Here is a 69,697-nt window from a genome sequence, read left to right as displayed (position 1 = left end):
AAAAGGAAGGAAGGAAAGAAAGAGGAAAGAACAAAAGGAAGAAGAAAGAAAAGAAAAAGAAAAAAGAAAGAGAAAAGGGAAGGAGGGAGGGAGGAAGGAAAAGGAAGGGAAAGAAGGAAAGTAAGAGGAAAGGAAAGGAAGGAAGGAAAGAAGGAAGGAAGGAAGGAAGGAAGGAAGGAAGGAAGGAAGGAAGGAAGGAAGGAAGGAAGGAAGGAAGGAAGGAAGGAAAAGAAAGGAAGGGAGGGAGGAAAGAAAAGAAACAAGAAAAATAAAAACCACATGGTCATATCAATAGACACAGAAAAAGTATTTGATAAGGTTCAACACCCATTCTTGATGAAAACTCTCAGCAAGATAGGAATAAAAGGAACCTTTCTCAATATAGTTAAGACCATCTACCACAAGCCAATAGCAAATATTATCCTCAATGGAGAAAAACTAAAAGCCTTCCCTCTAAATTCTGGTACAAGACAAGGCTGTCCTCTCTCACCACTCCTATTCAACATAGTACTGGAAGTACTTGCTATAGTGATTAGGCAAGAAAAAGATATCAAGGGAATCCAGATAGGAAAGGAAGAAGTCAGGCTCTCACTGTTTGCAGATGACATGATACCCTATTTAGAAAACCCTAAAAATTCTACCAAAAAGCTTCTAGAAATAATAGATTCATGTAGCAAAGTGGCAGGCTACAAAATTAACACACAAAAATCAATGGCCTTTTTATACACCAATAATGATAGGGAAGAAATGGACATTAAGAGAACAATCCCATTCACATTAGTGCCGCACAAACTCAAATATCTTGGAGTCAACATGACTAAATATGTGAAGGATCTATACAAAGAAAACTATAAAATACTGCTCCAAGAAATAAGAGAAGACACGCAGAAATGGAAACACATACCCTGCTCATGGATTGGCAGGATCAACATCATTAAAATGGCAATACTTCCAAAAGCATTGTACAGATTTAACGCGATTCCTCTAAAGATACCCATAATATCAAAGAAGTGGATCAAACACTTCTGAAATTCATTTGGAACAATAAACACCCTTGAATAGCTAAAGCACTCCTTGGGAAAAGGAATATGGGAGGCATTACTTTCCCCAATTTTAAGCTGTATTACAAAGCAATAGTTATAAAACCAGCATGGTATTGGAATAAAGACAGACGCTCAGATCAGTGGAATAGGCTTGAGTACTCAGAGAATGTTCCTCAGACATATAACCACCTAGTTTTTGATAAAGGAGCAAGAAATCCTAAATGGAGCAAGGAAAGCCTATTCAACAAGTGGTGTTGGCACACTGGTTAGCCACTTGCAAAAAAGCAAACTTAGACCCCCAGCTAACACCATGTACAAAGGTAAAATCCAAATGGATTAAAGACCTTGATATCAGATCTGAAACTATAAGGTATATAGAACAACATGTAGGTAAAATACTCTATGACACTGAGACTAAAGGCATCTTTAAGGAGGAAACAGCACACTCCAAACAAGTGGAAGAAGAGATAAACAGATGGGACTATATTAAGCTGAGAAGCTTCGGCATCTCAAAGGAGATAGTGCCCAGAATACAAAAGCCACCCACTGAGTGGGAGAAATTATTCACCCAATACGCATCAGATAAAGGACTAATATCCAAAATATACAAGGTACTGACAGAACTATACAAGAAGAAAATATCTTACCCCATCAAAAAAATGGGGAGAAGAAATGAACAGACACTTTGTAAAAGAAGAAAGGCAAATGGCCAAAAGGCACATGAAAAGATGCTCAACATCACTAATCGTCAGGGAGATGCAAATCAAAACTACTATGAGGTATCACCTCATGCCACTGAGATTGGCACACATCACAAAGAAGGAAAGCAAGCAGTCTGGCGGGGATGTGGAGAAAAAGGAACTCTTTTTCACTGCTGGTGGGAATGTCATCTAATCCAATCTTTATCGAAAGCGATATGGAGATTCCTTCACAAACTGGAAATTGAGCTCCCATATGATCCAGCTATACCACTCCTAGGAATATACCCGAGCAACACAAAAATACAATACAAAAATCCCTTCCTCACACCTATATTCATTGCAGCACTATTTACAATAGTCAGACTCTGGAAACAACCAAGATGCCCTTCAACAGATGAGTGGCTAACGAAACTGTGGTACATATACACAATGGAACACTATGCAGCTGTCAGGAGAGATGAAGTCATGAAATTTTCCTATACATGGATGTACATGGAATCTATTATGCTGAGTGAAATAAGTCAGAGGGAGAGAGAAAGATGCAGAATGGTTTCACTTATCTATGGGTTTTAAGAAAAATGAAAGACATTTTTAACAGGATCTCAGAGACAAGAGAGATGAGGGCTGGTAGGTGCAGCTCATGACATGAAGCTCACCACAAGAGTGATGAGTGCAGTTAAAGAAATAACTACACTGAAAACTATCATAACAATATGAACGAGGGAAGTAGAAAGCCTGTCTCAAGTACAGGTGTGGGTGGGGTGGGGAGGAGGGAGATCTGGGAAATTGGTGGTGGGAATGTTGCACTAATGAAGGGGGGTGTTCTTCTTTTTTTTTTTTTTTTTGGTTTTTTGGGCCACACCCTGTGACGCTCAGGGGTTACTCCTGGCTATGAGCTCAGAAGTTGCTCCTGGCTTCTTGGGGGACCATATGGGACACCGGGGGATCGAACCACGGTCCGTCCTAGGCTAGCGCAGGCAAGGCAGGCACCTTACCTCCAGCGCCACCGCCCGGCCCCAAGGGGGGTGTTCTTTACATGACTGTAATCATACAGTCATGTTTGTAGTCACTGTGTTTAAATAAAGATAATTTAAAAAAAAAAGGAAGGAAGGAAGGAAGGAAGGAAGGAAGGAAGGAAGGAAGGAAGGAAGGAAGGAAGGAGGGAGGGAGGGAGGGAGGGAGGGAGGGAGGGAGGGAGGGAGGGAGGGAGGGAGGGAGGGAGGGAGGGAGGGAGGGAGGGAGGGAGGGAAAGAAGAAAAGAAAGGAAGGGGGAGGAAAGAAAGATAGAAAAGAAAGAGAGAAAGAGAGGGGCCGGGTAGGTGGCGCTGGAGGTAAGGTGTCTGCCTTGCAAGCGCTAGCCAAGGAAGGACCGCGGTTCGATCCCCCGGCGTCCCATATGGTCCCCCCAAGCCAGGGGCGATTTCTGAGCACATAGCCAGGAGTAACCCCTGAGCGTCAAATGGGTGTGGCCCAAAAACCAAAAAAAAAAAAAAGAAAGAGAGAAAGAGAAAGAAAATATAGTGGTTCTCAGCCAACTTCTCTGAGAACGAGGCCTAATTCATTCCCTATGCTCTTTGGGGCACTTAGGTTTTAGTCAACAGAAGTAAAGATTTTCCATAAATCAAAACTGTGCTGTGAGTGACTAGTGAATCCATTGTTTTTTACAGCTGCGACATGAAGTTATTAGCACCTGTGCTTTGCAAGGGACTTAATTTATTAGCCTAATAACACACAAGTCTCCCTTTCAAAAGAATGTTTTATGAGCACAATTACTTCAAAAGATAATTACATTCAAGAAATCCAACCTTGGGTCAGAGCTATACAGCAGGGTAGGAAACTGCCTCGAAAGTGACTGAGCCTGTTTGCCCCCCAGCACTATTAGGAGTGATCCCTGAGTACAATCAGGTAAGCCCTGAATTTATTTATTGGTTTTTGGGTCACACCCAGCAGTGCTCAGGGGTTCCTCTTGACTCTACACTCAGAAATCGCTCCTGGCAGGCTCGGGGGACTATACGGGTTGCCTGGATTTAAACCACCGTCCTTCGGCATGCAAGGCAAAACGCCCTGCCTCCATGCTATCTCTCCGGTCCCAAGCCCTAAATTTTAAATAAATAAAACGAAAATTAATTAAATATGGAACCATCATGATAGCACAGCTGTAGGGTGTTTGCCTTGCACATGGCCAACCTGGGACAGACCTGGATTTGATCTCTGGCATCATATATGGTCCCCTGCGCCTACCAGAAGTGATTTTTTTTTTTTTTTTTGGGTTTTTGGGTTTTTGGGTCACACCCAGCAGCACTCAGAGCTTCCTCCTGGCTCTACGCTCAGAAATCATTCCTGGCAGGCTCAGGGAACCATATGGGATATGGGATGCCGGGATTCGAACCACTGTCCTTCTGCATGCAAGGCAAACACCTTACCTCCATGCTATCTCTCTGGCCCCCAGAAGTAATTTCTGAGCCCAGAGCCAGGAGTAACTTCTGAGCGCCGCTAGGTATGGCCCCCCAAAAATACCTCCCCAAAATTAATTAAATAAAACATTTATTTATCTGGAACCGAAGCGGTGGCGCAACCAGTAGGGAGTTTGCCTTGCACATGCTAACCGAGGACAGACCACGTTTCGATTCCCGGAGTCCCATATGGTCCCCCAAGCCAGGAGCAATTTCTGAGCGCAGAGCTAGGAGTAACCCCTGAGCATCACTGGGTGTGGCTCAAAAAACAAAAAACAAAAACAAAAACATTTATCTGGGTCACAGCCAGTGGTGCTCAGGGCTTACTCCTGGCTTTGTGCTCAGGGATCACTCCTGGTAGATGCAGGGCACTCTATGAGGATGCAGAAGATAGGACCCAGGTCAGCGGAGAGCAAGGCCAACACCCTCCCCACTGGACTATAGATCCAGCTCCCTGCCATTTCTTGCTTTGCCTTTATTTCTCCACATTCGGTGGTGCTCAGGGATTACTCCTAGGGCTCAGAAATTACTCACTGCAGGCTCTGAGGACCCTATAGGATGTCAAGAATAGAAATTACTCCTGGGGGGGGGGGGCTGGAGAGATAGCACAGCAGTAGGACATGTGCCTTGCATGCTGGGACAGACCCAGGTTCAATTCCCAGCATCCCATTTGGTCCTCTGAGCCTGTGACTTCTGAGCATTGATCCAGGAGTGACCCCTGAGCGCTGCCAGGTGTGCCCCCTCTTTAAAAATTTACTCCTTGGGCCCGGAGAGATAGCACAGTGGTATTTGCCTTGCAAGCAGCCGATCCAGGACCAAAAGGTGGTTGGTTTGAATCCCAGTGTCCCATATGGTCCCCTGTGCCTGCCAGGAGCTATTTCTGAGCAGACAGCCAGGAGTAACCCCTGAGCATCGCCAGGTGTGGCCCAAAAACAAAAATAAAATAATAATAATAATAATAATAAAATTTACTTCTTGCAGGCTTGAGGAACTATACTGGATGCTGGGGATCAAACCCAGGTCGGCACATGCAAGCCCTGCCTGCTGTGCTATTGCTCAGGTCCTCCCAAGATCTAGGTCTTCTAGATCTTTTTTTTTTTTTTTTTTTTTTTTTTTTTTTGGTTTTTGGGCCACACCCTGGGACGCTCAGGGGTTACTCCTGGCTATGCGCTCAGAAGTTGCTCCTGGCTTCTTGGGGGACCATATGGGACACCGGGGGATCGAACCGCGGTCCGTCCTAGGCTAGCGCAGGCAAGGCAGGCACCTTACCTCCAGTGCCACCGCCCGGCCCCAAGTCTTTTAGATCTTGAGCTTGTTTTAATTATCTGTACTTTTTTATTAGTTTGTTTTTGGGCCACATCTGGCAGCACTCAGGAATTACGCCTGGCTCTGAGTTCAGGAATTAATCCTGAGAGGCTCGGGAGACCATGTGGGATGCTGGGGTTTGAGCTAGTGTAAGCCACATGCAAGGAAAATGCCCCCCATGTCCCGCTGTGCTAGCTCTCTGACCCCTGTTATCTCTCTCTTTTTTTTTTTTTTTATTTTGGGGTGGGATAATTTAGGCCACTGGTTTTCTCTCCCTTCCTCTCTTCCCATCCCCTCCCCTCCCTCCTCTCTTCTTTAAAATGTTTTCTGCATCTTACAACCGTGGAGTCCATGGGGATCTGCGAGCTTCCTTCAAATAAAACACTCTTGGGCTGGAGCAATAGCACAGCAGTTAGGGCATATGCCTTGCACCAGGCTGACCTGGGTTCCATCCTCAGCATTTCATACAGTGCCTCCTGAGACCCCAGGAATGATTCCAGAGCTCAGAATCAGGAGTAACCCCTGAACACAATCAGGTGTGGCCCCAAAACAAAACGACTAAAAAGAAGAAAAGAGGAGCTGGAGAGATAGCATGGAAGTAGGGTGTTTGCCTTGCATGCAGAAGGATGGTGGTTCGAATACCTGCATATGGTCCCCCAGCCTGTCAGGAGCGATTTCTGAGTGTAAACTCGAGTGCTGCTGGGTGTGACTCCCCCAAAAAAAAAGAAAAAAGAAAAGAAAAGAAAGAAGTGAGTCCCTGTGACCCCACTCTGACCTGGCAGTGACAGCCACTCAGCTGACTTGTGCCCCTTGGTGATTAAAGACCCCTCATTGAGTGCTCCCCATAATACCAGCACACTCAGGTCCACCTGTCCATGTAGGGTTGACCTCCCTGTGGACGGTTCCATTAAAACCCCAGCATCGCACATCTGGTCTGCTGGGGACAGGTGTCCAGCAAGCCGCTAATCATGTGACCGAGCTCCGGAGACCATCCCCCTATCCAAGACTCCGCCCTCCCCAGACACCCACTTAGGATGCTGGCGCTGCAGAACTGGGATATCCATTGTTTTTTTCCTGGTTTGTTTTTGTTTTGGGGCCACCCCTGGCAGGGCTTAGGGGTTACTCCTTCCTGGCTCTGAGTTCAGGGATCACTCCTGGTGGGGCTCAAGGGCCTTATGGGGTGGAACCCATATGGATAGAATCCAGGTCAGCAAGTGCAAGGCAAGCAGGCCTTCTCGATGTACTATCGCTCTGGCCCCAGTAGTTAATTTTCTTTTTTTGTTGTTTTGTTTTTGTTTGTTTGTTTCTTGGGGTCATACCCAGTGGCGCTCAGGGTTACTCCTGGCTCTGCATTCAGAAATCGCTCCTGGCAGGCTTGGGGGACCATATGAGATGCCAGGATTCGAACCACTGTCTATCCTGGATTGGCTGCGTGCACACTCTACCCCTGTGCTATCTCTCCGGCCCCCTACAGTAGTAAATTTTCTTCAGATCTATTTCTGCACCTCACTTGCTAACTTGCCTGTTTAAAGTGTATGAACTCAGGGCAGGGAGTTTGGCAGGGAGGACATTTGCCGCTCATGCAGCTGATCAGAGAGGGGTCTGCCCTGGCATCCCACATGGTCCCCTGCACAACAACTGGAGTAATACCTGAGTGCAGAGCCAGGAGAAACCCCTGGGCACCCCTGAATGTGACAAAAGGAAAACTAAAAATAGTACAATGTTGAATGTCATGGAAGAGGGCAAATCAATCAATCCCTTTCTACTCTTGGGCGCTCTTGGCAGAGGTTCCCCCATGGATTAAAAAAAAAAAAATGAACAGGAAGAGAAAAGATCCAGAGCACCAGAGGACACGCACTTGGAGTACTCAGAGAAGAGAATCGGAACTGGAATGACTTACTTCCAACGTTTACTCAAGTTCAGCACAACCCAATCATTTTTCAGCAGACACTGCTGGCTTTAATTATAGGTAGGAATCACAGTGCCTTCAGACTCCGCATTCAGGAAGCAACAGATCTGGAAAACTCGTAGTCATCTGATCCTGTCTATCTTTGCTCTCCAGGCAACTAGGTCACACCCTGCAGTGCTCAAGAACCATTCCTGACTGTACCTGGGAAGCAGTCTAGACTCAGCAGCATGCATGCAAACACCTTACCCTCCAGTGCTCTCTTTTTCCAGTCCCATCATTAGCTTTCAAATATGCTCTATACTTCATTCCCCTATTATTTCTGGGGGAAAAAAATAGAACAAGGGTAAATATTCTGATTTTATTCCCTGTGTAATTAATTATTTTAGGAGGGCACATCTGGCAGTGCTTTGGGGTTATTCCTGGCTCTGTACTCAGAAATTATTCCTGGCAGGCTTGGGGAACAATATGGGATGCCGGGGGGAGATTGAATCCTGGTCAGCTGTGTGCATGGCAAATACCCTACCCGCTGTGCTATTATTGCTCCAAGCCCAAATTTTTGTTTTATGTTTTGGGGCCACACCCGGTGGTACTCCGAGCTTATTCCTGGCTCTGAGCTCATTCCTGGTGGAACTTGGAGGACCATGTGGGGATGCTAGGGACTGAACCTGGAAGTCAGGCACTATATCTGCTAAATTATCTATTGCTCTGGCCCCAACTCATGGCATACGCTTAGCTGTGTGCTCAGAGACCACTCCTGGCAGGGGACCAAGTGAGGTGCCAGGCATGGAACCTAGTTTGTCCATGCCAAGAGCCCAAGCCCTAAACTGTTTCTCTGGCACCTCCCCCTAACTCCTTTTTTCTGGGTTTCATTTCAGCTCTCTGAGCCCAACTCTCCTCCAGCTCCTTAATCTCCCTAACCTCCCTGACACTCCCTTCCAGCACATTCCACTGACTGTGGCTTACCAACTGAGACTTAATGTCAGTCCAGGTTGCACCTTTTACCTTGGAAATTATATGGTATCTGGGGCCTGGACCTAGGATAGAGGTGTTTGCTTGACATGCGACGAGCCCAGTTTCATCTCTGCCTCGAGCACTGTCACCAGTGAACCAAAATCAAACTGGGGCCGGAGAGATAGCATGGAGGTAAGGCATTTGCCTTTCATGCAAAAGGACGGTGGTTCAAATCCCGGCATCCCACATGGTCCCCTGTGCCTGCCAGGGGCAATTTCTGAGCATAGAGCCAGGAGTAACACCTGAGCACTGCTGGGTGTGACCCCAAAACAAACAAACAAACAAAAATCAAATAAACTATTTGGTATGGCCTGAGCAATAGTATAGCAGGTAGGAAGGGCACTTGCCTTGCATGTAGCTGACCTGGGTTCAATCCTCCACATCCTATATGGTGCCCTAAACATTGCCAGGAGTGATTCCTGAGTGCCATGCCAGGAGTAAGCCCTGAGGATTGCTTGATGTACTCAAATACAAAACATAAAACAAGACAAAAGGTTATTTGGTTCTTTGTCAAATGCTGAGGATTTTATTTTTGAGTTGCAAAACTGCTCTGGCCCCAAATGATGAAGATGTTTTATTTATATTTATTTATGGGTTTGCAAAGCAAATGTCCTACCTGCTGTACTGTGACTTTGGCCCCAAATGCTGAGAATTTTATAACTCATTTCTTAGGGTTTGGATCCCTAATTTTATGTATTTAATTTTGGGGGGGCCACACCCAGTGACGCTCAGGGGTTACTCCTGGCTAATCGCTCTTGGTGTGGAGGACCATATGGGATGCTGGGATTCAAACCACCATCTGTCCTGGATTGGCTGCATGCAAGGCAAATGCCCTACCGCTGTGTTATCTCTCCGGCCCCACCTACTTAATTATTTTCAGCAAATTAAATATTGGTGTGCGGAGGAAGGGGGGATTCCAAGCAGTTCTCGTGGAATCCAGGGGCATTCCAGAGGGCCCCAGTCAAACATGAACAGTTTGGTGCATAAACCTGACTATACTGGGACCATCAGCTCACACCCAACAGTGCTGGGACTATCGAGGTTACCACTGGCAGGGCTGTTGAACGCAGGCATGTACCCCGCCTCTTGCACACTCTCCCCACTCCTCCCTTCTCAAAGCTGTCATTCTCTTCCATGTGGTTGTACATTCCCAGGTTGCAGGGTTCAGGCTAACCTAACGCACATTAGTCTCATCTGTGGAACATTCTTCCTCCAGGACTTGAAGTTTTGGGGTTTTTTTTTTTTTTTTTTTTTTTTTTGGTTTTTGGGTCACACCCAGCAGCGCTCAGGGATTACCCCTGGCTCTATGCTCAGAAATCGCTCCTGGCAGGCTCAGGAGACCATTTGGGATGCCGGAATTCAAACCTCCAACCTTCTGCATGCAAGGCAAACGCCTTACCTACATGCTATCTCTCCGGCCCCTAGGACTTGAAGTTTTATCAATTGTAAACTCCTCCTTTGTCTTCCTTTTGCCCTAAACTTGGATGCTTCCTGTTATTGTTGTTGTTGTTATTGTTTTGGGATCACACCTGGTAGTGCTCAGGGGTTACTCCTGGCTCTATGCTCAGAAATTGCTACTGGCAGGCTGGATGGGGAGGGGGAACCATATGGAATGCCAGGATTCAAACCACCGTCCTTCTGTATGCAAGGCAAATGCCCTACCTCCATGCTATCTCTCCGGCCAAACTTGGAGGCTTTGTAAGCACAGGCACACACATGTGTATTTGTTCCCATGTACCTGCTGCAGGAAATGTGTGATCAGGGTGACAACTATTGGGCCCTGACCCAGGGGCCAAGTTCATTTCACTCACACAGGGAAGAACTACAAGGTGCAGTGAAAAATCAAGCCAAGGTTTATTAATGGATCATCTACTCTGGAGAATCTGAGTATAAGCATCAAACCAGCTGTGGATAGCGTCCACACTCAGTGAGAGATAGTGGGGCGTGGGTAGGACAGTGCATGCCTTACATGTTCCTGGCTCTGAGGCCCGTAGTCACTCCTGCTGGTGCTTTAGGGACCATAAAGTGCAAGGGTTCGAACCTGAACCCCTTACATGCAGAGCTGTACACTCTAGTCTCATGAGCTTCCTGTTGGAACTTCTACGGAGCATTTACAAACTGCCTCAGACTCAGGACTTTCTATCTCCATTGCTTAAGGATTGTCAAGGGAAAGGTATTCTTTTTTTTGGGGGGGGAGGGAGGCCACACCCGTTTGATGCTCAGGGGTTACTCCTGGCTAAGTGCTCAGAAATTGCCCCTGCTTAGGGAAACCATATAGGACGCCAGGGGATCGAACTGTGGTCCTTCCTTGGCTAGTGCTTGCAAGGCAGACACCTTACCTCTAGCTCCACCTCACTGGCCCTAGGGCAAAGATATTCTGAGCTTATTTAATTATTTACTATTTAAAAAAAATAATTATTTACTATTTATTTGCCTTGCACACAGACCTGGGTTCGATCCCCAGTACCCCATATAGTGCACCAAGTGCCACCAGGAGTAATGCCTGAATACAGAGTCAGAAATAACCCCTCAGCATCGCTGGGTGTGGCCCAAAACAAAGGGGTTGAAACTGGCTAGGCCACATACAAGCTTAATTATAATAAATGGATTTGTTTATTTACTTTTTTGTTTTTGGGTCACCAGGTGGTGCTCATGGGTTACTCCTAGCTCTGTGCTCAGAAATTGCTCCTGGCAGGCATGGGGGACCATATGGGATGCCAATATTCTAAGCACCATCCATCCTGGATTGCATGCAAGGCAAATGCCCTACCACTGTACTATCTCTCTAGCCCTGTACTTTTTTGTTTTGGGGACATACCTCGTGATGCTCAGGGCACTTTATGTAGTTCTGAGCTGTGTCGAACAAAATGCCATACTCACTGTCATATCTTTGCAGCCTCCTGGTGGTGCTCAGGGGAATCTTTGTGGTACCTGGGATTGAAACAGAGAAGTGTCTTTTGTTGTTGTTGTTGTTGGAGTGGGGCAATGCTTAGAGATGCGTAGGAATTCCCCTGATGGGAGACAGGACAGTCCACCGGAGTTCGATTCCTGGCACCCCATATGGTCCCGAGTCCTGCCAGTACTGATCTCCGAGAAGAATCAGGAGTACCCTTGAGCTGGATTGACCCCCAAAACCAAAACTAAATAAACCAGCAAATATTTTTGCAATCAAGGCCTGCTCTGATTACTCACCTAATGCTTTTCCATAATACTTTGTGAGGATTTAGGAATGGTGGGGGACAGTGTATGTAGGTACCTTACTCCCACTCATGCTTTAATATGAGGCTCGCTTGTGTGCCTCAATGCTTCAATCTTGTGTCTGAGAGGACAAGAACCCGGAGCCTGGGACCCCGATGTGTAGCAGGTTTATTTTGGGCCCCTGGTGCTGGCCCTTCTATCTCTCCCTCCGGCTTGCTTTTATGGTGAGGCCTCACCAAGCATGGTGGTGTCTGTCTAATGGGTACTGGTGGGAAATTGATAAAGAAATTGGGACCAGGGGCTGGAGCAATAGCACAGCTGTCGGGCATTTGTGTTGCATACAGCCAACCTGGGATGGACCCGGTTTGATCCCCAGGATCCCATAGTCCCTAAGCCTTCCAGGAGTAACCCCTGAGTGCCACCGGGTGTGACCAAAGGGAAAAAAAAATCGAAAAGAAAGAAATTGCCTTGTGCAATGGGACTGGAGCCATAGCACAGTGGGGAGGGCATTTGTGTTGCATATCACTGACCAGTGTTCGATTCCTGGAATCCCATATGGTCTCCTGAGCATGTCAGGAGTAATTTCTGAGCACAGAGCCAGGAATAACTCCTGAACGCTCCCCACCCCAAAAAAAAAAAACAAAACCAATAGGCAGGACCTTTTTCTACCTTACTGCTGAGCAGGGTTCCACCCCCAGCACCACATATGGTCCCCCAAACCTTGCTAGGAATAGTCCCTGAACAGGGCCAGGAGTAAATCCTGACAGGGCCCAGAGAGATAGCACAGTGGCGTTTGCCTTGCAAGCAGCCGATCCAGGACCAAAGGTGGTTGGTTCGAATCCCAGTGTCCCATATGATCCCCCGTGCCTGCCAGGAGCTATTTCTGAGCAGACAGCCAGGAGTAACCCCTGAGCACTGCCGGGTGTGACCCAAAAACCAAAAAAAAAAAAAAAAAAAAAATCCTGAGCACAGTTGCAAATGGCCTCAAGTCAAGATAAACAAATAAAGATAAGGAAAACAGGCCTTTTATGTTTGTTTTGGTTTTGGAGGTCACACCCAGCAGTCTTTAGGGCTTACTCCTGGCTCAGGAATCACTCCTGGCATGCTCTGAAACCCTGTTTGGTGCCAGGGGTTGAAACTGGCTAGGCCACATACAAGGCCAGTGCCGTCTTCGCTGTACTATCTCTCTGACCTGCACAAGGTGTTTTATTTTTCTTTTCTTTTTTTTTTTTTTTTTTTTTTGTGGTTTTTGGGTCACACCCGGCAGTGCTCAGGGTTACTTCTGGCTCCATGCTCAGAAATTGCTCCTGGCAGGCACGGGGGACCATATGGGACGCTGGGATTCGAACCGATGACCTCTTGCATGAAAGGCAAACGCCTTACCTCCATGCTATCTCTCCAGCCCCAGGTGTTTTATTTTTATTTATTTTATTTTTAAGTAGTGTCCAAGGCTAATGCTTGGCTCTGCTCATGACTCACTTCTGGTGAAACTTGGGATACCACATGTAGTGCCAGGGATCAAATTCAGTCATTCAGTCAATGCCTCCCTACTGTCCTATCACTCTGGCACCATGTTTTTGTTTGTTTGGGTTTTTTTTGGCCACACCTGGTAGTGCTAAGGTGTTAACCTGGCTCTGCACTCAGGAATTACTCCTGGCTGACTCAGAGAACCTTATGGGATGCCAAGAATCGAACCAAGATTGGCTTCGTGCAAGGCCAAGCACCTCCCCACTGGACTATCGCTCTGGCTCGATACATTTTTTGGTATTTGGGCCACACCTGGAGAGCTCAGGGGTCACTCCTGGCTCACTCTTGGCAGGCTCAGGAGACCATATGGGATGCTGGGAATTGAACCTGGGTCTGTCCCAGGTCAGCCAGGTGCAAGGCAAAATGACCTTCCCTTGTGCTGTTGTTCCAGCCCCTTTATTTTGATTGTTTTAAAACCCAGTGCTGGGGCCGGGTAGGTGGCGCTGGAGGTAAGGTGTCTGCCTTGCAAGCGCTAGCCAAGGAAGGACCGCGGTTCGATCCCCCGGCGTCCCATATGGTCCCCCCAAGCCAGGGGCGATTTCTGAGCACATAGCCAGGAGTAACCCCTGAGCGTCAAACGGGTGTGGCCCAAAAACCAAAAAAAAAAAAAAAAAAAAAAAAAAAAAAAAAAAAACCCAGTGCTGTAGCCTACTTGGTCCACTATAGCAGTGTAGACATGACTTTTCTACACACTGGGAAGCTATTCATGTGACTAACTTATTGTGACATCTGCCTATGGGTGGGCTGTGACAACACCGGTCTTGAGACATGCCTGTGTACCTCAGTCAGCAAACTGAAGCTTTAAATGGGCAATTTCGGGGCTGGAGGCCAGGACAGTGGAGAAGGCACTTGACTTGTAATTGGTCAAACACCATGTTCCAGACCCAGTACTGGGTACCCTAAGCCATGCCGTGAGTGATCCCTGAGCTCAGAGTAAGCCTTGAGCACCACCGGGTCAAGTACCCAACCCCCCAAAATTAATTTTTGTTACACAAAAATTTTTGTAAATAAATGTATGATACCTATGACATTTGAATTCATAAAGGCTTTCTTGCTTGTTTTTTTTTTTTTTTTTATTTTGGGTCATCCCAGTCAGGGGTTACTCCTGGCTCTGCACTCAGGAATCATTCCTGGCGGGCTCAGCGGACCCTATAAGATGCTGGGAATCAAACCTTGATCAGTAGTGTGCAAGGCAAACGCCCTTCTTGCTGTATTTCTCTGACCCCTCAATTTTTTTTTTCTTTTGGCTTTCGTTTTGGGACACACCAAGCTATGTTCAGAAGTTATTCTTGCCTCTGCACTCAAGGATCACTCCTGGTGGTATTCAGGGGACCATAAGGGGTGCTGGGAATCAAATCAGGTCCTCCATATGCAAGCAAGTACCCTTCCCACTGTACTATTACTCCAGCTCCCAAATCCTTTTTTTTTTTTTTCCAGATATTACTCCTGGCAGAATTGAGGGGTATTACTCCTGGCAGAATTGAGGGGATGCCGGGTAATCAAACCCTTGTTTTGTGCAAGGCAAATGCCCTACTCTCTGTGCTATTGCTCTGGCCTAGCCCCCAATCTTTGTTTGTTTTGGGGCCACACCCAATGATGCACAGGGGTTATTCCTGGCTATACACTCAGAAATCGCTCCTGGCTTGGGAACCATATGGGACATCAGGAGATCAAACCGAGGTCCATCCTAGGCTAGCGTTTGCAAGGCAGACCTCTTACCTCTAGCGCCACTGCTCTGGCCCCCCCACCAATCTTTGTTTTGAAAGGGTTGCTAGGCCATCTCTGGCAGTCTTCTGGCAACCATGAGGTAGTAGGGATCAAAATCAGACACTCTGGAGTCAAAGCATAGCACAAGCCTGCCAGGAACGATTTCTTTTTTTTTTTTTTTTTTTTGGTTTTTGGGTCACACCCTGTGACGCTCAGGGGTTACTCCTGGCTATGAGCTCAGAAGTTGCTCCTGGCTTCTTGGGGGACCATATGGGACGCCGGGGGATCGAACCGCGGTCCGTCCTAGGCTAGCGCAGGCAAGGCAGGCACCTTACCTCCAGCGCCACCGCCCGGCCCCCCAGGAACGATTTCTAAGTGCAGAGCCAGAAGTAACCCCTGAGTGCTGCTGAATGTGGCAAAACAAACAAAACAAAACAAAACAAAACACAATTTCTCCCCATTCCTGAATTAAATATTAGTAAAAGTTTTTAAAAAATAACATTAGGCAGGGGTCAGAGCAGTGGTGCAACTGGTAGGGCATTTGACTTGCACACGCTGACCTAGGACAAATCGCAGTTCGATCCCAGGAGTCCCATATGCCAGCTCCCCTAAGCCGGGAGTGATTTCTGAGCGCCTAGCCAGGAGTAACCCCTGAGCTTCACCATTGTGGTCCCAAAACCAAAATAAATAAATAAATAAATAACATTAGGGGAAGCCAAAGTGATAGCAGAGTGGGTTGGGAGTTTGCCTTGCATGCAACTGATCCTGGCTCTATCCTGGACTCTGACAAGAATAATTCCTGAGTACAGAGCTAAGGGGTGTGGCCCCCAAACCCAAAGCAAACCAAAAGCACCACAGCAGGATTTGGGAAGGGAAGGGAGTTCCAAGGGCTGGAGCACGTGCCCTTGGGTCCAGTGCCAGACCTCCAGGCTATTCCCATAAAGGAACAGGCGAAGACCTAGTGACCCCAGCACTGCCCAGCCCGAGGACAGGATTGTCTGGCCCACACAGCCAGGAAGCATATTACTGGGAGGAGCCCAGGATCCCCAAACCCTGCTCGGGAGACAACCCCCCCCAAACACAAACACAAACAACATTGATAAAACTCACTGAGATAAGGGTCTTTGGGATAAAGGACAATGGAGCTGCAGGATAGCAGGAGGACACTGGTCTTACATGCAGCCAACCTGGGCTCAATCCCCAGTACCCCATTATGATCCTCCAGGAGTGATCTCTAAGTACAGAGCCAAGAGTAAACCCTGAGTACTACTGGATATGAACCAAACCCTACTTCCAACATAAAGTGTTGAGGAAGGAGGAAAAAAGATGAGGTAATTTTTATTTCTCTGGACTCTAAATATTTTCCCATTTTAGGTTTTCTCTACCATTGTTTCTTTGGTTTTGGTTTTGGTGCCACACCCGGCAGTGCTCAGGAATCACACCTTAACCTTAACCTCTGTGCTATAGCTCTGGCTGCTGTTTCTAGTTTTCCTGGAAGCCACCATTAAGTATTTCAGGAGTGGGGCCGGAGAGATAGCACAGCGGCGTTTGCCTTGCAAGCAGCCGATCCAGGACCAAAGGTGGTTGGTTCGAATCCCGGTGTCCCATATGGTCCCCCGTGCCTGCCAGGAGCTATTTCTGAGCAGACAGCCAGAAGTCACCCCTGAGGGTGTGGCCCAAAAACCAAAAAAAAAAAAAAGTATTTCAGGAGTACCCATAGAAGCACCCTTTGGGGAGCCGGAGAGATAGCATGAAGGTAAGGAGTTTGTCTTTCATGCAGAAGGTCAGTGGTTTGAATCCCGGCATCCCATATGGTCCCCCGTGCCTGCCAGGGGTGATTTCTGAGTGCAGAGCCAGGAGTAACCCCTGAGCACTGCCGGATATGACCCAAAAACCAAAAAAAAAAAAAAAAAAAGAAGCACCCTTTGTTGGGGGGCAGTGTTGAACTCAGGGCCTTAAGGTGAATGCTCTACTGCAGAACCACCAACCCAGTCCTAAGTACCCTTTCCTAGCAATCACGCCCTGCAGGCCAGGGTCCATCAGCAGGCAAAGCAACACCCCACCTGCTCTGGTGCACACAGACTTTCGAAACCCAAGCAAATAGGTTAACTCGAGTGAGACTCACATTAGGTAAAGAGCCTTTAGTGCAAGAGGAGCAGGAACAGTGGTGCAGCGGTAGGGCATTTGCCTTGCATGCAGCTGACCTAGGACAGACTGCGGTTCGATCCCCAGGCATCCCATATGGTCCCCCAAACCAGGAGTGATTTCTTGAGCGCATAGCCAGGAGTAACCCTGAGTGTCACTTGGTATGGCCCAAAAACCAAAGAGAGAGAGAGAGAGAGAGAGAGAGAGAGAGAGACCAGGGCTGGAGAGATAGCATGGAGGTAAGGCATTTGCCTTGCATATAGAAGGATGGTTGTTCGAATCATGGCATCCCATATGGTCCCTTGAGCCTGCCAGGAGCAATTTCTGCGCGTAGAGCCAGGAGTGACCCCTGAGTGCTGCCAGGTATGACCCAAAAACCAAAAGAATAAAAGAGACCAACCAAAAGGCTCTTTACTTCTGAGAAAGCAGAAACCTAAGGTGGCTCCAGGTAGGGGCCAGATGGTTTGTAGGGCCCCTCATATCAGATGAGGCTTCAAGGACCCAGTGCCTAGAAGCATTGCCAATTAGTTCTGCTGTATTAATTGTAGATTCAAGCCCCAAGCAGAGCCTTTCCTCACAGAAAAAAAAAAAAAAAGTATTTTTTTTTCCCCTTGCTGGGGTCACACTTGACTCAGGTGGAGTACACACGCGCACGCACACACGCGCACACACACACACACGCGCGCACACACACGCGCACGCACACACGCACACACACACACAAATTAAGAGGCTAGAGAAATAGCATAGCGGGGCCGGAGAGATAGCATGGAGGGTAAGGCATTTGCCTTTCATGCAGAAGGTCATCGGTTCGAATCCCGGCGTCCCATATGGTCCCCCGAGCCTGCCAGGAGCGATTTCTGAGCATGAAGCCAGGAGTAACCCCTGGGCGCTGCCGGGTGTGACCCAAAAAAACCAAAAAAAAAAAAAAAAAAAAAAAAAAAAAAAAAAAAAAAAAAGAAATAGCATAGCAGGTAGGGGATTTATTTGCTTTGCATATGGCCAAGCTAGTCTCGATCTCCAGCATCCTATATGGTCCCCGAACCTGCCAGGAATAATTTCTGAGTACAGAGCTGGAGTATCCCCTGAATACCACGCCAAAAGCAAAAAAAAAAAAAAAAAAAAAAAAAAAAAAGGGAGGGAGGAATAATTGCACAGCGGTAGGACATTTGCCTTGCAAGCAGCCAATCCAGGACGGATGGTGGTTCAAATATGGTCCCCCATTCCTGCCAGGAGCGATTTCTGAGCACAGAGCCTGGATTAACCCCTGAGCACCACTGCCAGGTGTAACCCCAAAACCAACCTCCCCCAAAAAACAAAACCAAATAGATGACTCCCCTTTTTAGGGGGTTGGGGATGTGTTCAGAGCTTACTCCCAGCTGTGATCCCCAGTTTACTCCTCGGTGTGGGGAGGCCTCCAGGGGCCATTTGGGGTGTCAGGGGTGGGGACAGTTGTGTGCAGAGTAAGCACCTTACTAACATTATTAATGCTCTGGACCCCAATGGTTCAGAACTTGCTACCGGCGATGACTAGATGGTGGCTATATGAGATACTGGGGATCGAACTGGGGCTGTCCAGGTGCATGGCAAGCGCCCTTCCTGCTGCGTCCCCGTCCATCCATTCCTTTTCTACAGAGAAAGAGCATAAGTGAATGGGAAAGAGAAAAACAAATCTGGAAGCGAAACACTGAACCTCACCTGCAATACACAGAAATAAAGCAAAGGCACATCCAAAGAAAATAAAGACAAACCAGAAGACAGTGACAATACAACAGACACAGAGTAGAAAGGGAGTGGGTGGGTGGGTTTTGGGTATCTAAAAACTTTAAAACAAAGACATGCAAAGCACAGGGTGGGTTTGCATTCTAAGCTTCCTTTGTGTCTAGTTTTGCTATGATGTTGAGGCCACACCCAGCGGTGCAGGGCCTTACTCCTGGATCTGCTGTCTGGGATCACTTCTGGCAGTGCTGAAGGCACACAATAGGGTGTGCTGGGGAATGGTGCAAAGGCAAGCGTTATCGCTCAGGCTCAGGCCCCCCTCGAAGCTCTTTCCCTATCGTGCCTCAGCACATTGAGGCGCGTGTGGCATCCTATGAACATAATCCCGATGGCCACGCTGGGTTGCAGTTGATTCATTTTCATTCTTGGCTATGGCTAGTTAAGCAATCGCCTTAAGAAAGGAATTCATTTTTCTCGGGCAATTTCTCAAAAGCAACAGCATTGAGGAATATATATTTATATACATAATAAATAATATTTATAATAATAAAGTAGATTAAAATAAAAATTATATATATACTTAAAAGCTGCGATAAGCTGTTTAGGGTCCCCCCAGCCCCCTTACCTACCCCGACCCCTACCTACATCTATCTGTCCTACATCGTCGGTTCGATCTGGGCTGGTCCCTTTATAGAAATTTCGTTCCATCTTCACTCATCGGGCAGCCATCCCAGCTCCAGCCCAGACTCTCCTGAGGCTCTGATCCCGGCCCCTGCACCCCCAAACCCCATCCCTTGCTCCCCTAAACACCATCTCCTGCACCTCCATCCCTCCACCCCACCCCAAACCCCATCCTCTGACCCCCAAACCCTACACTGCATCCCAAACCCCATCCCCTGATCCCCAAACCCCATCCCTTGCTCCCCAAAACCCCATTCCTTACACCCCCAAACCCCATCTCCTGCACCCCATCCTCTGACCCCTAAATCTCATCCTCTGACCCCCAAACCCCGTCCCCTGCTTCCCCTTGCAATCCTCAGCGACTGGGTTATCACTCCTGGAGCGGGGGGATGGCCCCTGCGTTGGAGTCAGTCACCTTGGGGTCCCGGGGGTGGGGCGGGGGCCATAGCATAGTGGAGGGTGGGTCCCCGAAACTCAGTGTTCTGCGATCCCGGCCTAGCTGAGCGAGACAGGCGGGCCGGGGGGTGGTGGGGTGGTGGCCGGCATTGAACTCCGAGTCTGCGTGCACGGGCAGGGCCAGGGCCTGGGGCAGGGCGGGGCGGGGACGAGCAGGGCAGCCCCCGGGCCAGCACACAATGGGCCGAGCCATAGCCGAACAGGCAGGCGCTGCTGAGTCTCTGCGCCTGCGCCTGCGCCGCCGCCACCGCGCACCACGTGGGCCGTCGAGCGCGCCGACCCCTCCCCCCGCCCCCGAGCTGCCCGCCCCCCGCGGCGGCGCGGCACGGCACGGCGCGGCGGACGTGCGCGCGCACGCACGCACGCGCCGGTGTGCGTGGCGTGCGTGGCGCGGCGTGCGATTTGCGATCAGGCGGCGCGGCGGGCAGCCCTGCGGGGGGAGGGGCGCGGCCTCGCGGGGTCCTTCCTTCTCGCTCGGCCTGCTTGTGCTCTCGGAGCGGACACGGCAAATGGCGGACTTCGACACCTACGACGATCGCGCCTACAGCAGCTTCGGCGGCGGCAGAGGGTGAGCCGGGCGGGCGGGCGGGAGGGCTTGCGTGCGTGCGCGGGGCGCGAGGCTCGGCCGGGCGGGAGGGCGAGCGGGCGGGCGGGCGGGCGCGGCGGATCTCCCCACCCTTCGCCCGGGGTCCCAGGCGGACCCCGAGCTCCGCGGCCTGCAAATGGCGCGCAGAGGACGGGGTGGCGGCGGTTGGGTCGGGCCCCGCGGTTCCGTCCAAAGCCTCGCGCCGCTCCGGGCCCGGGACGACGGGCTGATCCCTCGGGGGACGCACATACGTCCGCCCCAGCCGGGCGTGGGGTTGCAAGGCGCGGGGCGCTGGTCCGGCTGCATTGCACCGCACCGCACCGCACCGCAGCGCAGGCGCCGGGCCCGGGCCTCGAACCCGCAACCCCGCTGCAGCCCGGGCCTGGGCCGATCGATGCACGCCCGAGGAGGGGCGAGGAGGCCTTTGGGGGTATCACATTTGGGGTCTTATTATCATCATCATTGGAGGGAATCTACCTCGATCAGCCAGCCCTGCGTAGCCCCCCTTTTTTCCTTGGAATATTTGCCCCTTTTTGGGGGGTGCTGGCTCAATGAACAGCGGCCATGCAGCGTGCTGGCGGGCTTCAGGAAATGCTCCTCCTCTTCCTCCCGCCTTCCTCGCTGCGACCTGGATGGAGGAGGGAGGGATCGCACTTAGAGCCCTCCTCCCTTCCTCCCTGGGCCGTGGGGGGACCACCCTCGGGGTGCTCCTTTCGCTCTTCCCGCGATTCCTCCACCGATCGTGGGGTGTTTGGAGGCCGATGACCTCTCTCTTTCTCTCCCTCTCCTCGGGCGCCCCAGGTTTTTGTTTTTTTTTTTTTGTCAAGGACACGCGTGGCCTTTTGTGTGCATTTCGGGGAGAAGTCGATCCCCACTCTCCATCACTACCCTCATTTTCCTGTGCACCCCCACACAATGGCACACCTTATGGGGTCCTGTCTGTCTGCCTGGGTTCCAGGCCCGACTGTAGCTTGGGGGAAGGAAGGTTGGATGGATGGATGGATGGATGGATGGATGGATGGATGGATGGATGGATGGGCATTGCCCTCTTTCTCTCTCCCTGTGGCTGCTGTGGGCACAGGCTCGAATGAACAAAGGCTGGTTGGGGTGCAGGCGTGTTCCCCTCATCGTTGACGCCTGAACGCGGACATGGGGGGGGGAAGGTGGAGCCACGGGTTATTTCAAAGACTTATTTTATGTGCTCATAAAAACAGAAATGGATATTGGGCGCACACTACTACTGCCTTTGGGGTAGGTTTCTATTATACCCCAGATTTAGCGTTTGAATGGCATCCTGAAGTTTAGTGGTTGGTTAGGGTTATTTGGCCGGTGGCGTTTTATTTGTTGTTTTTTTTTTTTTTTAACTTACCGAAGAGTATATATGTCTTGGTAGCACTGTGGTTGGGGTGACAGCTCAGTTTACTTGGGGACAAGAATACTGTTTTTTTCTGAGCCAGAATTGGTTTGTGGTTTTTTTTTTGTTTTGTTTTATGTTTTTGGACCACACCCGGCTCTTTGCTCAGGGATCACTCCTGGCAGGGCTCAGAGATCCATCCAACCCAGGTCAGCCATGAGCAAGGCGAACACCCTACCTTCTGTTCTATGACTCTAGCCTCAGAAATTGTGTTGTGTGTGTGTGTGTGTGTCTTCTTCAGCCCCTGCAACCCCCAATACTAATTAATAGTGATAAATTTGCCAGTTCTGCTGGTGGCTTGAATATTGAGACTTCTCAGTTTCATTGCTGTTCATTTCCAACGGTCATGGTTTATTCCAGAAACGTCTCTGCAAGAAGAATCTGCTCTCTCTGGGCCAGCCCTGCCCATTAGCGTCCCTCTGCTGCAGTTCGGTCACTTCGACCTCTGACCTTCATGGAAGCCTCTCTCAGACTTTCTGTTGTAAGGGCACACAGGAAGTGACAAGCTCCCATTCCTAAAAGTAATTGAGAAAAGTCATGAATTTGTGTACTAGCTGAGAGCATTGTCTGGGCTGGTCCCATACTTACTCATGAGACCCACCCTAGGGTGTTAGAGATTGTCTCTACCAGGGTTACCTGAGATTGTCTCAGGGTTACCTGAGTCTCATCAGGTAAATTACCTCAGCTTTTAGCCTGTTGATTAGATAAACTTCGATACATTCAGCTATCTTTGCATTATGTTCTTATCAACAAATGCCTTGAAGATTTCGTCTGTGGAAAGTCTCTCTTATGTTGCTTTGTCTTTGTCACTTTTCCTTTCTTTGTTTTTGGGGGCACTTCTGGTGGGCCTTGGGCATGATGCCTGGGGGGAACTGGGTCAGTTTGGTTTTTTTTGGGGGGGTATGGACAGACCTCGAAGCACTCAGAAATTACTGCTGGCAGGCTCAGTGGACCATATGGAATGTCAGGGATCAAACCTGGTTTTGGCAAATGCCCTCTCTGTTGTGCTAATTGCTCTGGCCCTAGATGTTGGGACCTTTTGTCAGCTTTTTTCCTTCACTTGGTAAAGTGTTAGCTCAAAAGCCCATTGGTTTCAGGTGGAAGGGATGGCAGCTTTGACAGTGTATAATCAGCATCTGAAAACATAGTTTTGTTTTGGGGCCATTCCCTACAGTACTCAGGGGTTCCTTTTGGCTCCGCACTCAGGAATTGCTCCTGGCTGGACTCAGGAGACCATATGAGATGCCAAGGATTGAACCCAGGTCAGATGCAAGCAAGCAAGGTAAACCTGCTTTCTCTAGCCCCTGAAAATTTGGCTTTAACATGGAAACAGTTTCATGCGTGTGGTCACTGGTGAGGTGTGTCGGGTAGTGGGAACAGGCTGGCCTTGCGATGGTCCCAGTCCCCAAGTCTCCAGAGGGAATCAGAACAGAATCCCAGAGCCAGGGCTGCTTGCTGGTGAGTTTTGAAGGTATTTGGTTTGGCAGCTTCACTCAGTTACCTGGGAAGCTCCAGTTTCTCTGCTGCTGATTGGCAATAAAGTGGAGAGTAATAACAGTTTTTTTATATTTCCTCTTTTTGTTTCAGGGCAAGGGATCACCACACAGTGCCAGGGTTGGATTCTGGGGATCCTGCATGCCAGGCTTGTCCAGTCCATTAACCTATCTCTCCACTCTGGGTGTTAGCTATTCTGAATTGAGCCACATCTAATGAAGTGCTTTATCCCAGACCATCAGGCCTAAGAGAGATGGGGACCAGGAGGTAGCTAGAAGGGAGATAGTTGGAATAGTCCCTGAATTTAAAAAAAAAAAAATACAGCTGAAGCCAACCTGGAGTTTATCCTTGGCACTCATTTGGCCCCCTGAGCACCTCCAGGAATGATCCCTGTGTGTATAGTCAGGAGGGAAAAAAGCCTGCTCAAACTCCCCACATATTCAGCATTGTAATGTACAGATCCTGTTGACTTCAGATTGGCACTCTGCCTAAGCTTCTATGCTGGTGTTAAGCCTTGGAGGAAAGGAGAGCACGAAAAGCAGTAACTGTCTCTAGTAATGCGGAGACCTGTGAGGGTATTGAAAGTCTTGGAGTTTCTCCTGGCTCTGTGCTCAGCAAGTACTCCTGACAGGCCCAGGGGACTCAGGGGTGCCAGAGTTAGAGCCTGAGTTGACTGTGTGCAGGGCAAATACCCTACCTGCTGTATTGTTGCTCTGGCCTCAAAAGTTTTGTTTTAAAGCCCATTCACATATTAGGTAGTAGTTGTTGGCAAATTGTCCTCCTTAGTTGACCACCACAGTACCGGGCTCCAGATGTTACAGAACCGCACTTTCCCAGAGCCCAATAGGAGGCAGTCCAAGCCAGAGCATTGAAGTTGGAATCCTACATAACCGCATGCTCATACCACAGCTCCAGCCATTGTGTTTGGGGCAAGTTCCTTTATCTCTCTACCTTGTTTTTCTCACATTTAATATAGAACGGGCAGGGGGAGAGCTTGGGTCAGAGCAAGGGGTGCGCTAGAGCCTAGCGTTTGGACCACAGATGCAGCCTCTGTCCCTAGGACTTTGGGCGTGGCCCTGGTAGTCTCCTGGGCCTGAATATGCCTGGTGTCTGGTGCCAAGTCCTTTCATTGAGTCCTTGAGCCAGGTTGGCATCCTGTGAGTGGTCCTTGGCCACTGCTTGGAAGTTACACACATCCCATTAAAAGAATTTTTTTCCGTTTTTGTTTTTTCCTGGCTCTACATGGAGAAATTACTCCTGGTGGTGCTCAGGGTATGCTGGGAATCAAACCTGGGTGGGCCACATGCAAGGCAAACACCCTACCCATTGTGCTATTGCTCTGGCCCCATATATTGGAAGTATTAAGTGAGATGGACTTGTCTTAAATTAGCCCTCTTAGGAGTTAACTGAAATAAATTCTTTGCTTGGTAAAAGGTAAAAAGCAGGAGCCCAAGTAGTAATAGCACAGTGGGTAGGGCATTTTCTTGGGGCTAGATAGTACACCAGTAGGGGCATTTAATCCCCAGAATCCCACATGGTTCCCCAGTCCACTAGGAGTGATCCCTGAGCACATAGCCAGGAGTTAACTTTTGAGCAAAGTGGGTGTGGCCCAAAAACTTTTCTTTTGTGACTTGCTATTATAAATACTAAGCAATTTATTATTGGGAATAACTGCTTATAGAATTTATGCTAGGAATATTAAAATGCTTTTGAAATTTCTAAAAGACGTAATGTTTCAAAATGTCATCTTCTCCATGCTTGAGTTTTCAGGGGCCACTTGAACAGTCTGCCCAGTGTTTAGAAAGGCAGGTCGTAGGGAGATGTCTGTTGCTAGTGCACTGTGCACCCTCTGTCCTAAATGTCTCCCATGCTCTTTTTTGGTGTATCCCAGTGTGCCAGAGATTAGACCTTGGTCAGGAGTGTGCAAGGCAAACACTCTCCCTGGTGTCCGGTTCTGGCACCATGTTGTGATCTCTATGCCATGCCCTCCCTTCTTTGTTGGCTGCTGAGCTCTGGCTCCCTCCTCCGGGCACTCAAATAATGCCCCTTCCTTTATTTCTTTGTTTTTTGTTTGTTTGGGGGCCACACCCAGCAGTGCTCAGGGCTAACTTCCTGGCCTTGCACTCTGGAAATACTCCTGACTGTGCTTAGGGAAAACCATATGGGCTGCCTTTGGCTCCTTGTGCCAGACAGAAATTCAGTATTCTGTTGCTAGGGACCCCTCGGAAGTGGCGCTGTAACAGTGTAACAGTTTTTGGACTTTGAGAAAATAAGTATCTTTGCACCTTAGGCAAGTCTTCCTCGTATTGATACATTTCATTACAGTGTTTACCCTTTGAAGCTCAGAAGCCTTTCCTGACAGGGTGACCATATAGGATGTGGGGATTCGAACCACTCTCTGTCCTGGATCCTCTGCGTGTAAGGCAAATGCCCTACCACTGTGCTATCTCTCCAGCCCCCTTAGTGTTTATTTTTACTTCTTTGGGGGCCCACAATCGGGGATGCTCAGCGGTTGCTCCTGGCTACTCACTCGGGACCAGTGAACTGGCCCCCTGTTTAAAAAGTTTGAAGACCCTTGCCTAGCCCCTATACAGTGTTTATTGTTACTTTGGGGGGGGGGCAGGCAATGGGATCTGGGTGTTCCCTCCTGGTGGGTCCCCGCAGCTTTGTATCATTGGCCAGGTATTGAGGGAGTTGCCTGTAGGCCTCCCACCTCCAGTTTGGAGATGCTGGGTTCACTGGTTCACCCTTGATGGTGTCAGAGATTGTACCAGGTTTCCTGCCTGTAGCCTGTGTGCTGGTCCTTGGAGGACTCTCCTGGGATTCTCCCACCAGACCCAAATAAAAAGTTACACATTTTTTTGGAATTTGGTTACTAGAGTGGTTAAACAGCAGGGTGGGTTATTTCCTGTATGCAGCTAACCTGGGCTTCATCCCTGGCTGCTCCAGGTCTCTTGAGGATCCCCCCCCCCCACTAGGGGTGTTTCCTGATCATTTATCAGGTTTGGCCTAAAAAGTATTTCGGTTTTTTTTTTGTTTGTTTTTTTAAAACCGACAAGTACTATGTTTTCCTTTAGAGACAGGCTCTCCATTCTCGAGGAAAGCCTGGCCTACTCGCCCAGTCCTGCCACCAGGCTGGGAACGTTCCATGAGGGGACTGGAGATAGGTTATAGTGTAGCAGACTGGCCTTGTACATGCCTACTGGGTTTCGATCCCCATATGCTTTTCTAGCACCTCCAGGTCTAAGCCCTGAGCACTGCTGAATGGGCCCCCTCCCCCAAAAAAGTGCCCATGAAGCAGCCACAGTTTAGCTTGACCAGTTGTCACAGGAGCTCTTTCCCTGGACTCCCCATTTGTAAAGGCAGACTTACTTCCCATCGGGCAGATTTCCCCATCTGATCTCTGCGCTCTGGGATCACTCCTGGCAGGGATTGGGGGACCATGTAGGATTCCGAGGACTGGACCTGCCTGGGTCAGCTGCAGCAAGGCAAGTGCCCTGTCTGCAGTACTACCCAGTGCTCAGGGAACCACATGGGATGCTGGGAATCAAACGTGGGTCAGCCATGTGCAAGGCAAACTCTCTCCCCACTATTGCTCTGGCCCCAACAGGAAATGTTTTTTAAAGAGAGGGGTCATAGTTAGCTCTACCTCTTGGCACTACAGGTTTTATTACGGTAAAGCATCACATTGCATTTGGGGGGCCGGAGCAGTGGCGCAAGCTGTAAGGCATCTCTAGCCTAGGCGGACCGAGATTTGACCCCCCCTGTCACTGGGTGTGGCCAAAAAAACAAAACAAACAACTGCATTTGGAGGAACCTTTCATTTAGGACTCAGCTCAGTGGAGGAGGGACTCAGGATTGGGCTGGGGCTTTGCTGTGGGTCCTTCTGCCAGCTCTGGGTGCTCAATCCACCACAGATAAAGAGTTGCTAAAGTCACAGTGCTGGGGAGCTGACAGGCTGTTTCTGCGGTCCCACTGGAACCTGAGAACATGCTTCCTAGCTGTCCAGAAATAGGGCTACAAGTTGTGTGAGGTCTAATGGGTTGTTCTGGAATCTACTGGTTTGTTTTACTGAACACTTAAAAATCAGTCAGGTACCAGAGAGCTGTGTATTCCTGGGCATATAATCCCCCCCCCCCCACGCACTGCCGGGGGTCATTCCTCAGCACCCCTTGGTGTGGCCATCTCCCACACCAAAAGGATTGGCTGTTTTGTTTGTTTTTTGTTTTTTGGGTCACACCCGGTGGCACTCGGGTTACTCCTGGCTCTGTGCTCAGAAATAGCTCCTGGCAGGCACAGGAGACCATATGGGACGTCAGGATTCGAACCAACCACCTTAGGTCCTGGATTAGTTGCTCGCAAGGCAAATGCCGCTGTGCTCTCTCTCTGGCCCCATGGATTGGATATATTTTACATGTAAGTAGAAGCAGTGCATGGTGTAGTGTTCCCAGTCCCTGCAGAGTGCCACCCTGGCTCGGAGAATTTGTGTGTCTGTGTGTGTGTGTGTGTGTGTGTGTGTGTGTGTGTGTGTGTGTGTGTAGTAACATCAAAGCTATAGGTTTAGACTTTTCTAAGTACCTGGTTCTGGCACTAATGTTAGTCCCTCTCTTCCCAATGTTGTGTAACTGTTGCCATGACTGTTAACCTTCGTTTCCTCTCAAAAGCACTGTAGAATGAGTTTCAAAGGTGAAAACAAAAATGTGACTGCCCAGGGCCTGGAGTGACGCCACTTTGATCCCTGACCGAGGAATAGAAACAAATGGAACAGGAAAGAAAGTACGAGTGCTGAGTCTGTGGAGACAGAATGAGGCCATGGCCCCACGATCCACTCCAGCAGGGGCTGGTCCAGCTGTGGGTTTCCCTAAGCTCTGATGGGTTTGGGGTTTGGGATATGCCCCATTCACCCATGGCTGTGGGCCCTGCTCCTAGTCTGAGTGGACTCCTACTTCTGGACTGTTTCTTGGAGTAGCCACAACGGGCAGACTATTCAAGCCAGCCACATATAAGGCAACTCTCCAGTCCTGAATTCTAGATCTTAGTGATGCCCTCAGTATTTTGTGGTTACCTAAGTAGATCTGACTATCTAAAGCAAAGTGTCTTGTTGAAGGAAGTTTACTTAAAAGTGTGAAAGGAGAGAAGATGGACTTCCATGTTCAAGACAACACAGGTTTTTCCAGGGTGGGAAAAATAAGATTTACTTCTCACTCCTTTTTTCCTTCCCTTTCCCTTCAATGGTGGTGGTGGCCTGCGTGCGACAGGGAGTAGGGAGTAAGGGAGGGTCACACTTCCTGACCTCAATCCTTGCACCCCTTTTGTCTTTCTTTTTCTTGCTGAACTTGTGGGACTCCCCTTCATGGTGTTTTCACAGGCAGGCTTGAGTGTGATGACCTGTTGTTGCTGGGACAGCAGACAGCAGGATTGTCAGGCTCATATTTGTGGGGGGGGGGTGGGGATCAAACCTGGTGGTTGTGGCTTTGCCAGGCAGGCATTCCAAGCTCATCTTCCAGGACCTAAATTTTTTAATTCCCCCCCCCCCCACAATAAGATAAAGCAGAAAATTTGGAGAACTCACGCTTTGCGCATACAAGGCCCAGGGGCTGATGGTGTGTTGGGGTCATTGGACAGTGCCAGGGCTCTAAGCTGGGCCCTTCGTGCCTGGATATGCCCCCTACCTGAGCCTAATAATGGCCTTGCTGGTCATTTTGTTTCATTGTGATGCTGGGGAGGGATCTAGTCTAGGTGTCATTCCTGTGAAGGGTATGCCCAAGTCATGCTCTGTGGACTCTCCAGGCCTAGTGACTCCTGAGACCCGAGTGCCTGCTCTGCCTCTCGGTGGTGGGTGCAGCCTGGATGCCCAGCAGCACCGCCTTCTGTCTCTTGTCTCTACAGGGATCACTGAGGAGCAATCGATACTGATTTAAGTATTTTTGAGTTTTGGGTCACACCTCGCGATGCTCAGGGCTAACTCTGGCTGGCTCTTGGCATGACTCAGATTGGAGGCCACTGTGTGCAAACCAAGAGTCCTACCTACTATACCTTGCTGTGTCCTGGGTTGGAGCTCTGGTTGGGTGCATTTTCATTGTCATGGCAATACTGCAGGACTTGCTGTGGCTGTTTTTCTGTTTTTTGTTTTTGTTTTTGTGGGCCACACCAAGTGTTCTCAGGCAGTTCCCCAGCTCTACTTTGAACCTAGGCCTCCTGCTTTCAAAGTGTCTGTGTCCTTGATAAACTTGCTCCCAGTGCCTGTTCCTGGAGCCTCACTTCTGCGCTGCCACACATGTGCGCATCGTCCTGTCCCCATACCCATACCCATCCTCACCCGCCATTCCTTGGAGGGAGAACCAGATCTGAAGAGCAGTGATGGGATGCAGAAGACCTAGACTGGCTCTCAGGGCAGGGGAGATGGCTCAGCATTCTGGGTTATGCTTTGAGTTCCACGGTCTTGGTTGAACCCCTTGCACTGCTGGCTGTGGCCCCTTCTAAATAAAAGATATGGGGCTGTTTGGGCTATAGCCTGCTGTGTTCAGGCGTGTGACCCACAGTGGTGCTGAGTTGGGGGCCACCATAATTAGTGTTGAGACTTCAAGTTGGGGCATGCGAACACTTACCTACCCTTTGTTCTCTCAGACCTAAGACTTTGGTCTTACACACAGTTCTGATCTGCCTGCTTCAGTTTCAGAGGCACCATTTATAAGTCACTTCAGGAATTCCAAACCCGGCACCGTGGGACTGACTGCCTGGCAACACCTGGGTTTGATCTAGGGGTCTCCCCAGCCTCTCTGATGGGCCTTCAAGCTCTCCCAGGAGACTATCCTATCTAATGGAGTCCTGAGAAGCAGGAAGAAGTGGGGAGCAAGAGGGAGTCACTTGGCTGGAATGACCTGGTATCCGGTGTCTGTCTGTACTGGTGTCAGATGCGGGGGCTGCTTGAGTGTGCTTGATTGGTCAGAAGCTCCTAGCAAGCAGTGGTGCAGGAAAGGGTAGTCTCACTGCAGTGGTAGCAAGGATATTCTTACTGCAGTGGTACCTCGGGATTCTTACTGTGGGCTTTAGGCCCATACCTAGTTGTTCTCAGGGTGCCATTTGTAGTGCTGGAGTCAGCGGGGTCACAGCAGTGCTCCCACTGTGCTTTATTGTCAGTTTAAACTTCTCCACCAGGAGGATCTGCGCAGGTCCTGCTGTGAAGGCACACAGCCTGCAGTTGGATGCTAGGTTTTCGAGGGTTGGTTCTCTTGGGTACCATACCTGACAGGGCACAGGGGCTACTTCTGGTTTATTGCTCTCCATATGCCCTTGAACCTGCTGAGCCTTGGCTTCCTGTTTCTAGGAGGAGCTTAAAGGCTGCAAGAAGCTGCTGCAGAGGAAGGCTGAGTCTGGGGGGACCATAAAAAATCCTCCCTCTGGGGCCGGCTCCTATAGCAGACCTTGGGGAGTGCTGCCCTGGTGCTGGATGTGCCCCTGGAGTTAAGGCCTTTCCCCGTCCATCTAAAGTGGAATCCCTGCAAGAGTGCTCAGGACGTATAGCTTGCCAGAAAGTGCTTTTGGAGTGGTTTTCTGCTTCTCTGCCCAGGGCAAGCACAATGTAGACACGTCTGTCCGAGAGAAATATAGTTACAGCTAGAGCGCCCCACAGACCTCTCACTCTTGACTGCACCGCTCATTGGAGGCTTGTGTCCACAGTGACGTCACATCTGCCGGTACCCAGACCCCAGTTCCCGCGCATCCCCGTTCTCGTAGTTCTCATTACACACAAGTTGCTTGGAGTGATGTCTGTTTGCGCAGAACCATGAGGCTTGATAAGAGCTGAGCTGCATTCCCAAGGCCTCCCTCCATTTCCTCCTCTCTGCTTTCAGCTTCCAGGCCCACAGAGGACCTTTTTGAGACTATTGGAGGTTGTGTGGTCACAATAAGAAGAGGAGTATAGGGGCCAGAGCTGTGGCGCAAGCTGTAAGGTGTCTGTCTCGCCCACACTAGCTTAGGATGGAGTGTGGTTCGATCCCCCGGCGTCCCATATGGTCCCCCAAGCCAGGAATGATTTCTGAGCGCATAGCTAGGAGTAACGCCTAAACGTCACCGGGTGTGGCCCCCCCCCAAAAAAAAAAAAAGAAGAAGAAGAGGGGTGTTAAGAACTGGAGCATAAGCTCTGGAAGATCTCAAAAAATACCTGAGCAGACCTCTGTGCAGAGACATTTGAAATGTCCTTTGAAAGAACTACAAGCTAGGAAAGGTCAACTCTGAAATGGTGTCCAGAGGTGACTGTCCATGTCGTGATTCTCCTTGGATGCCTGCTAGGTTAGGGTCCTACCCACCCAGGTCGACCTCTGCCCACAGAGCTGATTTAAAGTGAGATCATTGTTTGGCTTTCCTGACTTCCTTCCTTTGGGGCTCTGGGGATCTGTATGCGGTGCCGGGTGGGGGTTATGACCTAGACCTGTGCGAGGCCTAGAGGCCCTGCCTGCCTGCCCTTGCCCACTGGGTCTGCTGGAAGAATTGCACAGGGGCATGGTTGGTACACTGGCCCTTCTTGAGGAGACAAAGCTGAGTGGCACTGCTAGGCTTCCCCACAGAGAAGGAACTTTGCTCTTTTTTGGTATTAATGATCTGTATCTGTGTGGGGTGAGGTTGTGAATCTCTTGTTACTGACACTGAACTCTGGCCCTTTCTGCCACGGGTGAGTCTTTTTTTGGGATCGGTCCTGCTAATGTCGTGGTATTGGGGTAGTGAGAACGTCCTCTCGTGGGGCTCCATAGGTCATTACTGCTGACGTGGGGTAGTGCTAAGATCCAGGTCAGGCTATAGCTCCAGCTGCTTGCAGAACATCTCCCCGACCTTGGCACCTTAGTGATATTTGTTCAAGGACACCCGGGACAACCCTGACACCTACAGCCTCTGTACCCCCCACAGAGTACAAGTCCTGGGTAGGTGGTAGGTGGTGAGCATGCATGTAAGGAGCTGGGGGTCTCATTCCCCAGACTGTGCCCAGTAAAAGGAGGGTTGCAGCAGGGAGCACAAAGTTGGAAACCTGCAGAGTAGCATCTGGAATTACCTGGCGGCTTCTGCTGGCGGGAGTTGGCTTGTATCTAAGGGGGAGGGTGTCTCTGGGCATTGACCTATGACAAATTGGACGTTTGCATTTGAATCCTGACCCCCTGTGCTTTCTCCAGGTCCCGTGGCAGCGCTGGTGGCCATGGTTCCCGCAGCCAGAAGGAGCTGCCCACAGAGCCTCCCTACACGGCCTACGTAGGGAATCTGCCTTTTAACACGGTTCAGGGTGACATAGACGCTATCTTTAAGGATCTCAACATAAGGAGTATACGGCTAGTCAGAGACAAAGACACAGACAAATTTAAAGGTGAGTTTGGGCCCACGAAGTTGAGAGAACCCAGAGCACTGTGTGGGCGCTGGAGGCCAGGCCTTTGCCTGCTGGGGATACGCTGTCTGGGGGGTGCAGAGTGACCTAAGACCAGCAGTGCCCCCACTAAGCTACTCTTCAGCCCCAGAGACAAGTCTCCTGAGAAAAAGGATTCCTACTTGTTCCAGGCGAGGTGTGGGTTGTGAGGGGGATTTCCTCTAGCGAAAGTCTGACAGGATGCCCCTGAGCCCTTAGATGGGGCATGGCAACACCCATGTTGAAGGCCCATCTGGTCCCACTAGAGCCAGGACTCAGTTTCCTCAGTTTCTCCAGGTTCGGAAAGGCCATCTGCAGGGCTGTGGGGGCTACAGTCGGGGCAGCTGGGAAGCTGGACCTTCAAGTGCTGCTGTGGGGGTGACTGTGTCCCTGTGCCCACACAAGCTGGGGCTGCTCTGGGCAGCTTCTGCATGAGGCCAGGCGTGTGTTGGCCCCAGATCACTGGGTGGGGTAGGGAATAGGGGAAGCAGGCAGGAAGTGGGGGGGGGTGGGCTGGCTTGCCTCCAGACCATCCATCTGTCCTGCAGGATCAGTAGGATATAAAGTCTTATAAAGTCTTCAGGGCTCAGGCGTCTGCAGTGACCCAGCAAAGGTGCAGGTTGATAATAAATCATTAAATATTAAATGATTCAAATACATGTCAAGAAAGCTTTATAAGAACATTCTGCAGTGCTGCTGATTCCTGCGTGAACAGACAGTACAAGTGCTTTCATGACCGGTCAGATGCTCTCGAGCTGGGGCTGGCCTCAGCTGGTGTTCTAGTGCTGCTGTGGGGATGGGCTGGCAGGGACAGAGATTCCTCCCCACTTACGGAAACGTCTTCGCTTCTAGGATTTTGCTATGTAGAATTTGATGAGGTGGATTCCCTTAAGGAAGCTCTGACCTATGACGGCGCCGTAAGTTTGAGCATACTTGGGTTCTCGGGAATGGGGTGTGTGTGCCCATTTCATTACTGACACGGTTTCTCCTTTTTTCAGATCTTGGGTGATCGGTCACTTCGTGTGGACATTGCAGAAGGCAGAAAACAAGACAAAGGCAACTTTGGATTCAGGAAAGGTGGACCAGATGACAGAGGTGATTCCTTCTTCTAGAACCACCCGTCACTTTTCCAGGTTCCGCCACTAGTGTGGACTGTGACCAGGCCGGGCAGTGAGAGAGGGGGTGCTGCTGCTGCAGGCCTGGGGTGTTTCTTTGGACATCTCATCTGGTTTGATTTCTGTTGACTGGGCCTCAGCTTTGTCTCTTGTATATCCTCAGGCATGGGCGGCTCTCAAGAATCCCAGGGTAGGTGTGATTCCCAAGATGACTTCAGTTCCGGTATCAGTATTTGAGGATCCCTCTGCTTCCCCACAGTGGCCTGGCTGCTGCCATGTGTGTTATGAGGGGCCTGCCTGGCCGTCCTCTCCCATAAACTGTTCTGCAAGGTGCCCAAGCATGACCCACCAAGACCCTCAGTTTGGACAGTCCCTTTCTCTCTTTTTTTTTTTTTTTTTTTTTTTTTGGGTTTGGTTTGGTTTGGTTTGGTTTGGTTTTTGGGCCACGCCCGGCCATGCTCAGGGGTTACTCCTGGCTGTCTGCTCAGAAATAGCTCCTGGTAGGCACGGGGGACCATATGGGACACCGGGATTCGAACCAACCACCTTAGGTCCTGCATCGGCTGCTTGCAGGGCAAACACCGCTGTGCTATATCTCCGGCCCCCCCTTTCTTGCTTTTCTTGTTCCCACATGGGGCCAGCCTCTGGTACATGGAGAGAGCTGCTTCTCTCTGCTTCTAGAAAGTGAGGAAATTCTTGGCCTTTGAGCTGTAGTTCTGATGCCCTTTAGAAGATGGCAGGGACAGTTTCTCCCTGACCTGTGGTGCGAGTCATTTCTCATCGAGAGCTTAGGGCCCAGCATATGGTCCAGCCTCTCCTGAACGTGACATGCTATGGCTCCAGGCTGGGTTTTTTTGGAACAGCCACCATATGTGAGAAAGGTAGCAGTTAGACAGTTCTTCTGCCAGCACTAGCTTCTCCCTGGCTCTCATTCTGTACTTTATTTCTGTCTTAATGGGAGGAGGGAGGTGCCTCGTGGTCCGTAGGGCTCAAACTCAGGTCTCCAGTCCTTTGAGCTTGCTTGCTGGGCAGCCCTGAAATAAAAATACCATTAGCACTTCTGGGGCTGGAACTCAGCCTCAATATAGTAGAGTACAGTGGGGGTGGTGCTTGCCTGCACATGGCCATCCTAGTTTGACCTGGGTTCAGTCTTGGGCATCCCAAATGGTTACTCTTTGAGCACCACCAGCAGTGATCCCTAAGTGCAGAGCCAAGAACATCACCCTGAACATCACTGGATGTGACACCCCTCCTGTTGACTAATTCCTAAAAGATTTTTGGGGGAAGTACTCCCAGCAATGTTAGGGTTTATATTCTGGTTCTGCACTCAGGAATCACTCCTGGCTTGCAGGACCATATGGGGTGCTAAGGATCATACCTGGGTCATCTGTGTGCAAAGCAGGCATCTATCTACCCTCTGTACTATTGCCTCGGCCTTAATTCCTAAAAGTCTTAACACCAACAGAAACGAGCCTATTCATAAGTGCAGTGTTGTCCAGTGACCCTGTAATTTTATGTATTAGCTGGTCTCTGCTAGAAACACATCACCTCTGCAGTCAGGCCAGTTGCCAGGGGCTGCCACTTGCTAATGCCAGCCTTGCCTTGCCTTGCCCCTGGTGGGGCTCCACACTAGCTGGAACCCTCACTGGCAGGGGATGTTGAACGGGTCTACATTAGTTCCAAATAGACCCCATTCATTGCTGGTTAAACCCGGTCCAGCAGCTAAGCAAGTGCCCACAGCAGAGCTATCATGTCTGGGCATTTCTGTGTCACCCAAGCGCAGCAGCCCAGTTTGTCTCCTTAGGTTGGGGACAGGTGGACTTACAATATGATACTTTATCTGGATCAAAATATTTTTGCAAGAGGGGCTGGAGAGATAGCATGGAGGTAGGGTGTTTACCTTGCATCCAGAAAGTCGTTGGTTCTAATCCCAGCATCCCATATGGTCCCTGAGCCTGCCAGGAGCGATTTCTGAGCGTAGAGCCAGGAGTAACCCGTGAGTGCTGCCAGGTGTGACCCAAAAACAAAACAAAAAAAAATATATTTATATATTTTTGCACGAAAGGGACCAGACCCGAGCCTGCCAGGGGTGATTTCTGAACATAGAGCCAGGAGTAACCCCTGAGCACTCCTGGGTGTGGCCCAAAACAAATAAAAGAAAGGGACCAGAGTGATAGCACAGCAGCAGAGCATTTGCCTTGCACAATGCTGACCCAGGACAGACCTGGGTTCGATCCCCAGCGTCCCATATGGTCCCCAGAGCCTGCCAGGAGTGATTTCTGTGCTCAGCCAGTAGTAACAGCTAAGCACCACTGGATGTGGCACAAAAGATAAAAGATTTTTTTTTGCTAAAGAAAATAGTGGTGGGGCCGGGCGGTGGCGCTGGAGGTAAGGTGCCTGCCTTGCCTGCGCTAGCCTAGGACGGACCGCAGTTCGATCCCCCGGTGTCCCGTATGGTCCCCCAAGAAGCCAGGAGCAACTTCTGAGCGCATAGCCAGAACTAACCCCTGAGCGTCACAGGGTGTGGCCCAAAAACCAAAAAAAAAAAAAAGAAAAAGAAAATAGTGGTGAGAAAGGGAATAGGACAGAATCCATTTGATTAGCACCAAGAATTTAGTCTTGGAGGAAGAGCTTGTGTTGCGAGGTCTAGTCTAACAGTATCAGGATTCAGAGTTCATTTTTGGGTCAGTGATTTATCAGCAAACCCTAAATTGTTCAGCTTTTAGGTGGGTTTCCTGCCATAGCAGGTATGGGGCATGTACCCACTGGTGCTGGGGGTCAGACTTGAAACCTCAGACATCTTAGATGTATTTCTGCCTCCTAGAAGGTATTGGGGGGGGGGTGCCTTGCAGGCACTGCCACTTAGTCTCTAAAGACACCGCAGGAGTGAGCTGGTAGGGATGGTTGGCACATGTGTGGGTTCAAGAGGACATTCTCGGAGGAGCCCTGGAAATTCCCACTAACACTCAGGACTTTAAAAAGCACAGGCACAGGTACTAGGAGTGCAGAATCTCCAGGTCTCAGGTCTAGGGCAGCAAATAGTGCTCCCAGATACCAGTGTCTGCACAGATGAGTGCAAATATGGAGTCAGTCACATATCACTGACTTCCTCTGCTGGCCTCAGGATTGGGAGCACCTGCAGGCTCAGGGTCTCTACCGATTGTTACTGGTGGTTGTAGTTCTGCCCTGGCTAGAGTTGGGGCCAGCCCCAGCACCATAGTCTTAGTGGTAAATCCATCTTGAGGATGAAGTGATGACACAGCAGGGAGGTTCTGAAGATCTGAAGACAGAAGAGCTGTGTTTTCACCCTGGAGCCAGGACAGGAGGGGTTGCGTTTCCCTACTCCCCACAAATAACGCTTCCACATGCCAGTGACGGTTGCATCTTACTCTGTGGATGTTTCTGAGGCTAACAGTGTTAGCCATTGGGGGAAGCCTTCCCATTAGGGCTTCCTGTTCACCACACAGGCCTCAGCTCTTTGAATTATTTGGGTCTCAGCTTTTGGGCCATGTAAGTGCCCTCCCCACTGTGCTACTACTCGGGCCCTCTGCGCTTTCATTTCTCTTCTTGTCTAGATTTCTCACTGGTTTTCCATCTTTGATTTAACTTCACATTTCCCTTTCTCTGGCCTCGCCTCAGCATTTCCCTTAGAGCAGTGGGCCATGGCTGCAGCAAAACCACATTCACACTTGAGGATCCCCCAGCACTTCTCCTGAGTCTCTGACCCTAGGCCCTTTGTAGTGCTGTGATGGTCCAGCAGACACATGTGAGCTCGTTTCTAGTGCTTTGTTTTAGAAGACCTGGAGTGATGCGGTGTCACCTTGTTCTGCAGGCTACCGGGATGACTTCCTGGGCGGCAGGGGAGGAAGTCGCCCCGGAGACCGGCGGACAGGTCCCCCCATGGGCAGCCGTTTTCGAGATGGGCCTCCCCTCCGTGGGTCCAACATGGACTTCAGGGAGCCGACAGAAGGTGAGGTGGGGCCCTGGGGCATGCATCCTGGGCCTCGGAGTGAGCCCCCCTGACACCCCATGTCTGTCTCTCCAGAGGAACGAGCGCAGAGACCACGACTCCAGCTTAAACCTCGGACAGTCGCGACGCCCCTCAACCAAGTAGCCAACCCCAACTCCGCCATCTTTGGGGGCGCCCGGCCCAGAGAGGAAGTGGTTCAGAAGGAGCAAGAATGAGCTGGCGGGTGGGAGGGATGGGGCGCAGGGGGTTGGATCCCGACCTCAGTCAGCCTGGCTCCCCTGGAGCGCCCCGCAGCGCCGGCCTGCGCCTGACCTTTGCCCTCCTTTCTTACACCGGAAACACAGCTCGTGAATGCATGTCAGCAGTGAGCAAGTGGTTCCAGCACATTCTGGCTTCGCTGTGTCCCCCTCCCCGTCTGCTCTGCTCTCTCTGCCACGCGGCCCTGGTCCTAGTGTCCTTCCCGAGGGATGAGGCAGCGGCCGCGGGGCGCCTTGACTTCAGGTGCTGCTGCATCGCCCTGCCCTGTCTTTTCTCCTCTTCCTTTGACTCTCGGGCCAGACCCCGGTGCTCCCTTTGATTTCTCTGCGCCCCTTCTGCCTGCACGCAGAGTTCTGTACTGCTGTGGCTTCCAGAAAGATCCAGAGCCCAGTCCCCTTGGCCGAGCTCCTGGGTGGGTCCCCGTTTCCAGATGAGGAGTTTGTCTCGGTCCCTGTTGCCCTTTCCCCAGACAGACAGGTTCTACAGGATGGTCACTCCCCACTTTCACAGGAAGGGGGTGAAGTGTGGGGTCCAAGGCAGAACACTCGGGCCTATTAGCTTCTGTGGACCGTGAGGGTACCCCGAGACCACCCAGTACTGTGGGAGAAGGCAGTAGGAGTTTGGGGAGCCCTGAGCAAGTATGATGAGGGTGCAGACCCAGGGTCTTGTCGTGCCTCATCAGTCTCTGTCCCCTGATCCATGGCCCCCTGCCCTGCAGCTCTTTTCTGTCCAGGGCAGGGGAGACGTGAGGTCTCCACTCCCCTCTGCCCTGCAGTCCCAGTGGCCTCTCAGGACTGTCCCCAGGGCTGTGCCCTGTTCGGCCAGGGGCCAAGGGGCTCGGCAGCTACTGCTGAGATAGCACCTGGGACTCAAGTCAAGACCAGGGCAGCTTGTCCCCATCTGTCCCCTGAAAGAGTGGGAGCCCACACAGCTTGGGGGAAGAGGAAGGGAGATAATGCAGTGCTGGGTGCTCAGCCACCTCGACTCCCTCCTACTGTCTGCCGATGTCCCAGCAGTTACAGAACTCCCCTTCCTTTCCGCCATCTCTGCTTCTGAATAAGGACCATTTGTGTAACACCAGTACTTACCTACGGCGACATGCGCTGTGTGACTGTCACCCAGCTTGGACCCGGTCACGGCCAGTGCGGGCAGATGGGCCAAACCAACTCCTAGTGTGAGAGCGGAAGCCATGCCGGCCACACCAGCCATGACAGAGAGATCTATGGATAGGGTATTTTGTGGATGATCTTTTAAATAAAAGAAAACCTTACGTAATATTTAATGCTGGTCCGGAGCTTCTTTGGATGGTCTGGGATGTTAGTGTTGGATTTGGAGACCAATACCTGAATTAGGTAGTTGAGGCCACCAGATCCAGATGGTTCGATTCTCCCATCAGCGCCCTCAAGTGGCTCAGGGTCTGTTTGTCTTGTATGCCTGTGCCCATCGCCCTGCCAATAGGAGTCAGAGGGCTTCTGCAAGTGCCTGCAGTAAGTACAGACTTGGGAGGGTGGTGGGCAGGGCTTTCCACAGCAGGAGTACCCCTGTGGGGGCCGGAGAGGTGGCGCTAGAGCTTGCCTCGCAAGCGCTAGCAAAGGAAGGACTGCGGTTCGATCCCCCGGTGTCCCATATGGTCTCCCCAAGCCAGGGGCAATTTCTGAGCACTTAGCCAGGAGTAACCCCTGAGCATCAAATGGGTGTGCCCCCCCCCCAAAAAAAAAGGAGTAACCCTGTGGCTACAGGGGTATGCACAGGCTCTGCACCTCAGAAGGGCCTGCTGCAACTTTGCCCCCCCTCCCCGTGTTTGGGGTTTTTTCTTTGGTTTTTGGGTCACACCCGGCAGTGCTCAGGGGTTACTCCTGGCTCTATGCTCAGAAATCGCTCCTGGCAGCTCGGGGGACCATATGGGATGCCGGGATTCAAACCAATGACCTTTCCATGAAAGGCAAAAACCTTACCTCTATGCTATCTCTCCGGCCCCCCTGTTTTTAATTACTGTTTTGGGGTCACACCAGCGGTGTGCAGATTACTCCTGGCTCTGCATTTAGATTACTCCTGGTATGCTTAGGAGACCATATGGGGTCGCCTGGAATTGAACACAGGTTAGCCACATGCTGGTAAACTCCCTCCCTGTTGAGCCCTCAAGATGCCCAGTGTCTCCCAACTCCTTGACCCTGTTTGTGTGGCACCTGCCTCTAGGCCCAGGGGGCTGCTGAGTTCAGAGTCCCTATGGACAGAGCAGTGAGGACTCAGGAGTGTAGGGTAGTGTCCTCTGTTTAATCCAAGTAGATTAACAGAGGCCAGAGAGTAGCCAGGAAGCCCTGAGCACCACCGGTATGGCCCTCAGAGATGTTAATATGGGGACCAGAGAGACCTCTGAGCTGAGAATATTTCACCCACAGGAGCTCAGGTTAGACTCCTGAGCACCATGTATGTCAAATGATGGGAGTTGGGAAAATAGGGCCAGGACTAGAGCGGGTTTACAGTGGGGAGGAGGGCACATGCCTTGCACGCAACCAACCTGAATTTGATCCCCAGCATCCCATATGGTTCCTCTAGTACCCACAGGGGCAGTAGCCCCTGAGTACAGCCGGGAGTGGTGGACTACATCCCCCACCCCTGCACATACACACAAGAATGTGGGGCAGGGAAATAGCTAGAATGTTTGGAGCTTGTGCTGCACACATGAGTGCCCTGGGTTTGGTCTCCCCAGTACACATAATTCCCAGAGCAATGCACAGGAACAGTTCCCAAGCACTGCTAGTGTGAGTGCCCCCACCAAAGACACTTCACTAGGTTTTGAGTCCCAATATAAATGAGAAGTCACAGCTGAGATATAGGTGAAGAATTCCTGTACATCAGCAAGAGAGGACAAAAGGGCAGAAAGTGGTTTCTTGGTTTTATTTTGGGTTACTCCTAGCAGGCTTGGGATGCAGGGGATCAAATTCTAGTCGACTACAAGGCAAATGCCTTTCCTGCTGTGCTATGGCTTGGGCATCAAGGTTTCTTTTTTTTGGGGGGGGGTTTCGGGCCACACCCGTTTGGTACTCAGGGGTTACTCCTGGCTAAGCGCTCAGAAATTGCCCCTGGCTTGGGGGGACCATATGGGATGCCAGGGGATCTAACCACGGTCCTTCCTTGGCTACCGCTTGCAAGGCAGACACCTTACCTCTAGCGCCACCTGGCCGGCCTCTAGCATCAAGGTTTCTTTTTTTTTTGTTTGTTTGTTTTTTGTTTTTGGGCCACACCCTGTGACGCTCAGGGGTTACTCCTGGCTATGCGCTCAGAAGTTGCTCCTGGCTTCTTGGGGGACCATATGGGACGCCGGGGGATCGAACCGTCCTAGGCTAGCGCAGGCAAGGCAGGCACCTTACCTCCAGCGCCACCGCCCGGCCCCAGCATCAAGGTTTCTTAAGGAAGAGAAGATAGAAGCTCGTTTCATTGTGTCCAGGGAGTGAGTTGGTTTTGTTTGGTTTGTTTTGGTTTGGTTTTTGGGCCACACCCGGCGTTACTCCTGGCTGTCTGCTCAGAAATAGCTCCTGGCAGGCACGGGGAACCATATGGGACACCGGGATTCGAACCAACCACCTTTGGTCCTGGATCGGCTGTTTGCAAGGCAAATGCCGTTGTGCGTTGTGCTATCTCTCTGGGCCCGTGTGAGTTGTTTTTGGGGTTTTTTTTTTGTTTTTGGGTTTTTTTTTTTGTGGTTTTTGGGTCACACCCGGCAGTGCTCAGGGGTTATTCCTGGCTCCAGGCTCAGAAATTGCTCCTGGCAGGCACAGGGGACCATATGGGACGCCAGGATTCGAACCGATGACCTCCTGCATGAAAGGCAAACGCCTTACCTCCATGCTATATCTCTGGCCCCGTGAGTTGGTTTTTTTTTTTTTTTTTTTTTTTTTTTTTGGTTTTTGGGCCACACCCGGTGACGCTCAGGGGTTACTCCTGGCTATGCGCTCAGAAGTCGCTCCTGGCTTGGGGGACCATATGGGACGCCGGGGGATCGAACCGCGGTCCGTCCTAGGCTAGCGCAGGCAAGGCAGGCACCTTACCTCCAGCGCCACCGCCCGGCCCTGTGAGTTGGTTTTTAAGAAAATATTTAGGGTCCTGAGTGCAGTGGGACAGCTGCACGTGCATGACCCAGATTCAGTCACCAGCATCTAACCTCCCCCAAGTCCTACCAGGAGAGATCTCTGAGCACAGAACCAGGAGCAAGCCTGAAAAATTGTCTCCCTTTATATGTAATAAGGGCTAGATGGATGGATAGAAACCTTGTCAATTATATCTGGTAATTTCAAAACTAATGCTAAGGTCAGGGCAATAATAGATCAAAGGTACATGCTACCTATTGATTGTGGGGGGCTAGTTTGATTTTTGGCACCCCACCAATGTGACCCTGCTGGTCCCAAATTACCAGGTCAGATATTACTAGGAGTTGGCCCAGAATGCCCTAGAGCCACTAAGAAGTGCCCCCACTAATAATTGAGGGTTTAAAGGCATAACAAAACATTGAGGGCCGGGCGGTGGCGCTGGAGGTAAGGTGCCTGCCTTGCCTGCGCTAGCCTAGGACGGACCGCGGTTCGATCCCCCGGTGTCCCATATGGTCCCCCAAGCCAGGAGCGACTTCTGAGCGCATAGCCAGGAGTAACCCCTGAGCGTCACCGGGTGTGGCCCAAAAACCAAAAAAAAACAAAACAAAACATTGAATCCTTTAAAAAATATATGGAAGGCCAGAGCAACAGTTACATCCAGGAGGGTGTTTTGTTTGTTTTTTGGCCACGTCCATTTGATGCTCAGGGGTTATTCCTGGCTAAGGGCTCAGAAATTGCCCCTGGCTTGGGTGGACCATATGGGATGTTGGGGGATCGAACCTCGGTCCTTCCTTACCTCTAGTGCCACCTCTCCGGCCTTGCATTTGAGGAATCCTGAGTTCCCACCAGGAGTAATTCTTTTTTTTTGGGGGGGGGGGTTGGGCCACACCTGGCATTGCTCAGGGGTAACTCCTGGCTGTCTGCTCAGAAATAGCTCCTGGCAGGCTCAGGGGACCATACGGGACACCGGAATTCGAACCAACCACCTTTGGTCCTGGATCGGTTGCTTGCAAGGCAAACACCGCTGTGCTATCTCTCCGGGCCCACCAGGAGTAATTCTTGAGCACAGCACTAGAGGTCAGCCCTGATCACTGGGCGTGCCCCAAGATGAAAAACTGTACTGAAGGGCTCTCAAGTTTGTTCAAGTGAACATGAACTTTTTTTTTGTTTTGTTTTGTTTTGGGGCCACACTCGGCGGTGCTCAGGGGTTACTCCTGGCTGTCTGCTCAGAAATAGCTCCTGGCAGGCACAGTGGACCATATGGGACACCGGGATTCGAACCAACCACCTTAGGTCCCTGGATCGGCTGCTTGCAAGGCAAACGCCACTGTGCTATCTCTCCGGGCCCTGGACATGAACTTTTGTTCAGTCGTGGGGCTGGGGCACAAGCTGAGGCTACTTGGGGCCTCTCAGGACCTTTGAAGCTGAAGCTGGAAATAGTTCAGCTCAGGACTCCTAGGCTCTGTGCCTGAAAACTTTTTTTTTTTTTTGGGGGGGGGTCTGAGTGTTGGTTCCAGCCACTACTGAGTCACTTCCTGCCTGCGGAATAGCCCCAACGCCTGTGGGGGTGTATGTGAGTTGTCCCCTCTACAGCAGGGTGTGAGGTCACCTCAGGCAGAGGAACCAGGGTTTGGGCTGTGCTCCCTTCTCTCCGCAGGGGGCAGCCTCGAGCAGCCCTGGTCCCACTATGGCAGTGCTTCTCAATTATTTTCTGTCATGCCCCCCTAGGAAGAAGAAAACATTTTTCACGCCCCCCCACAACTTTATTTTAAAAAAACTTTAACTGGGGCCGGGCGGTGGCGCTGGAGGTAAGGTGCCTGCCTTGCCTGCGCTAGCCTAGGACGGACCGCGGTTCGATCCCCCGGCATCCCATATGGTCCCCCAAGAAGCCAGGAGCAACTTCTGAGCGCATAGCCAGGAGTAACCCCTGAGCGTCACAGGGTGTGGCCCAAAAACCAAAAAAAAAAAAAAAAAAAAAAAAAAAAAAAAAAAAAAACTTTAACCTACAAGACAAAAATATATAAAATAGTTTGAGCTGATATTTTTCATCAGAGGTGATGTCTGGATTAATGGCTACAATGAGCACGTTTTGCAATGCATAGCTTTTCGAAGCAGGGTTTGAAGCAGGACACAGCAACTCTCAGCTCCAGAGACATAAACACAGAAGCTTAGCTTGTTATGACAGTGTTTGCCGAGGTCAAACGCACACGCACACACACCCTTTACGGAGCCCCACTATTTGAGAAGCACTGCAGCACTATGGGCCCGTGGGCTGCCCTGGGCTGGCCGGCAGGTGGGGGCCTGGGGATGCAGAGGAACGTGGGGAGACGTGGAGAGCAGCCCAGTGCCAAGCTGCCCATCACCCTACTTTTCATGGTGGCACTCTGGCTGGTGCTGCTCCTCCGCACACGGGTGTCACCCCAGCGCCGACATCACCCCAGGCTCATGGTAGAAACCAGGTCCTCCCATACCAGCCCTGACTGGGGCCTGAGAAAATTTTTTGTTGTTTGTTTTTCTGTTTGTAACTCGGGTTACTCCTGGCTCTGATCTCAGGAATCACTCCTGGCAGGCCCCGAAGGCTCAGGTGCTGTCGCTCCAGCCCCCATAATTCATGTTTGAGCAAACCTTCCCTCCCTGGCCCAGCTGGGAGGTGTCCAGGACATGAGTCCCCACATCTGCCTCCCATGGACTACACCCATCAGGTCCCCTCCCCCAGTTCTCATCTTCGGGGTTCCAAGTCCGCTCCTCTGGCCCCCCTCCTAAGCCCACTTTCTCACTTGACTTGGGTGGTGCTCCCAGGCTCAGACCCAGGCCTTGTTCTGTCTCTGTCCTGTCTCCGCATCTCCCCATGGCCCCACACACATACCGTGTCCCTGTTTCTGGTGGCCTTTCTTATGAGCATCTCCAGTATGGGGCTCACCTCACTCTGGCACTTCTCTGTCTCTGTCTCTCTGTCTCTCTCTTTCCTCCTTCCCTCCCTCCCTTCCTCTTGTTTCTTTCTCAGTCTCTGTTTCTGTTCCCCCCTCACCCCCCTACTGTGTCACTCTCGCCATCTGGCCGGAGCCGGATGTGGGGAGCTGAGGCCAAGGCGGAAGTAGCCCGTGGGTGTCTGTGTCAGCCTAGCAGGTGCCGGGGGTCAGCATGGGGCAGCCGCAGTGAGGGGACCCCATCTCAGGTAAGCCTTTCCCTGCCCAAGCCCATCCTCTGGGGTGCACTGCCTGGCATCCCCTGCCCTAGCTAGGCCTGGGCTCTGGACGGGGCCTCCACCCTGATCCTGTGGACCAGACCACCGTTTTGCAAAGTTCCAGCGGGCATGGCCAGGCCCATCAGATAGGGCAGACCCAGGTTGACTTACAGTCCACAACTGTGACTTGGGTGTCGGACCCCAGCCAGCACGACTCCCCACTGCATCCCGAGGGCCTAAATCCTGCCTGCCTCCCATGGCCCAAGGCACCAGCCTGGCCTGATGGAAGTCCCAACCCATGTTTGAAGATCAGGAGAGGCCCCTGGGGGGCAGGTCCACTAGGATGCCTGGAGGGGATTCAGGGGTCCCCAAGCCCTCCCGGAGAGCTCAGTGTCTACACACCTAGCACAGTCCAGGAACTGCCACTTCCCCTCAACTATTCTGGTTGCAAGAGCCAGTGGGGAGGGGAGGTTGTTCCGCATGGGAAGTGGGGGCTGGGGGAGCTGCTGGCTGAAGCAGGACTAGTAGGGACTCAGCCCCACGGGGACAAAAGCACCCTGTGCAAATGCAGCAACGGGGACCCCTTCCAGGGCTCCCCTTTGCCCCCACCACCCCAGCACCCCTAAAACCCTGGTCTGTGGCAGTTCCCAGTCCCCCCGAGCCCTTGAGGGGTGGCAAGCAGATTGAGATTAGAGGACGGGGCAGTGGTGTCCTGTGTCTTCACTGCTGCCCCCAGGGCATAGATGAGATGCTTCACTCCCCAGGACTCTCTCAGAACCTGCCCAGGCAGCCCAGGTCCCCCAAATAGCAGGAGCAGCAGATCAAACCCCCCCCCTCGGGAAGGGCGTCAGGGTTCTCCAGGTGGGGATCTTACCATGGGTCACCAAGGTCCCTTGCCAAGTTCCAAGGGACCCACAGGGACCTGGCCAGCCAGCATCATGAGCCCCACACTCCACAGAGCCCCAAGCCCAGGGCCAAGAGGGGGTCCAGGAGACAACCCAGGGGTGACCTTCAAGTTTGAGCCCTGTGATCCCTAGAATAGAAGCAACCCTGAGCAGGCGTCTTTTCTGGATGGTGTGAGCAGAGTGGGATCTCGTCTGTGCCCATTTCACAAATGAGCAAATTGAGACTCGGGCCTGAGAGCAACAGCCTGAAGGGAGGCAGAACCAGTGGAGTGGGCCGGAGTGCAAGAAGGCTGGTGAGGGGCCGGAGAGATAGCATGGAGGTAAAGCGTTTGCCTTTCATGCAGAAGGTCATCGGTTCGAATCCCGGCGTCCCATATGGTCCCCCGTGCCTGCCAGGAGCAATTTCTGAGCATGGAGCCAGGAGTAACCCCTGAGCACTGCCGGGTGTGACCCAAAAACCACAAAAAAAAAAAAAAAAAAAAAAAAAAAAAAGAAGGCTGGTGAGTTCCGGGGCTCATGTCCTGCCAACCCACCGGTATCAGAGCATGGGAGACCCGTCACAGCCTTGTGGAGGCTCAGCCCTTCTCTGTCATCTTTCACAGGGCTGCAGAAAACTTGGGAGTGCTTGAGGGGATCTCAGGACAGTTTTGTACACCCTTAGGTGATACTGTCCCGGGTGGGACTCCCAGGACTTTCTTCGAGCACAGTCCCTCACCTGTGTGGGACACCCCCACTCCCTCGGGCACTGGCACACCTCCAAGAAGCCTTCCCTGACCTCCCTGACCTCTTGCACATAGTCTAGAGGAATCTGAGGACACAGGTAGGTACTCAGGGCCTGGAAATCCCACCTCAGCCCATGCAGGATGGGGCACGAGGGAACCCCAGCAGACAATGGGAGCTCTCTGTGTCTCCGAGTTAGGGAGCAGCAGGCAGAGTTTGGGGATGAGAACAGACCCTGGCCCTGTCTTCCCAAGGAGCTGTTGTGGGTCTCCAGCCTCGGTTTCCCCAGTGGGTGCTGAGGCAGGTACGGGGAAGTCCAGAGGCTCATGGGCGCCCTTTCAGTCTTGCAGGCCTGGCCTGGCGTGGACATGGACGTGGCTTCCGAACTGCTGGGCCCCGGGACTGCACTGCTGCTTCTGCTGCTGCTGGGGGCCGTAGCTGGCCTGTGTGTGCGCTGCTCCCGCCCGGGTAAGGGTCTCGGAGCAATGTGGGGGGCCCTTTGGGGATGTGCAGTTGTGGGTTCACCCCGAAGAGGCCCCTAAACCACTTGGCCCATGGCGCCTGCACTGGGGGCTTGGGGTCGGGGACAAGATTTTGAGGGGTGCTGTCTCCAAAGTTGAGGCTTTCCTGTGTCAGAGATCCCTGGGGTTGGTGCTCAGTATCCCCTTCCTGTCCGGGGCTGCCACAGGCTGGGGTGCTCCTTCTTGCTGTCCCCCAGGACTCACTAATCCAGCCTGTTCCTGCAGGCTTGAAGAGGTCGGAGAAAATCCTGGAGCAGAGAATCCTGTGAGTGTTGGGTTCACATCCTCCCCCTGCCTAGTTCCAGGGGACCCTGATTGGGTCCTGGTTGGGGGGGTATCCTGGAGCAATCTCCAGAGTGTCCTCTTCTGGCCCCCAGGAGCCCTGGCTGTAGTGGGGGGCTGACAAGGGTTCGGTGCAGCAGGCAGTGTCTGGGTCTTCCTTTCCCAGATAGTGTTCAGAGAGCTCTGGGGTCCCCCTGAGAAGTGCAGGGGACCCGACAGGGGGGATGTCAGCATCACAGGAGAGAAGGAGTGGCTGGGGCTCAGGGGACACTGTCCCCCCGAAGGAGGCCATGCTCAGAGCTTTTGTCCCCAGAGCATCAGGGAGTCCAGCCCAAGCAGAGTGGGGGGTTTGGGCCAAGGGGCCAGGGTGGGGCTGAAAACAAGACAGGGCTGTCCCAGAGCAGGCCCAGTCTGGGCAGTTGCAGGCTGGGGTTTCATCCTGCCCAGGAAGTCATGTGGTCTGGCCCGCTGCATGATGAAAGCGTCTTGCTGGCCCATGGTCCTGCAATCTTTGAGTGACGTTGGAAACCCCCAGATGGACCTGTAGAAAGAGCCCCTTAGTGCACGACCGCCACCTCCCCCCCTCACCCCCGCAAACCCTTTTTCTCGTTTCCTTTCATAAACTCACTGTGAGGTTTGAAAATAGACCCCCTGGGCCGGCCAGACACTCCTGGCCTGATGCTCACGTGCCTTACAGCTCACCACCCACACCCTGCCTTCTTTCTGGGCTCTGTCCTGTCTGTCCACAGGCTGCGGTTCTGCCTACAGGCCTGTGCCAGCATCGCCAACACAGAACACTCAGGACCCACTTCCTAAAACAGGAACTCTGCACATTGCTGGGTCCCCACTCTGCCTAGGTCAGAGCCCAAGATTTTTTTTTTTTTTTTTTGGTTTTTGGGCCACACCCGGTGACGCTCAGGGGTTACTCCTGGCTATGCGCTCAGAAGTCGCTCCTGGCTTGGGGGACCATATGGGACACCGGGGGATCGAACCGTGGTCCGTCCTAGGCTAGCGCAGGCAAGGCAGGCACCTTACCTCTAGCGCCACCGCCCGGCCCCCAGAGCCCAAGATTTTATCCGGATTTGTTTATCTGTTCCCTCGTCCCTAGGGGCACCATCTAGACTCCAGCACTCCCCATGGTCCAAAATAGTGCCTACCATGCCAGCCCTCCTGTCTACGTTCCAAGGAATAAGAAGAGAGGAAAGATTGGGGCCAGAGTGATAGCACAGCGGGTAGGGCGCTTGTCTTGCAAACGCCCAACCCAGGATCGATCCTTGGCATCCCACATGGTCCCTTGTGCCAGCCAGGAATCTGAGTGCAGAGCCTGGAGTAACCCCTGAGCACAGCTGGATGTGGCCCTAAAACAAAACAAAACAAAACAAAACAAAAAAAAAAAAAAACGAAGAGTGGAAGGAAAAGGAGAAAAAGGATGTAGCCCTGGCAGGCCCAGCTTCTTTGAGTTTTCCTGCAAGTTCCACAACTTTAGCTTGTGTCACTGAGCAGTTTAACCACCTGGTGACACTTCGGCATTGGGGAGGATGGTCTAGATGACCACGTGCTGTGCCCCTTTGACAGGCCATTCCAAGGGGACCCCAGCGTTGAAGTGTCTGCAGAGGGGTGTCTTAGAGATTAGGGCACCCTGGCTCAGGGGACATGCAGGGGCATACACAGGGATTCATCTCACCCTCATCTGGCCCCACTGTGCTCCTTGCCCAGGGCTTCCCGCCCTTTGCTCAGCATGACCTCAATCCTCCCTGTTCTGTGCTCAGCACAGCCCCCGTGCTCAATGTGGCTCCTGTCCTTCCAGGCAGGAGAATCAGCAGAGCTTTGTGGTGGCGCGAACCTGCTCCTGTGAGTACCAAGCCTATGACATTGGGGTGGTGGGGGGTCCTGAGAACCCTGTAGGGGAGAGCAGTAGGGCTAGTGAGGTATGGGGTCCCTCTCAAGACTTCCTTGTTTTTTTTTGTTGTTGTTTTTGTTTTTTTTTGGTTTTTGGGCCACACCTGGTGACGCTCAGGGGTTACTCCTGGCTATGTGCTCAGAAGTTGCTCCTGGCTTGGGGGACCATATGGGACACCAGGGGATCGAACCGCGGTCCATCCAAGGCTAGCGCAGGCAAGGCAGGCACCTTACCTTCAGCGACACCGCCCGGCCCGACTTCCTTGTTTTAAGGATTAAAAAGAAAGCAAAGGGCTGGAGAGATAGCACAGCAGCGTTTGCCTTGCAAGCAGCCGATCCAGGACCTAAGGCAGTTGGTTCAAATCCCGTCATCCCATAAGGTCCCCCGTGCCTGCCAGGAGCTATTTCTGTTTTTTTTGTTTTTTGTTTTTTGTTTTTTGTTTTTTGGGCCACACCTGGTAACGCTCAGGGGTTACTCCTGGCTATGTGCTCAGAAGTTGCTCCTGGCTTGGGGGACCATATGGGATCGAACCTCGGTCCGTCCAAGGCTAGCGCAGGCAAAGCAGGCACCTTACCTTTAGCGCCACCGCCTGGCCCCAGGAGCTATTTCTGAACAGATAGCCGGGAGTAACGCCTGAGCACCACAGACTGTGGCCCAAACACCAAAAACAAAAACAAAAACAAAAAAAAAAAAAGAAGAAGGAAAAGAAAAAGAAAATAAGTGGGCCAGAGAGATAGCACAGTGGTAGGGTATTTGCCTTGCATGTGGCCAACTTGGGGACCGACCTGGTTCAATTCCTGGCATCCCATTTGGTTCCCTGAGCTTGCCAGGAGCAATTTCTGAGCATAGAGCCAGGAGTAACCCTGGAGCATTGCCGGATATGGCCCAAAACCAATCAATAAATAAATTAATAAACTTTAAAAATAAATAAATAAACAAACAAACAAATAAATAAATACAAATAAGGCAGGGCTCGGGGATGGAACAGTGGTAAGTCTTGCACATGGCCGAACCCTGTTAAATTCCTGGCATCCCTGAGTCGGAGAGATAGCATGGAGTTAAGGCCTTTGTCTTGCATACAGAAAGTCGGTGGTTCGAATCCCGGCATCCCATATGGTTCCCTGAGCCTGCCAGGAGCGATTTGTGAGCCTAGAGCCAGGAGTAACCCCTGAGCGCTGCTGGGTGTGACCCCCCCCCAAAAAAAAAATTCCTGGCATCCCATATGAACTAAGCCTGCCAGGATAATCCTGAGTGCAGAGCCTCGAATAAGTCCTGAGCACCACTGGGTGGCCCCACCTCCTCAATATGAGTGGTTTTGTTTTGTTTTTTTGCCACACCCAGCAGTGCTCAGGGGTTACTCTTAGCAGGTTTGGCAGGCTTGGGGACCATATGAGAGGCTGGGGATGGAACCAGAGTCAGCTGCATTCAAAACAAATGCCCTCCTTGCTGCTCTATCCCTCTGGCCCCAACCCCTATATGAATATTAATTGTGTTAAAGGAGAGCAAAAAAAAAAAAAAAAAAAAAAGAGTTAAAATGTTGGTGCCTGGGGCCGGAGAGAATCCCAGCATCCCATATGATCCCCGAGCCTGCCAGGAGCCATTTCTGAGCGTAGAGACAGGAGTAACCCTGAGTGCTGCCAGGTGTGACCCAAAAACCAAATAAACAAGCAAAAAGTCGGTGCCTAAGATAAAACATGAAGTTCAACTGACTGAGAGATGGCAGGGCTGGGTCCCTGGGCGTGAGCCCTGAGTACTACCAGGTGTGACGTGGAAATAAAGACAAAGAAAAAGCAGGGTTGGGGCCGGAGAGGCAGCATGAAGGTAGAGACTTTGCCTTGCATGCAGAAGGTTCGAATCCTAGCATCATCCTATATGTCCCCTGAGCCTGCCAGGAGCGATTTCTGAGCATAGAGCCAGGAGTAATCCCTGAACGCTGCCGGGTGTGACCCAACCCCCCCAAAAATAAAAAAATAAGTAAATAAATAAATAAAGCAGGGCTCAACCAGAAACTGAGGCAGGCAAGAAACAGGGTAAGGGGTGAGGTGAGGTGAGGGTATGTGGCCAAACCAGTCCCTCCCCTGTTCTCTGCAGTGGCCTCACAGTCCTGCCCAGGTCTTCTGATGGACTCAAGTCCCGAATCGGAGTCAGCCAGGTAGGACTGGGTGAAGGGGTTCCCCCTAGGACTGTCCCTTCCGGCCCCCCTCACCAGTGCCCTCCACAGGAAGAAGCTGTTGCTCTTCTCCCCGGCCCCTGAGGGTGAGTGATGGGTCCCGTGGAGGGGTCAGGCTGGGACCGGGTCTGGGGAGGGCAGGGTCCTGCTGTATAGGGGAGACATAGCCCGGCCTTTCTTGCAGCCTCTAGGTACCAGGACATCAGCAAAGGTAGGTGGGCTGGGGAATTGGGAGTGGCTATAGGGAGGCAGCAGGGATCCAGCCAGCCCCTTTGCCTCATGAGCGCCTCTGCCTCCAGGAAGCCGCCTGGTTTCAGACACCACCTACATGTGAGTGACCTTTGACTTGGGGGCTGTGGCTTTGGGAGACAGGACTAGCCTTATGCTGGGGTGGTTCTACCTGAGGGGGTTCTTCCTCTGTGGACATGGGTACTCCTCAGCTGCCTCAAGGTAAACTGAGGCACAAGGTAGGCAGGCCAGAGCCAGGCAGGCCCACCTCATGCCCTCTACTGCACCTCTCCTCTGCAGAAGCCCTATCCCCGAGCACTGTCAGGACTTTGGGTTTTTCCAGAAGCTCCCAGGAGGTGAGGGGGTGATGGGGGATGTTGGGGGCAATGGGGACCCTGAACAAGGCACCTGAGGCTGGCCAAGCAGGGCAGGGCTGGACGGCCAGCACCATGGTTTTGGCGTTACAGAGAAACTGAGAGCTGGAGGGCAGGTCCGGACCTAGACCCCCACCCAGTGGTGCCCCTCATCACCCTTTTCACTGGGTCCGGCTTGGGATAACCCCCCTCCAACATCTGCCCCTCTTGGGAGCCCCAAGAACTAGAATGTTCCAGCCCCAGCAGCTCCAGAGTGGGGTTTGGGTGATCCTGGACCAGTACTCGGGTTTCCACAGTGGCCTCTGACCCAGACGCCGACGCCGACACGGGCTCCTATGAGAATGTGCTCATCTGCAGGCAGAGCCCCGACTCAGGTGAGGATCCCCTCAGCCTGGGGGAATCCCCACATCCCAAAGAGGGGCCCTGACCCTTGTACCCTGAGGGGCTGCTCAGGCGCCTGCATCCTGCTCCCCCTACTCTCCCGTGCAGGTGCTAGCAGCTCTGACGATTACCAGAATGCACAAACCATTCAGCACTGGCGCCTGTCTCAGGGGTGCTCGGGTAGGAACCCCCTTCCCCTGGTACTTGGGTGTCTGCAGTGGGGGGCTGGCTGGGAGCCCTGCTTGGCCTCCTGAGCCTCATGAGCCCTGGCTGGAGCCAACATGGAGCTTGGAGGATACACTTGCCAGTGGGGTTTGGCTGGTTTGGGGCACACCTGGGGGGTGGGGGCTGTGCTCTGACTCTCCCTGTGGCACCTGAGTGGAACCTGGGGGTTCCCCACAAGACTTATGTGCCTTCATCTCCCGCCTGCCCTGTCAGGGCCAGCCCGAAGGAAGGACAAGGACGACGAGGATGAGGAACCAGATTATGTGAATGGGGACGTGGTAACTTCAGAGGTCTAGGGAGACTGGAGGCAGGTATGAGATGGGGGAACCCCAGAATAGAACAGCCACAGGGTGTTGGGGGCCTGAGACAGGAGGCCCTGTGGGGCTAAACTCAGTGAGGTGTCTAGAGGTTTGGAGTAAGGGTGCCTGCCGGGATGGGGTGCAGGGGAGGCCTGGGGTTTGCAGAGTGGGGGTGGGTGGGCACACCCCCTGCAGAACACCCATCCAGCAGAGCCCAATGAGGCCGGAAGTCGCCCCTCCTGTGCACTTCACTTCCATACCCCAGCTTTGTCTCCGGGGCTGGTCAGGGCCCTCCAACACCAGCTTTTCCTTTTCAGGAAGATGTGACATGTGCCCGTGGCCAGCCATCAGAAAAGGGACGCACCCTGTAGGACAGTCCCATGGGCAGGCGCTTGGGGAAGGCCCCCGGCAACCCCCTACGAGCCATCATGAAGTTGCAGTGGCTGGTCGTGTGCTTTCCCCAATGTTGTATAGTCAGTGTGTTTTGGGGACACTGTCCTGTAAATATTCCTGTTCCTCCTGTCTGATGCTCCCAGGGGTGCCTGGAGGACACCCCCACCCTGGCAGGTGCACAGGACTTTGACCGGGATGAAGCAGAGGGGGCAGTCCAAGTCCTCTCTGCCCATGGCTGAGCTTCCTGAGTCGGGAAGTCACAGCCGGGGACAAAAATGCCTCTGGCAGGTCCTGAGAACAAAACTGGGCACGGCCGGCCTTGCCCATAGCTGTGGTGGCCACAACCCTGGCTAGCATTTGGGCAGAGCCAGGAACAGCCCTGGCACTACTGAGTGTGGACAGGCCACAGACCCCAAAATGCCTCTTACAGTCAAACTTGCCAATAAAACATAAATGTCAGAGAAACTCATGTCCACTATTCCCGCCTTAGGTCAAGGGTAGAAGGGACAGAAGTGATGGCTACTCTGAGTGTGGATGGAAGCTGGGGTGGGGCAAGACGCTGAACACCAGGGCATGGTCCAGGGATTGGAGACAAAGAAATGTAGTCACGGGGGCTCAGAGACAGCCCTGAACTAAGGCAGGAGGGAAATTCTGGTGGGCAACATGGCGCTGTCACTCCTTCTCTTACATGGCCAAGATGATTCTGTTACTCCTTCCTGCCTGGGCATCCCGGCTAAGAGAAAGGCCCCACAGATAGCTGGCACTGGGCCTCTGAGCCACACCCTGCCCAGATCTGCGTCTTCATCTTAATTTTGATTTCTGGGCCACACCAGGTGATGCTCGTGACTGCCCCAGGCTCTGTGCTCCAGGATCACTTCACCAGCTGCTGGGGACTGGACCTGGGGCTCCTGCATGTTGAGCTCAACCCACCAAGTCAGCTCCGCAGCCTGCTTCCTTTTTGGAAGCAAGAGGTTGGTTTGTTTTTAGATTTGGGGGCCATATCTGGCTCGGTGCTCAGGAATCACTCCTTGTAGTTGTTGGCCCATATGGGGTGCCAGGGATAGAATCCCAGGTGGGGTCTGTGCAAGGCAAGTGTCCTCTCCACTATAGTTTCGCTCCAGAGCAGTTTTGGAGAGAGGCCAGGAGGCCACTGGAGGCCTTCACACAGACGTTTAGGACTGCAGGGACTGCACAGCCTGAGAGCACCTATCTTGCATGCGGCAACTTGGGTTTGATATCCGGCACCATCTATGGTCCCGATTCCTGCCAAGAGTGATCCTTGAGAGCAGAGCCAGGAGTCTCCTCTGAGCACCTCTGGGTGTGACCCCTACAACCATCAAGATTTCGGCAGGACTAGTCCGGGACGCAGAAGGCCTAGTTCACAGGCTGACCCAGAGGCCAGTTGGGTCGGGTTCACAGGCTGACCCAGTCTTGTAGCCCTTCTCTCTGGCTTGCTCTGAACCCAGCTCTGGCAGGAGGAGTTAAGGGAGATAGCACAAGGGCCTGGCACCAACTGGCCTGAGTGCACTAGGCTGTACCCAGTGCTGGGACCCAAGCACTTAAATCCGAGCTTTGCAGGCCAGCACCGCCCCCCCTTCAAAAGTCACTCTTGGGCTGAAGCCATTAATACTATGGGGAGGACATTTGCCTTGCACATGGGCTCATTCAGGCATCCCATATGGTCCCCAACCCCTGCCAGGAATAGTGTAGTCAGAAGTAATCCCTGAGCATCACTGGGTGTAGCTCCCAAACTAAAACAAAACAGCCATTCTTGGGGCCAAAAAGATAACACAGAAGTTAAAGTGTTTGTCTCGCAATAGCTGACCCCATTTCAATATGGGGCACTGTGTATGGTCACCTCTTTGGGGGGTGATCCTTGAGCACAGAGCCACTAGTGTGACCCCAAAACAAACCAAAGCAACTGGTAAGGAAACTTGCATTCACTACAGCATTCTATTTTTTGTGTTTTTAGCTTTTGGGCCACACTTGGCTGGGCTCAGGAATTATTCTTGGGGGGTGGGGAGGACTTTTTGGGGTGCTAGGAATCAAACCTGGGCTGGCATGCAAAGCAAGTCCCTTCGCTTCTTTTGACACCCTAGTCCCGGCATTCTATTTTTAGGCACAGGGTTAATTTTCATGATTTAAGAAAACGAAAAAAGGACCTTGCAGAGAGCAAAAACCACCTTGCAAAAGGAATTTAGAACTCTAGGGGAATTTTCTCTCACAGGAGCTGCCAGTGGGGATTCCCCAGGAGCCCCTAACCCACAGAATACAATACCAGGGGTTCACTCCCTGATCCGGGGTTCTCCAAGAAATAAGATGCTGTCACCAAGTTGGAGCAAACAGCAGGGTTTTATTAGCTTGTGCCACAGCGGCACTCGGGAGCCGAGAGCCAGGAGCCACATCCTCCAGCTAGGCCAGTCCCAGGCACTCAGGCCAGGGCAGCCAGGATGCCTGGGTCACACCAGGTGCCACAGGAGGTCTGTGTGGTATACAAGGAGCTGAGGTCGCACAGCCCACAATCCAAAGGTTGTCTCCTGCATCTTGGGGGTGAGGACACCTGGCAGAGCTGGCTGCTGAGTCCAGTCTCTAGCTGGCTACTGGGGCCATGGTCTTTTGACACAGACGGGCCAACAGTCCAGCCATCTGCAGGAGGGAGTTCACACCTTCGACCACCTTCATGTGAGTGTAGCCAATTTCCTGGGAAGAAAGGCAAGTGGGGACACAGCTCAGGTGGGGTCCATTCTGGCTGTGTGAGATCAGACCCCACATAAGCATCTGCAGTCACCGAGCTCAGGGACACTCCTAGCAGGACTCACACCCGGGCTGCTCGTGGACTCAGTTGCTCTGGATTAATGGTGTGCTCGAAATTGATGCAAGGAAATGGGTATCTGGCTGGAGAAGGAGCAGTGTGTGATGGGGGCCAAAGAGATAGTAGGGTGGGGAAGGGCAGCTGACCAAAGTTTGATCCCCAGCACCTCGCAGAGTGATCCTGAGCAGAGCCAGGAGAAAGCCCTAAACACTACTGGGTATGGCCCCCAAACAAAGCTGAGATGTAAAACAAACAAACAACAACAAAACAAAGCTGAGATGTAATGAGTGATATGTTTTGTTTTTGTTTCTTTTTTTGATATTTGGGCCACACACAGTAGTGCTCAGGGCTTACTCCTGGTTCTACACTCAGGGATAACTCCTTGGGGGCTTAGGGGATCATATAGGGTGTTGGAGATTAAACCGAGGTTAGCAAGCACCTTCCTCCCTATGCTATTACTCTGGACCCCAAGGAACTTATTTCTCTCAGAAGCACAGCATATGCCTGGAAGGTTCCTAAGTGGGGGGCACTCGGGGGTCAAGAAGACAGAACAGCCCCTCTATTCAGGAACTATGGTGAATGTGACCCCCAAGCACCACCAGATGGGCCCAACTCCACCTAATCATGGGTAGACAGAACAGGAAAGTGTTCAAAGGTGAGCAGAGTACTTTTCCACCCCCACGCAGCCACTCACCCATCTACAGAGCCATTTGGCAGTGGGGTGGGGTCTCAGGGAGTCACATGGACCCCAATACTGCCTCCCACACCTGAGGACTGGCTTAGAGAAAGGAAAACACATCGGGTCATATGGAGGGCCCCTGTGTTGGGGTGGGGTGGGGGCACAGGCAGGGGGGGGCTGACGCTAGGGAAAGCAGCCGCTGCCCACAGGCTGCCCAGAGAACAGCCAGACGCTGCAGCTCTTGGGTCCCCATGTGACCTTCTAGAAAATTCCCTCTCCACACAGATAGGATCTGGACTTTCAGTGCGGGGGAGGTGCAGACACAAAGGGGCACACACAGTGGTTTGGGGCCCTCCCCAGGGGCATTCACATGGTGTGAGTGTGTGTGAGCACTTGTGTGTGTGAGTGCTTGTCCCTGTCTGTGGAATGTGTGTGCATACATATGTCCATCCGTCCCTGGAATGTTCCAGGCCCACCTTAATGAACTCTAGCTTCAGGTACTCAGCCATCTGGAAGGTCTTGCACACGCGAAAGATGTTGCCGATGATGTCCTCGGGGGAATATCCCAGGTGCCACAAGTGCGCCAGGATCTGGGGGAACCATAGGCTGTGATATCTCTGCCCAGGCCACCCCCGTGACTGGGGGCTGCCCTGTGAAAGCCACACTGTGAAAGTGGGGAGCCCCTGCCTCCCCAGGGCAACTGTGTGGGCCCAGCATCCCCGCCTGAAAGTTGGCCTTGGCCCGAATGTTGGGGCCCCTGCCTGATTCTCCCTAACACTTTCACACTTGCTTCACCTATGGGAACTGGGGCAGGGCCTGAATCACACATCACTGCCCCCACAGACTACAGGGAGAACCCTGAATCTGCTATATGGGATAGCCCAAGTCAGGTGAGAATCCTGCAGGTCCTGAGTCAACCCAGCTGCCCTCCAAGCAGGCTAAAGGGAGGACTGAGCATAGCAGGGGGAATCTAGGCTGTCTAGGGCAGGGCTACTGTAATCTCAGTGTTCAGGGATGATGCCTGGCTCTGTGCTCGGGGACCACTCCTACTCCTTGTGGTGCTCAGAGCACCATAGCAGGTGCCTGGGATTGCAACTTAACTGGCTGAGTGCAAGGCAAGCACCCTCCCCGCTGTGCTATGGCTCCAACCTTGCTACTGTTTAATTTTTAATTTTGGGCCTAAGTGTTCATGGGTTAGTCCTGGCTCTGCTCTCAGAAATTGCTCCTGGCAGGCTCAGGGAACCATATGGAATGCCAGGGATTGAACCGGGTCCATTCCAAGTCAACAGTATGCAAGGCAAACACCCTACTACTGTGCTATTTATTTCTCTGGTCCTACTCTGCTGCTGTTTAAGTGCTATACCACCCCGGAGCTACCCACTCATACATAATGTAACTAGTATGGTTGGCTCAGAGCCAGTGAGTGGGGGGGACTCAGGATCCCGAGTGGGGGCTGCACCTTATAGGCCTCGTCGATGTGAGCATCCACGCAGTGTTGAATCATCTCCTTCACCAGCAACGGGTGTGGCTCATCACAGACCTGCCCCAAAGACCAAAGGAGAGGTGAGGGCCTCAGGGCAGGGACCACCGAGTGTTACTTCCCATTTAAGGAAAGCACGCACCAGATGTGGTTTTTTCCTTCCCTGGTGCAGTGCCTTTCCTCTAAAAGAATTATTTGCCAAAAGGCCCGCTTAGCAAAGTCAATCATTTGACCCTTTGCGTGGATCATTGGCGGTAATTCCAACATGACTGTAACATTACATTTTTCTCTCTATTTGGCCACTATAGAAATCCAGCCTCAGCTCTCCTACAGACAAAGAAATGTCAGTACCAAAAGCCGGCCAAAAGTTCCCTGCTGGCTAGTTCGTATAACCTGGCGCCAACACCTTGTTTTTCTGAGTCTAGCTCTATGATGGTAAACAATTATTTCTGTCCCCCCTAAAATCTATTTTGCAGCTACTACATAGACATCATAAATATCTCTGTCTCTCTCCTCTTGGCATTCTTGAAAAACCTGCTTTTTGCTACACTAAAAATATCCCCAGCTCTGGTTTCACTGCCCTCCAGCAGAGTTCTTTCTCACCTGAAGAACGGTCTTTTAATATGTAAATTTAAGGCCTGTTTCCCCATTGTACTGTTCTCCTGCTCTTTGAGGACACCCTGCATTCCAGAACCTGTGCTATAAATGTCATCAACTGAAAAGTAAATTTGTCTCTCCTCCCTTGGGCGAGGGTCCCCATACAAAGCATTCTGTGTGGTCTCATTTATTTCGGATTTCATATTCCTCCACTCACGCTCCCGCTTCTCTCTCCGTGAAAGGTTCCCGGACTCCACGAAGGTTCTGCTTAGCAACACTAACCCATCTGCAGCAACTGAGACCCTCCCCATCTGGCCCAAAACAGAAGGGAAATGGGGCCAGCGGAAGCTGCAGGCATTCCCACACCTTGGCCCATTACTTGCTGGACAGCGTTGGGCCCTGGACCCCAGCCCACCCACTTCTGCAGGGAAGTTTCTGTAAGCTTCAGAGACTCCCTGGTCTCCAGAATCCTAAGAGTTCTGCTCTGGGAGCTTAGGGAAACTATGGCTTTCATCATGTTACTGACCCTGTGTCCTCAGAATGCTCCTGCCAAGGCTGGACCCTCCCATGAGGCTGAGGAGGAACCTCCACAAGACACCAAGAGGGCGGTCAAGGAGTGGGGGCACCTTCAAGGCCCTGAGAAAGCCCCTCAGTGTGGGTGAGCGAGCCTCCCGCTGCAGCATGATGGCTGAGCCTTAAGGCCGGACTCCCCCACATAGGGCTCTCAGTGGTGCTCCATATATCAGGGCAGTACCAGCGAGGGGGTGGCCCCCGGCCCACCAGCATCCCCAAGTTCATAGATGAACCCCCATTCAGGGCAACCGGCTGGGACATACCTTGAACACGTTCTCGCTGTTGATGTAGCCGAACCCTGAGAATGTTGACTGCACGTTGTTGAGAGCCTGTGGGGAAGCCAGGCACAAACTGAGCCTCCCTCGAGCCCGACTCCACAGTAGCTAAACCCAGGTAGGGATAGAGGTTGGGGCACACCTGCCGCATGTCCCCCTGTGCTGTGAACACAATGGCCTCCAGCCCGTCGTCCGTGTATGGGACCTGCTCCAGCTCGATGACCCGCAGCAGCCGGGCTAGCACTTGCGCGTCGGTCAGCTTCGTGTAGCGCAGGACGGCACAGCGTGATTGGATGGGCTCTGCGGGAACAGGCAGGGCCCATGCTCTTCAACACACTAAGGTCACCCCTTTTGCAGGGTCCAGCCTGGCACGCAGCAAGGGGGCACTTCCAGAAGGGAAAGGAGTCAGGGGACACACCTTGAGAGGGTCCAGCAGCTTTACATGCACTGGCTGCACCCCAGAACCACAGGGGTCATCAGCCACATCAGAGGGTCTGAAAGTTCCCTGGGACCTTGATGTTGAGTAGCCCACACACAGCCTACAGAAGCCGCTTGCTCCCCTAGAACAAGCCCCTCCCAGGCCTTCCTCCAATTCTTTTTTTTTTTTTTGGGAGGGGGACATATCTGGTAGCACTCAGGGGTTTACTCCTGAGTTACTCCTCGGGGGACCAGATGGGATACCAGGGATTGAACCTGGGTCAGCCACATGCAAGGCAATACCCTTCCCACTGTACTATCATTCTGGCCCCCATTTCCTTCCCCCAGTTCTTCCACTCAAACCCAATACTTGGAAGCCCCTCTCACTGCCACCCTGTGGAGCCCCCCACAATGCCAGGACTCCCTGCCGTTCTCTCTCTCTCTCTCTGCCGTTCTCTCTCTCTCTCTGCCGTTCTCTCTCTCTCTCTCTCTCTCTCTCTCTCTCTCTCTCAGGCACACACACACACACTCAGGCCCACCATGCTGCTCATTGTTGTTTGTGTATTCTAGGTTTTTTTTGTTTTTTTTTTGGTTTTTGGGCCACACCCGGCAATACTCAGGGGTTACTCCTGGCTGTCTGCTCAGAAATAGCTCCTGACAGGCACGGGGGACCATATGGGACACTGGGATTCGAACCAACCACCTTTGATCCTGGATCAGCTGCTTGCAAGGCAAACGACACTGTGCTATCTCTCCGGGCCCTGTGTATTCTAGGTTTAAGGGTTAGAGCTAGTGCTGGGGGCCCCCCTGCTCTGCAACCTTGGGCCGCAACCTGCACTGGTTGTAGTTCCCTCTTCCCAGAGGGTCATAGAAGTTTCATGTAGCCTCCGGGAGGCCCAAGCCTCACCTATGATCTTGTCGGAAGCATTACAGGCCAGGGCGAAGCGGGTGGTCTTGGAGTAGATCTCCATGGTCCTCCTCAGAGCTTGTTGGGCGCCATCGGTCATACTGAGACACAGAAGGCACTGTGGATGGGGTCCAGGACCCAACCGACACAAGAAGCCTCCAACCCAGAGCCAGGCTATCCCCGCCATCCAGAGACAGCCCAGGATGGGGCTGGAGCAATAGTATAGCAGGGAGGGCATTTGCGTTGCACGTAGCTAACTTGAGTTTGATCTTATGGTCCCCCGAGCATGCCAGGAGTAACCTGAGGGCCACAAGGTATGGCCCAAACCCAAAATAATATAGCCCGGGAGACCTGAATTAACCCGGAAAGGGGCAACAGCAGCAGGAGCTAGAATCCCTGCAGCCCGTTCACTCTCTCTGGTCTGGGCTCACTTGGCAGTGCTCAGGGGCTACTCCTGTTAGTGCTTGGGGGATCAGGACCCCCAGCACACAAAGTAAGCATTCTGCCCTGCCACCGAAAGAGAGAGAGCGAGCGAGAGCAAGAGAGAGAATATGTGTAATTTTATTAGGACACAGCACTCACCCATCTGCTATGTTTAGGATAAGTATTTATGCATACACATGTGCACATGTGTACATGTGTGTATCTGTGTGCATATATGTGTCTAAAGGCTCACACCCAGGATGTGTGTATATGTTCATGCATGCATCTCACACATGTGGGCCTGGCACCTACCTGTCAGCCTCATCTAGGATGATGATCTTGTGACGGCCTTTGGGGAGGGTGACTTTCTGCTGAGCAAACATCTTGATTTTGTTCCTCACGACATCGATGCCTCTAGAACACAAGCTCAGTTTCCTTCACCAGCTTTTCTTTTTGGCCACCCACCCACTTGACCATGCTCAGAGAACCATCTGGGATGCAAGGGATGGAGTCTGGGTGGGTCGTGCACAGGCCCTCCCCACAGTCCTGCCTCTCCAGCTCCAGCAAGATGCTTAAAACCGCAGTCTCAGACTCCCACCCACCCACCTATCATTGGATGCGTTGAGCTCCAAAACCGCATCCTTCAGTGCAGGACCCAACAAGGCTCGCGCCAGACACAGGATGCTGGTGGTCTTGCCGGTTCCTGGAGGGCCCTAGGAAGGAACCTGATCTCTGTCAGCAGTGCCTCACCCTTGGGACCCCAATCCCCAACCCAATAGTCAGCATAGGCCTCCAGCCTGATCCTGCCCAAGCAGGGGTGCTGGGAAAGGGCATGCGGGTAAAAATGGGGCCCCAGAGGTCCCAGGCCCAGTGCTCACGGCAATGATGATGTTGGGAACATTCCCTTCTCGAGCGAAGACCTGAGGAGGAAACACAGTGACTCACTCTTCTGCTTTGGGCTATCACTGCCTCACCACTGCCTCATCCTCATTACAACCACCTGTCTCCACGGAGGGGAGGGGACTTGGGCCATATTGTAGTGCTCGGGGAGCTAGCTATTCCTAGCTCTGTGCTCAGGAGTGTGACCCCTGGCAGTGCTCAAGGTCCTTATATGGTAATTGAGGATTTGAGTGGGGTCAGCAATATACAAAGCAAGTACCTGAACTTCTATGCTATCTCCCTCTCTTTTTTGGGGACCACATCCAGCAGCACTCAGGGTTACTTCTGGTTCTGCACTCAGAAATTACTCCTGGCAGGCTTGGGAAACATATGGGATGTCAGGGATCAAACCCAGGTTGACTGTATACAAGGCAAACACCCTTTCCTGTGTGCTACTGTTGTGCTACTGCTTTGGCCCTCTCTTTTATTTTCAGACTACATTTAGGGACACTCAGGTCTTACCTCTGGCTCTGTGTTCTGGCCCTGCAAGGCAAGTTCCCTCCCTGCTGGACTTTTTTTTTTTTTTTTACCGCCCCCCACCCCTGGACTTTCACTCCAACCCTACGCCTATCCCATCCTTGAATTCTCCACAACCACCTTTTTTTTTTTTTTGCTTTGTGGGCCACAGCCTGTGATGCTCAAGGCTTACTCCTGGCTCTGCACTCAGAAATCGCCCCTGGCAGGCTGGGGAACCATACGGGATGCCAGGAATTGAACCGAGTCCCTCCCAGGTCGACCGCATGCAAGGCAAATACCCTACCACTGTGCTATCTCTCTGGCTCCATCACAATCTTTTTTTGTTGGTTTGTTTGGTTTTTTTGGGCCACACCTGGGTCAGCTCAGGGGTTACTTCTGGCTGCAGAAATCGCTCCTTGCTTGGGGGACCATATGGGATGCCAGGGATCGAACCAAGCTCCATCCTGAATCGGTCATGTGCAAGGCAAACGCCCTACTGCTGTGCTATTGCTTCAGCCCCAGAAAGCACAATCTTTTTTTTTTTTTTTTTTTGGTTTTGGGTCACACCCAGCAGCGCTCAGGGGTTACTCCTGGCTCAGAAATCAGTCCTGGCAGGCTCAGGGGACCATATGGGACGCCGGGATTCGAACCACCATCCTTCTGCATGCAAGGCAAATGCCCAACCTCCATGCTATCTCTCTGGCCCCCAGAAAGCATAGTCTTAACAGCTCCAGGTAATACCTGTGCCCATTCATGTCTGCCAAGCTCCACTCTGAGTTTGGATCAGAGGCCATTTCCCCTGTTCTCCCCTCTGGGCTTTGACTCCACCCTCCTCTGGGTTTCCCCAGACCAGGGGACCCTCTCAAGCAGCCTCTGTGGGAGATGTAGACAGCACAATGGGGAGTACTTCCTGTGCCGAGCTCACAGTCTATGTGGGGGCTCTGCGGTTTGGAGGTCACCATCTGAGAAGAGCTTCGCCCTTTCGAAGAACAGTTTAAAGGGCAAAGACCGACTGACAAAGGCCTTGAGCGTCCTGAGGAGCACAAAACATGTACGTCACCTCTCTACTAGCTCCTCCCTCATATCCTAAGGATGTGCGGCCAAGCCACAGTGATTTCACACAAGATCAACCATGGAGCAGGAATGATAGCACAGTGAGAAGGGCATTTGCCTTGTATGCAGCAACACAGATTTGATCCCTGGCATCCCAGATGGTCATTTGAACCCTGATCAGTGAGAGCAGAGCCGGGGCCAGGAAGGTGGCGCTAGAGGTAAGGTTCTGCCTTGCAAGCGCTAGCATAGGACGGACCGGACCATGGTTCGATCCACCGGCGTCCCATATGGTCCCCCCAAGCCAGGGGCGATTTCTGAGTGCATAGCCAGGAGTAACCCCTGAGTGTCAAACGGGTGTGGCCCAAAAACGAAAAAAAAAAAACAAAAAACAAACAGTGAGAGCAGAGCCAGGAATCAGCCTGAACACTGTTGGGTGTGGCCTAAAAACTAAAACAGAATCATGTAAAATTTTATTCTGTTACTTTTCTTTTTGGGCCACACCTTGAGGAGTTCAGGAATTACTCCTGGCTCTGCACTCAGAAATCGCCCTGGCAGGCTCAGGAACCATATGGAATGATTGGAATTGAACCTGGGCCCAACCCAGGTTGATAACATGCAAGGCAAAGGTCCTACCACTGCACTATCGCTCCACCCCCATTTCTTTTCTTTTTAAGGAAGATGTCTAGTTTTTGTTGTGAGGGCTGGAACAAGGGATCAAACCCACACATGCTTTGCCCACTACTGAGTCAGAACTCCAGCTCAAGAGCATTTGTTCTTTTGGGGGTGGAAAACCACACCTAGTGGAGCTCACAGGACCAAATGGGGTGCCGGAGATCAAACTGGGTTTTCCATGTGTCCTATCCTCATACTATCGCTCCAGTCCCTAACTCATGTTTTTATTTGTTTTGTTTACCTTGGGGGCCACACCCTGAAGTGTCCAGGATTTACTTCTGGCAGTGTTCAGGGGACAGCACTTATGTCAGGGATTGAACTGGGGTGGGCAACATACAAAGTTAATGCATTCACCCCTACACTCAAGTCCCTCAAAGTCATTTTTGGGTAAAGTGCCACCCCCAGTGAGGTTTGAGGGACCATCTGCGGTGGCAGAGACAGGGCTTAGCTCAGCCATGAATAAGACAGGAGCCCTACTCACTCTACTACCTCTCTGGCCCCTCCAGACCCTAAGAAGCTCCACTTACCTCCAGCCGGCGCACAGTGTCGTCATTCCCAACAATCTCACTCAGCTTCAAGGGCCTGTATTTTTCAACCCTGTAGTGAGAAAACACAGAACCATGTGTCCGACCTGGCAGCTTGCAGGGTAACCAAAGGGCCATTCCAACTACAGTCAAAAGCTGATGCCCATTCAAGTTTAACAAATGACCTTGTTGAGGTCCCCAAGTGCACGAGAACTAGATGCTGGGGTTAAGTCAGGAGATACCTGCCCCACCACACCATAGCCTTTGCTCTGACACTCTCTGATCCAACAGCAGGGCTGACCAGCCCAGACGCACAGGTCTGCACAGAGATCAGGGGGCTACAGTGTGAGAGGCAGCTGGAGCCCTCCCCTCTAAAGGGACATGAGCTCCTAGAAAAGAAAAGGCAGCCGGGGGCCGGAGCGGTGGCACAGGTGGTAGGGCGTTTGCCTTGTAGGTGCTAACCTAAGACGTACTGGGTTTTATCCCCCAGAGTCCCAAATGGTTCCCCAAGCAGGGGCGATTTCTGAGCGCATAGCCAAAAGTAACCCCTGAGGGCTGCCGGGTGTGGTCCAAAAAAAAAGAAGAGGCAGCTGATCTGCTACCACCTGGCCATCAGCTCTCCCTGGGCCTTTACCACACCTGGAGATGTGAGTGGAGTTGGGAAATAGCTGAAGGGAGTGAACACGCCTCTGGTGCACATTTTGCAGATCTAGACCAGCAGAACATGCTTGCTCCTTACTCAAGGAGAAAATGGTAGGGTAGGTTCTTCTCGAATGTAACTCCTGCTTTTGAGAAACCAGAGTGAGGCATGAATCTGCCTGGAGAACCCCAAGGGAGTGTGAGGGGCAGAAACTTCAGCTGGAATCTGAAGAACATGCTCCTCCCTCACCAAATTACAGGACTCACCAGAGGCAATTTTCTCCCCTTCATTTTTCTCCAGGGCATCTTTTGCCTCCAAATACACTGCACTTGCTCATTTCCCAAGCATCTAGTATAGCACAGGTAAAATATAAGGCAAGTCACAAATACAATCTCGGTTTTGTTTTGGGGTTACAACCAGTGGTACTGGGGGCTATTCCTGGTGGGATTGTGCTTCAACCCTTCCAGCTACTCCCTGATCTTCCAGTAGCCATATTTAAAAGATGTATAAGGGAGAGGGGGTGTGAAGAGATAGTAAAGTGAATTAAGGTGCTAGCCTTTCAGGTAGCAGACTTGGGTTCAATCCCTGACAACCCATATAGTTCTGAGCTCTGCTAAGAGTAATGTCTGAGGAAAGAACCAGGAGTAACCCTGTGGCACCCCCCAAAAAAACCCAGGATAATAACTCAAAGTAAAGGAGGCCCCAGGAGCTCCATCAAGTATAAATATCTTTTCAAAATAGGAAAGATAGGACAGGTGCAATAGCACAGAAAGGGCTTTTGTCCTTGCACAAGGCCAACTCAGGTCTGGTCTCTGGTATCCCACCATATGGTTCCCCAGAGCAAGGAGTAACCCCTGAGCACTGCCGGGTGTGGCCCAAACCCTCCCCCAAAAAAGGAAAAATGAAATTAATCTTACTATAACTGAGCTAAATATCGTAAAAAAATTTATAGTGAACATGCAACCCATTAGAAATTATTAGTAAGATTTCTTTTTTTTTTTTTTGGTTTTTTTTTTTTTTTTTGGGGGGGGGTCACACCCGGCAGTGCTCAGGGGTTACTCCTGGCTGTCTGCTCAGAAATAGCTCCTGGCAGGCACGGGGGACCATATGGGACACCGGGATTCGAACCAACCACCTTAGGTCCTGGATCGGTTGCTTGCAAGGCAAACGCCGCTGTGCTAGCTGTGCTATCTCTCCGGGCCCTAGTAAGATTTCTTGACTTGGGCAATTGACAGTACAGCTAAAGACACTTCACCATTCCCATGCCCAAGAGTGCTCCATTTCTTATCTGCTGTCATCAGAGGGGAAGAGTGGTGGCAGAGATACAATAGAGGTGTCTTGAATGCAGGCTTGGGCCAGCAATAGTAAAGGGACGTCTTGAATGCAGGTTTGATACCCTGCACCCCATTAGCTCCCCAGCACCCCTCTAGGCCTGGTCCCTGAGCACCACCGGGTGTGTCCCTAACACCCCCAAAACAAAAAGGAGACGAGATCCGGAGAGGCCAAGGAACAGCCAGATCTCCAGGTGCCAGGAGATGTGAGGGTGTCACAAGTGATGGGACCCCAGCGTCTGTCACCGTGCAAACCACATCCTAGAGCACCCCAAAAGGCGGGTGCAACAGAAAGATCCTGGAATAATGCCCCAGGTCCCACACACATTATTGACCACGCGGACCCTCACCACGGCAGCTCGTAGTGGCCGGCGCCGCTGGAGGTGCTGCTGGGGGCAGGACCAGGCTCTGGCACCCCGCATTCGCCCGTGCTACCACCTTCTTGCACCTCCATGCTCCGCCGCCGCTTCCCGCCACCGAGGCCCCGCCCCTCGTGCCAGTGCGCATGCCCGTCCCATGACATCACGGAACCAAGCCCCGCCCCGGCGCGAAGGACGCCGGGAGCGCGCGGAAGTCCCGGCGCGGCTCCTTCTGAGCCTGCGCAGACGGGGTCCGGCCAGGCGGGGAGGCGGTTGCTATGGCAGCAGTTGCTAGGGGAGACCTGGTAACCCAGCTGAAGGGAGGGAGGGAGAGTCGAGGACACAGCCGATGGCTTTAGCCAGACACGTTCGGGGGTTTTCAGCCCCGTGATCTGGCTCGGGGCCGGCGGGGTGAGAAGATTCTGATGCCACGTCGTAGGCGACCTGCCCGGGCCCGTCTCCCGGCGCCCACAGACATTGATCATCCGGGTCTCTCCGCGGTGCTGCGCGCGCTCGCTGGCTCCTGTTGGCCTAGATGGGAATTGCAGGGCCTTTAAAAGGGGACTTTAACCTCCAGGAATGACCCTGAGCACCCCCAGGTTGTGGCCCCAAAACAAACAAAGAAGCAAAAAATAGGATTTCATGTCCATAAGCAGTTTGGAGATTTTTTTTAAATCATTGCAAAATAAATAAATAAATAAATATAAAAATAATCATTGTGCATCTAAGCGTTTCTCCGAGAGCCCTAGTGTCCAACTAATGAAATGATTGAGAAAAGGCCTGAAAAACGACCATCATTACTCTGCCCTTACCTTACCGTGAGCCAGATCTGACATTCTCCTTGTCTGACACAGAAACAAGTTTTCCATTTTATTTATTATTTAAGTGATTAAAAACTGCTCCCATTATCATTGAGTGGTGGAATCAGGTTATATGTCCACCATGTTGGGAAAGCAATTTGTATAGAGTTTTTGGGTCACACGTGGCCACATTTTCCGGGCTTACTCTTGGCCCTGCACACAGGTATCACTCCTGGCAATCTCAGGACCATATGGGATATTGAAGATCCAACCTGTGTTGGCTACATACATGCAAGGCAAATGCTCTCCCCAATGTTCTGTCTCCTCAACGCCAATTTGTATAAAATTTCTTTCCTCCAAGCCCTCCTGGAGTGTCCCTGGTGTCCCCATCAGCACTTCAATTCTAGCATTGAATTCTCTGGACCAAATGGCTATACTATAATGGGTGAACCTTGATCTCCTGAATCCTACTTGGATGATCCCACCAATAGTATCTCTTACTGCACACCTAACCACATTGTATCATAAGTTCATAATAAAAATAGACCAACTGGGACTAGAGTGATAGTATTGCAAAGGGCCTTGGACATGCCTGATCCAGATTTGATTCCCAGCATTTCATATAGTCCCCTGAGCAAACCAGAAGCGATTTCTAAGTGCAGAGCCAGGAGTAATCCCTGAGCATCACCGTGTGACCAAAAACAAACAAACAAACAAACAAAAAAAATCATTCCTGGCAGACTCGGGGGACCATACGAGATGTCAGGAATTGAACCCTGGTCATCCATGTGCAAGGCAAATGACCTCCCCACTGTGCTATCAGTCTGGCCCCAGGACCAGGGCCTATTTAATCTCAAGATCTTCATTGCTCACAGGACTGGGCCTCATGTTGGTGGTTGTGATTCCAGAACATTTGGGGTGATTCCCTCTCTCAGCAGTGAAAATCGGGTTCCAGGAAGATAACAGGGAGAATTGGGTCCTCTAAACATGATCATTGAAAAAAAAAATAG

At 51.8% G+C, this 69,697-nt stretch overlaps 2 protein-coding genes and 1 long non-coding RNA gene across 4 annotated transcripts; 2 read left to right on the top strand and 1 right to left on the bottom strand.

Annotated features, from left to right (window-relative positions):
• The first annotated feature begins 20,259 nt into the window (after positions 1 to 20,259).
• Positions 20,260 to 38,417, top strand: EIF4H (eukaryotic translation initiation factor 4H). Its single transcript, XM_049789563.1, has 6 exons — positions 20,260 to 20,423; positions 32,514 to 32,701; positions 33,590 to 33,654; positions 33,736 to 33,832; positions 37,685 to 37,822; positions 37,898 to 38,417. Exons 1-6 carry the CDS (start codon positions 20,365 to 20,367, stop codon positions 38,035 to 38,037), a joined length of 687 nt encoding a protein of 228 aa, XP_049645520.1. The 5' UTR covers positions 20,260 to 20,364; the 3' UTR covers positions 38,038 to 38,417.
• Positions 38,418 to 47,722: 9,305 nt separating this feature from the next.
• On the top strand, positions 47,723 to 51,943 carry LOC126031296 (uncharacterized). Its single transcript, XR_007503271.1, has 4 exons — positions 47,723 to 47,763; positions 49,588 to 49,631; positions 51,772 to 51,832; positions 51,902 to 51,943. It is a non-coding gene; the product is annotated as an uncharacterized LOC126031296 (long non-coding RNA).
• Positions 51,944 to 56,083: 4,140 nt separating this feature from the next.
• On the bottom strand, positions 56,084 to 68,009 carry RFC2 (replication factor C subunit 2). Of its 2 annotated transcripts, XM_049789526.1 has the most exons (11): positions 67,879 to 68,009; positions 65,561 to 65,630; positions 62,792 to 62,833; positions 62,520 to 62,626; positions 62,226 to 62,327; positions 61,491 to 61,591; positions 60,309 to 60,466; positions 60,155 to 60,220; positions 58,701 to 58,781; positions 57,718 to 57,831; positions 56,084 to 56,450 (listed from the first exon to the last, which is right to left on the bottom strand). In XM_049789526.1, exons 1-11 carry the CDS (start codon positions 67,980 to 67,982, stop codon positions 56,340 to 56,342), a joined length of 1,056 nt encoding a protein of 351 aa, XP_049645483.1. In that variant the 5' UTR covers positions 67,983 to 68,009; the 3' UTR covers positions 56,084 to 56,339. The 2 variants fall into 2 exon arrangements, with proteins under 2 accessions (XP_049645483.1, XP_049645482.1); XM_049789525.1 differs by lacking the exon at positions 56,084 to 56,450 and having other exon boundaries at positions 57,273 to 57,831.
• Between the last annotated feature and the right edge of the window lie 1,688 nt (positions 68,010 to 69,697).

Source organism: Suncus etruscus, chromosome 15 (assembly GCF_024139225.1).
Source record: "Suncus etruscus isolate mSunEtr1 chromosome 15, mSunEtr1.pri.cur, whole genome shotgun sequence".
In the NCBI taxonomy this organism is placed as follows: Eukaryota; Metazoa; Chordata; class Mammalia; order Eulipotyphla; family Soricidae; genus Suncus; species Suncus etruscus.
The sequence above is the reverse complement of the archived record's forward strand: the minus strand, read 5'-3'. Positions and strand labels throughout refer to the sequence as shown.

Coding starts and splice junctions, on each gene's coding strand:
- RFC2 (XM_049789525.1), bottom strand. CDS start 67,982: ATGGAGGTGCAAGAAGGTGGTAGCACGGGCGAATGCGGGGTGCCAGAG. Junction 62,834..65,560: donor ACACTGTGCGCCGGCTGGAG/GTAAGTGGAGCT, acceptor TTTCCTCCTCAG/GTCTTCGCTCGAGAAGGGAA. Junction 62,627..62,791: donor TTCCCAACATCATCATTGCC/GTGAGCACTGGG, acceptor GTTCCTTCCTAG/GGCCCTCCAGGAACCGGCAA.
- EIF4H (XM_049789563.1), top strand. CDS start 20,365: ATGGCGGACTTCGACACCTACGACGATCGCGCCTACAGCAGCTTCGGC. Junction 33,655..33,735: donor CTCTGACCTATGACGGCGCC/GTAAGTTTGAGC, acceptor TCCTTTTTTCAG/ATCTTGGGTGATCGGTCACT. Junction 37,823..37,897: donor CTTCAGGGAGCCGACAGAAG/GTGAGGTGGGGC, acceptor CTGTCTCTCCAG/AGGAACGAGCGCAGAGACCA.